General features: G+C 34.8%; 6 protein-coding genes and 1 pseudogene across 6 annotated transcripts in view; 6 read left to right on the forward strand and 1 right to left on the reverse strand.

Annotated features, from left to right (window-relative positions):
- The first annotated feature begins 5,640 nt into the window (after positions 1–5,640).
- On the forward strand, positions 5,641–10,106 carry LOC132276338 (E3 ubiquitin-protein ligase BOI-like). The gene is made up of 5 exons (XM_059777726.1): positions 5,641–6,008; positions 6,110–6,161; positions 6,348–6,532; positions 8,122–8,483; positions 9,400–10,106. Exons 3-5 carry the CDS (start codon positions 6,427–6,429, stop codon positions 9,937–9,939), a joined length of 1,008 nt encoding a protein of 335 aa, XP_059633709.1. The 5' UTR covers positions 5,641–6,008; positions 6,110–6,161; positions 6,348–6,426; the 3' UTR covers positions 9,940–10,106.
- Positions 10,107–12,122: 2,016 nt separating this feature from the next.
- LOC132276339 (probable polygalacturonase At1g80170) lies at positions 12,123–16,776 on the forward strand. The gene is made up of 9 exons (XM_059777727.1): positions 12,123–12,515; positions 12,620–12,748; positions 12,902–13,072; positions 13,187–13,207; positions 14,694–14,901; positions 15,107–15,188; positions 15,419–15,527; positions 15,966–16,082; positions 16,203–16,776. Exons 1-9 carry the CDS (start codon positions 12,273–12,275, stop codon positions 16,506–16,508), a joined length of 1,386 nt encoding a protein of 461 aa, XP_059633710.1. The 5' UTR covers positions 12,123–12,272; the 3' UTR covers positions 16,509–16,776.
- Positions 16,777–17,044: 268 nt separating this feature from the next.
- On the forward strand, positions 17,045–40,110 carry LOC132278234 (probable polygalacturonase At1g80170; annotated as a pseudogene).
- A 3,885-nt stretch (positions 40,111–43,995) lies between these two features.
- Positions 43,996–48,651, forward strand: LOC132276340 (polygalacturonase At1g48100-like). Its single transcript, XM_059777729.1, has 7 exons — positions 43,996–44,522; positions 45,343–45,474; positions 45,815–46,042; positions 46,138–46,182; positions 46,274–46,481; positions 47,259–47,449; positions 47,939–48,651. Exons 1-7 carry the CDS (start codon positions 44,160–44,162, stop codon positions 48,329–48,331), a joined length of 1,560 nt encoding a protein of 519 aa, XP_059633712.1. The 5' UTR covers positions 43,996–44,159; the 3' UTR covers positions 48,332–48,651.
- Positions 48,652–54,790: 6,139 nt separating this feature from the next.
- LOC132276341 (ADP-ribosylation factor 2) lies at positions 54,791–59,954 on the forward strand. The gene is made up of 7 exons (XM_059777730.1): positions 54,791–54,945; positions 55,658–55,827; positions 58,015–58,085; positions 58,265–58,384; positions 59,216–59,334; positions 59,432–59,513; positions 59,619–59,954. Exons 2-7 carry the CDS (start codon positions 55,680–55,682, stop codon positions 59,622–59,624), a joined length of 546 nt encoding a protein of 181 aa, XP_059633713.1. The 5' UTR covers positions 54,791–54,945; positions 55,658–55,679; the 3' UTR covers positions 59,625–59,954.
- A 7,505-nt stretch (positions 59,955–67,459) lies between these two features.
- Positions 67,460–70,002, forward strand: LOC132276342 (galactinol synthase 1-like). Its single transcript, XM_059777731.1, has 4 exons — positions 67,460–67,942; positions 68,647–68,967; positions 69,238–69,372; positions 69,536–70,002. The coding sequence occupies exons 1-4, from the start codon at positions 67,607–67,609 to the stop codon at positions 69,752–69,754; spliced, it is 1,011 nt and encodes a 336-aa protein (XP_059633714.1). The 5' UTR covers positions 67,460–67,606; the 3' UTR covers positions 69,755–70,002.
- Positions 70,003–71,975: 1,973 nt separating this feature from the next.
- LOC132276343 (uncharacterized) overlaps positions 71,976–72,089 on the reverse strand; it is a 6,031-nt gene continuing 5,917 nt past the window's right edge. Inside the window, exon 6 of the mRNA XM_059777732.1 lies at positions 71,976–72,089. This exon is cut by the window's right edge and continues 425 nt beyond it. Coding sequence (XP_059633715.1) covers positions 72,071–72,089 — 19 coding nt within the window. The 3' untranslated portion in view covers positions 71,976–72,070.

Genomic DNA, 72,089 nt, shown 5'->3' on the forward strand with positions numbered 1-72,089 from the left:
AATAGATAGATCAATTTTTGACTCTCAAAATTAGTAGGTTGGTGTTTAGGGTTAAAATTTAGTAAAACTTGGAATGATAAAAGAATAATTAAAAAATAAAAATAGTGTATATATATATAGATTTGAACCGATTGGATTGGATTGAATCGGTTAACTGATTAGATCGGTTTTTTAAGATCCCAGTGGAAAATAATCCGACCCGCACATATTGGATCAAATGACACATCAAATGTGTATGCCCCGGTTCGGCCCACTATATTATATATGGTTAGGTTCTTAATTTCTTTACCAATATATAAAAATTTGTATATTCTAAAATTATATTATTATTTTCTAAATTTCTCTTTAATTTTCCTTTATTTTCCTTTTTCTCTCTATAAATTCATTTAATTCCTAATAAAAAGTAATTTTTTTTTTGCTTGAATCATGCTCTAATTCTTTTTATTTTTAAAGTTATATAAGTATTTCCTTTTTTTACTTCTACTACCTAAAATTCTTCTTTTTATTTTTATTTTTTTTTGCATTGTGCCCTCTTGAATTGAGATCGTGGCTCCACCCTTAAGTGAAACACCTTGGGGAGTGTTGTATCCTCTCTAGATATGCAATGGCAGTAGTCTCGGGCGTTGAACTAGTTATTTTTAAATTTATTTCATATCAACAAAGGATCAAAGGATCATCTTATACCAATGAAATAAGTAGCGACGGTAAATGAGCGGATTTTAATCAATTTCTCTGCATCGTTTGGGTTCACCGACCTCTCTCATCTTCATCAACCATTTTCAACTTGATATTTAGTAGTTCTCATGCAATACAACCCCAATATACTACCATTACAGTGTGATATTGACAGGGCTATAATAAAATAAGAATGGTTGCTAAGCTTTCTTTGAACTTTCATCATTAGTCTCTCTCTCTCTCAAGTCAAATCTGATGAACTGTATCTGCTTGCACTTTGCATTTTCAAATACACGTTTCTACCAAGAATATTACTATTCTGTAGCTTAACCCATCAATTGATTGATCTTGACCCGATTGTGTTATGTGCACATGGCCATTTTCAGACTCGATCCTAACCCAACGAGACCATCATCAGTCTTGAAGTGAAAAGGCTTTGAAGTTATGGACAACACGAAAGATAAGCTCAATTTCCTCTCCAATGAATATATTATATTGTTGTGTAAGAACATATAATTTTGGGTGTAACGTGGGGTCATTACTCGTCGTTAGATTGCAAATGGTGATAACTACGAAGCATGAACTGGATTATTCCGTGTATGTGTGTGTATATACATACATATATATATAATGATAATGATAATGATTTGACCTAATCTGAAAGGTCTGTCTTATTAAACTTTGTGATTCACATATTCCTCCCGTATTCAGCGAGCGGTGGTTCGTCGTTTGCTCAGCCGACCACTTTACCACCCTACTTTGTTGTCTATATTTGCCCTTTTTCTTCCTATTTTTTGACAAACTTTTGCTCAATATGCTGAGTCGGTCACAAATGTATAATTGTATATATCAGCTCCAGGTCAATGGATTTGGTTGTGGAGTAATATATGTGGTCAATGGATTTGGTTGTGGAGTAATATGTGTGTGTGTGGGTGGGGACCAACAATGCAATCAGGGTCCATGAATGCTACCACCTATATTCTAGCATTTGTGTATGAAGGAAAATAAAAATAAACCGAATTTCTTTCATTGGGTATAGATGATACAAGAAAATAAATAACAATATTGTAGATGAGTCATTATTTTTTCTTCATAAATTTTTATTAGTTTAAATATGGGCGAAGATAGGAGAGAAGACAAGTGAAATTTTAAATTACTAGATCATTCATCTGTCGAAATATGGGCAGAGATAGGAAAGAAGACAAATGAAATTTTAAATTACTATATCATTCTTTATAAATATTTAATAAATTTCATAAATAAAATAAATGATGGGTTTAATGGTAAAAATAACTTAAAAATCTATTTTCCTTTTAACTTACCGATTAAAGTGAATTGTCAATTGTTAGTTTCATGATTTCATTTCTTCTATTCCATCCAACCAAATAAAAAGAGAAAATAGCTTAATCTATTTTTTAGGATACCAAGTTCATCCATTATTTTCTCCCTTACATCAAATTTTCTTTCTTCCTAAGCATAGATATTCAATCTAAAATATAACTTAATTTTTTTTTAAGCTAAATACCTAAGTCACACAATCCTTCTCAACATGTATCGTTCTCATGCTCCGAGCGCTCTCTCGCTTTCATACTTTATGCGCACTCTCACTCACATAATCTGTGCACGCTCTCGTTCAAATTGTCATTACTTATGACTTAATTTTATTGCTCTTACGCTTATGCTTTTGAATTCGCTCCCACTCTTACTCCGGCTTTATGTGACTTAGCTAAATACTGTAATTTTGAAATTGAATTAAAGATGGGTTACATATAATTCTTCTCTAGAATATGTCTAGTTTTAGTATATTAGTATAAGCCTTCAAACTAATTGAGTTTAGCCTGATATTCAATTCGAATTCAGTTTAGCGAATTACCATTTATTTGGATTTGTTTTTTTTCATTGGCTAGAAACTCTCAAACTTAAGCTGTTTCTTGATTTATTCATTAATTATGTTCATAAGATGTACTCAGAATCAACCATACATCTAAACTGAATAGATAGAGGAGCTTTTCTTTTCTATAAAGATTTATTTGGTTGATTTCTCAAGTGAAAATATATACTGTAAAAAGAACAAAGAAAAGGTGGACAAATTAGCCAACTAATAATAATAATAATAATAAATAAATAAATAATGAAAGTGCATGTGTGTGTATATAAGGTAAATTAATAACTAAGGCACAGAACCGTATAATGATTGATGGTGCTTAGGGATTGGGGCGGGTTGGGCGAGTTTCTTATTCCCCATCTCCGTTTAAATTTTACACCCCCAAAACTGTCCCATAACCAATTATTTTTTTACCCCTAATCTTCTTAACCGCCCCTGCCCCTGATTAAATTTGAGGGTTTTTTTTTGGATTCTTAGACGATTAAATCAAATTGTGAAAATAAAACTCAACTATGAAAAGGTAGAACTTGTTACTTCAATATATATATATGAAGAGAGAGAATATGGTGAAGGACTGAAGGAGGTCGCATAATGGTGTTGATTCGCTTCATTGCTTGGCTAAGGCTTTGGAGATCTGCGGCCGGAGAAGAAGAGAGAGAAGATCTGAAGCCGTAGAGCTTCATCGCATCACTCACAGCTTCGTTCTCAGGCTCTCATCTCTCGGCTGCCGCTTTAGAAGATAGGAATGAGTAGGGTTTATTCAGAAGTGTATATATAATATAATATGATATATATATACACACACACACATATAATATGTTAAAAATAACATGACAAGATTAATAGGAATAATTCTATATGTAATCAGGGCAGAGTATCCCTTCCCTGTCCGTCCCAAATTCGGCCAGTTTTTCTTTCTAACCTCATTCCCACCGATTTAAATAAACGATAGAGAACCCGCTTTAAACGAGACGGTTCCCAACGAATTGGGGTAAATTACCATTATTTAATACTTAAAAGCTACGCCAACCATATACAACATAGAGGCATATTACTCATACCGTACGTATACTTGCAGTTATATGGTTATAAAAAGAGAGATTGAAAGTTGAAACGTTCATCACTCTCAGTAGCAACCACAATTAAATGTATGGCAACGGTCATGACATCAAAAAAAAGGAATTGAACACTTATTTGTTACTTTTTGGAAATAACATAACGTAAAATCAATTATTATTCATAAAAGTAGAAAAACCAGACAAACAACACGCATGTAATTTGTGTTTCGATGCCAAATAACACCAAACGCTTTATCACCATTTACACGTGATTTTCTTTACATCACCTAATATTGGTTCAAAACAGTCCGGTTCCGGATATGTATTATAAGTTATAACGTAAAACTAAACTCTATTGTATTCGTAACGCTCTGGATATATAAGAGAAAAAAAAGAAAATGATAATATTAGTTACTAGAAAAGAATGAAAATAATAATAATAATTTAGATTCATGTTTGGATAGATAAGAGATAAAAGAAAAAATAATAATAATAATAATATTTTTGTCTAGATAAGATAGAGGTAGAGAGAAAACACAAGAAAAGATAACACCTAAATTATTATTGTACCCTTTTAAAAATATGCACTTGAAAGGAATAACAATTTTCTCATTCTAATTGTTGAGGGCAGTTTCAAAATTCTAAAAATATTACCTAAAGATTATTTTTTCATTTTTAGAAAGATAAGATATGAGGATTAATAATATCCTTCCTATCCTTTCCATTTTACCATTTTAATTAATCCAAACACAATTAACCTTGTCATTTCCCTCACTATCCTGCAAATCCCTCAATTCAAAAGAATACTAAGAATTTCGTGAATTCAATCCATAACTTCGGCTAAATAAATGCAAAGTAGTACAAAGGTAAAGGATTAGCCCTTTGCATGAGGTTCTCAACATTATGAAGTCCAGCAAATTTACGCCAACTTAAATGGTCAAGTGCAATGTAGGGGAAGGAGGACTATCTTTTAAGTTAAATATTGTATAAGTTATTTAAGTTGAATTAGAATTGACACGTGACATTTAAAATTTATCTACTGTTGATGTTAATTACGTCAACTAATTTAAAAAAAGTTTGAAAATTACACCGTTTTGAGATAAGAAATTTTTTTCAAAGTTTAAAAACTGCACTCTTTTAAATTAAGAAAAATTCACATACTCTAACGACGTTTAACATTGTTATCTCTCCCTTATCTTTTTCCAAAAAAAAATCCTCCATCTCTCTCCTTTTTATTCCTATCTTACATCAGTCGCGATTGTTTTTGTTTCTCTTTTAACCCGACCGACGTTCTCTCTCATCTTTTCTATATATGGCTCTCTCTTATCTTTTCTATATGTAAGGCTTTTGGTTGTATTTTCCCAACTCTATCAATACGACAATATCATGCTTATATATATATATATATATATATATATATATTCTTTTCCAACTAATACTATTGCCAGTAAAAGTGGTCTTGCAATCACATTTTCGTCCATCTTAATTCCATGGCAAAGAACATTTATTTTTGGCGTGAAATATTTCCCAATCGTGGAAATAAGCAAAGAGAGAGAGAGGGATGATCTTTTTTTTGGAAAAGATAAGAGATAGATAACGACGAGTATGGTGAATTTTTCTTAATTCAAAATGTTGCGATTTAAATCTTGATAAATTTTTCTTATCTCAAAACGGTGCAGTTTTCAAACTTTCATTAAATTAGTTGACGTGATTTAATACCGTACAATAGATTTTAAATGTCACGTGTCAATTGGTAGCGAAATCAATTAAGGATAACTCAAAAAATAATTATGTGAAATTATGTGATGTCTAATTGAATTTTCCTAATAAAATACGGAGTAGTACATTTTAGGAAGAGAAATTATGTGATGGACTAATTGTATTTTCCTAATAAAACAAATGTTTGTTGGTTGGAAATGGAGAAAACAGGAAGGTAGTAAAAGATAAGAGTGGGGGACACATATATAGATATACGTGTATGTATGGGTAGATAGAGAGAGTGCAGTGATGATATTGGGAGCGTGATTCCAGAAATCGGGTGGGATGTGGGGTCCTGAGTTCATGCGGACGTTTTCTTGTTTGTTGCTGACCCAACCCAACCCCAAGAAGTACTAGTCCATTTCCACCTCCAAAGTTGAACCAACACCAAGTCACTGCCATTTCCGTAACCACCCACCGATCCCTCATCAATTATTTCTCCCACAACACCACTCATCTTCCCATTCCCAAAACCTTCACTTACCCACCCCATTCTCTCTCTCTCTCTCTCTCTCTCTCTATATATATATATATATATATATATATTCATTCATTCATTTCATTGATTCCTCTCTCATCGCCTCATGGATGATCCCAAATAATCTCTCTCCCTCTCTGCATATAAAATCCAGGTATTTTTATGTACACTTTGTTTATTTTTTGATTCAAGATATGCTCTTTTTTTTCCCTCTCTCTAAATCATATTCTTCCTTGTTTGGCAATGCATTTTTAGGATCTCGCGAGATTATTTGCCTTGAACCTGAATCATATCATTTGATATTGAGGTAATCTATAAATTCTTTTAGCAAAGTCGTTTTTTTTTTTTTTTTGAAATTTTAGTTTTATGTTGATTGTGGATTTTTTTTTAATTTTAAAAATTCAAACAGATGCATTTTGAGCAGGCATCGTAATTTGAGGTATTCCCAGCTTGTTATGTTTCAGAATCTAACATTTTCTCTCATCTTGTACAGGCTTACTCTTTCTGGTAATATTGTTGGTACATTTTTAGATCGATAGAATTGGTGGCAAATTAGATTCGACTTTGGGAAGATGTTAGGAGGCGAAAATGGCAATAATATAGTTCCTGTTTTCTTTAATGAGAACTGTTTCCAGTATCACACTGATGCATCAAGTCAGCTGCAATTATTTGGAAATTGTGCGTTTTCTGTTCATTCAGTCTCTTATTTTATAAGAATTATTTGTTCTTGTATGGTTTTAAATAATTAAATATGGATGTTTATTTAATTGTCTTTTGATCATTTCAGTTTTTCAGTGGTTGAACATTTATTAAAATCACAATTTTACATAATATAACATAAAAGGAAAACAAATATTTGATTATTAAATAGAACATTTTGCAGTTGACTATCCTATCTAAAACAGTGTGAAGATTATTGTAACTAATGAGTTGATTGAGGCAAGAATTAATCTGCTGGATATTTCATGTTAGTGAATACATTCCTTGCTCTGATGAATTTTGAATATTAATTCCTTAATTTTCATGTTGGTGAATACATTTGAAAGGGAAGACGATTATTAATGAGATAAATATATGTAGAAGTGGCTTCAAACCAGTTCTACTTGGTCCTGGAGGCCTAAAAAAACAAAAACCGGGGACAGGCTCAACTCTGTGATTTGATAATGTCTGTGTTCAACATCATTTTTTATCCAGCTTTGTGTAAATTTTTCTTTTTACTTTGACAGTCTTTTTATCAATGGTCTTCTCAAGTGAATGGCCTCTGTAGATGATCTCCCCGAGATAAATCCAAACTGGTTTTCAATTCTTTCCTCTTAGTATTTGTTGTATAGTTTTTTTTTTTTCAATAGTTTCATAATCTTGACTTATTAAAATGATTCCTCTATATTTGATGCAATTTTGTAAATCCCTTTTACTTTTATAACTTGGTACTATACTACTGTTTCTCCATTCATTTGGCATTGCATTTGCGCTGCCCTTTAAAACCTTATTTAATAGGTTTAGCCATTCAATTATTACACTCCCTAAAGTTTTCCAAATCTCTCTTGGTATATTCTCAGGTCCCAAAGTTTTATTCTTTTCCATATTTTTGAAGTCTTATCTCAAATTCAGTTTTCTGTATTAGCTTCATTAATCCCAATTTCTCTCCAGGATACTCATTTTAATAGTTCATGAGATTATAACAGTAGAGAGAATATTGTGATTGACAATTTGATTAAGGTGTGGATCAAATTCTGATATCTGTCTTGGAATCTACTTGTAGATGAATATCTTGCTGAATCTGCTGGGTTTTGAATAGTTTCCTTGTTAAAAAGAAATATTTACCCTTCCTAATTAGCCCAAACATATGGTGACATCTGCAGTTGGGAGCATGTTTAGATTGCCGAAATAGTGAAATGTACTACTCGGCAAGCCCCTTTTTGCGCAATTGAACTCATAGATCATATGTTGCTTTCCATTTGGCTTAGAAAATATCTGGATATCTGCAAGAGACGTGACCTTGTGATATATATCTTATCTCTTGCGCCTATGCATGCGAAGGGATAGGTTCTTCCTTTAAGCAGTGTTTAGTATATGCTACTTAGGGCTTAGTTGTAATCATAACTATACTCCTAGGGAATCTGGTCTTACACCAAATGACACCACTTTTCTTTTTCATGAAATGAAAATCATTTTATCTCTTTGCTTAGTTCAACCTCGTGTTCAACTTTGTTGGCTTTCTAATAGTTGGACTGATCTTATCTACCATCTTGCAATCTATGTTGCAGTACCAGGTGGACGCAATGTTGATCCTGTAAATTATTTCACAAATGAGCATAACACTCCTTTTCTTCAACCTAATAAACGAAGCAGGGATCCAGGAAATGTCTCAAAGAAGCAGAAGCTTCAGATTTCCTTAAATTATAATAGCTGTCATGATGAAGCTGATCGGTCAGCTAGCATACCGAACCAGAACCCTGTATCAACCGGCTTAAGGCTGTCATATGATGATGATGAACACAACTCCTCTGTTACATCTGCAAGTGGAAGTATGACGGTAGCACCGGCAATCATCTCGTCCCTTGGAGTTGACATTAGGACTGAACTTGATAGGCAGAATGAAGAACTTGATCAATATATGAAAATTCAGGTACTATTGGCTACTCTCCTTCAAATGAATTATTAGGTAGATGTAACCTGTGATTGTATGCCTTGATATTGGGTTATTGGCATCCACATCCTGTGTAATGAAGAGTGTGCAAACCAAACAATATCCACACAGCCAGGTTATTTGTCACGACCCGCCCCGCTTTGCACAATTTCTGTGCTCACGTTTTTCTACTCATTTAGGAGGCATCCGCACATAAGTGTGTGCCAGCAACCTCCCCAACCAACCCCCTGAAGTTATGGCGTCAGTTTGCAAACTATACTCCACATGTATGTACATATAGTTTGTGCATATTTATATTTGATAATTCCTGATTAATCAATTACCGTGTAGTTTATTTTTCCAATATCCAATTACTTTTTTCTTTTCTTTCTTCTTCATTTTTTGGATGTTGTTATATGGAAAATTTAAATTACCTCCAGTAATCACTGAAAACAGGAGCGGAAGGGAATGACTAGGGCAGTGAATGGCTAGGGCAGTTTCCTTCCACCGCAGTGGGAGTTTTTTGTTTTTCTTTTTCCAGAAATGTAACGGCTTAGTTTCCTTCTTTGAGTTTTTTACTGGCATTGATGAATATTTTCATCATGTTTTTGGTCAATCAATTTTTATGGCATTCCATCTGGAAGCCTATGCATGATGAAACAAAATATATATCTACTATAACAATATCTGAATGGGGGTCATTGTTTTTTGATGTTGGAGTTCAGGGAGGACTATTTTTTTTTAGGTTAACAATATATATGTAAATATATTTTGTATCAATGGACCATCTTATGATAATTAGTTCTAAATTAGTAATTCATCTCTCTCTCTCTTGTAGCACCTTTGAAGCAGTAATTAGTTTATGATGGTTTTCATGCTAATCTCTGCACGTTAACATCTATTGCTCTTTAAACAGAGAGAAAATCTGGCAAAGGGGGTAAGGGACATAAAGCAGAGACACATGGCTTCTTTCCTGAATGCTGTAGAGAAAGGTGTTGGTAAAAAGTTGCATGAGAAAGATCTCCAGATAGAGAACATAAACCGCAAGAACAGAGAACTGGCCGAGAGAATAAAGCAAGTGGCGACGGAAGCCCAAAACTGGCACTACAGAGCAAAATACAATGAGTCGGTGGCTAATGTCTTGAAGAACAACCTCCAGCAGGTGCTCTCACGGGGTACTGCCCTAGGGAAGGAAGGATTTGGAGACAGTGAAATAGATGATGCTGCCTCCTACATTGAGCCAAACAACAACTGCCTTAAAGTTCCCGGTAGGCTTGGGAAGGCTTATTTCATGAAGGATAACATGATTTGCAGAGCATGCAAAGCCAAGGAGGTATCTATCTTGCTGATGCCTTGTAGACACTTGTGTTTGTGCGAGGACTGTGAAGGGTTAGTCGGTGTTTGTCCTGTATGCCAGTTAATGAAAACTGCTAGTGTTCAGGTGTACATGTCTTGAAATAGCAATCAAATAACTTAAAATTGAGAAAAAAAAAAAAATTCCCCATGCTCTTCTTTTGATGTGTGATTTAAGTTGGTTTGTTCTCTAAAATTATTAAATGTATGTGGATGACTTGTTAAATTCATGTAATGGATATGTCATCTGTGTGATTTTCTCCTTCTTGCTGCTACTCTGTTAGAGAGAGATGGCACTTTTTAGCCTCCCTGCAAGCTTTGTTGAATTGTTTCAACTATGGTCCGGTAACTTATTAGGTCATTGATTTGTGGTCACTTTACAATATTGGTAAGTTCAAGGGGGATTTGGAAGGAAATGAGTGGCTATTCTGTAAATTTTTTATAACAAATTTTGGTCCTAGGGGTTGGCAATAGGGAGGATTTGGACAGGTTTTGGGCCTGGTCATGAATGGGTTACTAACCCATTATCAAGGAGGTTACAAGTGGGCTGATGAATCCGCATACAACCAGTTCACATAAATTTATTATTATTATTTCTTTCATTTTCCCCCTTTGGCCCACAAAATTATGCTTGTATATGACTTTTTATTATATGTGTGATTTTATGAATTCTATTTTATACAAGTTAAATTTACATATTGTACTAATCAAATGTAAATTTTTATCCAGGATTTAGAAATTGATTTAGGCAAAATTAGCATGATAAGATATATATTTTTTCAATTAAATTAAGTTTATAAAATTACAATAAAAAAATTGAAGAAGAAAAAAAAGAATAAAGAATAAATAAATTTTAAGGAGGAAGAAGAAGGATAAATAACAGAAAAATTAGAGAATTTTGAACAGAAAAAAAATTTAAAATTTTTTGAAGGAAGGAATGCAAAATCCTTTTGAAGAGAATCAAAAGCAATGTGAAGAAGAAAATAAAAAATAAAAAAGCAGAGCAAGGTTGGGGACATGAAATTAAAAAAATAAAAAAAATTAAGAGTAGCCATCTGGAAAAAGTTCGGCGCCGCCGCCGCATTCGTGCCTATTTTCAGTTACAAAAACCAAAATTCGTGACAAACTTTGGAGAGAGAAAAGATGAGACAGAAAACGAGAGGGGATAGAAGAGGGGAGAGAAAGAGGAGAGGAGAGGGAAAAAAAACGGAAGAGAGAGAAAAACAAAAAAAATAATGGGTTAGGAGTGGGTATTCATTCTTAACTCACTACCAACTCACTAAATATGTTACTTGTTAATGATTAATCCATCCGTGATCAGTCCAACTAAACTAGTCACCCAAAACTTAATAATTATTGAGCGGGTTTTGACGAGTTTTTGGTTTGGATATATTTTTCCACCGCTACCATGCAGTGACTTATGACAATAATTTACCCAGTGCAACAATAAAATTCATTTAAAAAGGAAAAAGAGCATGAAAAAAATGGTGTTGGCCTTCATGTTTGGGGAAAATTGAAGATAAACATTGTTTGTAATTTTGCAAAAATGGGATATTTTCGCACTTTCTTTTTTTTTTTTTTTTCATTGCACCAGTTGCAAAAATAGATCCATATGATCCAATAAAATTGAATCCGATATTCCACAGTGCTATCAATGAAGGGGTTACTATTTGATTTATCAATGAAGGGGTTGCTTCAATTCTTGGAAACATTTTTTCTAACTCATTTTTTTAGGAAATCAAACGAATTTTCAAATTGTTTGTGTTCTTTAAAAGCAGAAACCTATATATATTTTTCCTTGGAAAGAAGTGAACCAAAAAAGTCCTAAATGACCTCAAAATTGTGTAATCAGGTAGATTTTTCAGTCATCTTTGGCCTAAATGAGTAAAATAATTGGACAAGGCAGGTCATTTAGTAGTAGTGTTTGACCTTAATCACCTCAATTATCCAAATTTATGCAGTTCTGTGTTCACACATCATTGTCATTCTTTGTATTGTTGATGAATTAAGAAACAAGATTTGTATAAGAAACAATAACATTTATTTATTTAATTTCTCATTCATACAGTATATTGCACCTGTAGTGATGTTGATGAATCATAATGGAATAGTTGATGTTCATGTGAGATTGCCTGTAAAAGAAAATATTTCAACAAATTTGCAGTCGCAAGTGGCATTGGACCATTGGGCACTGAATGAAGAGTAAAGCAAAGGTATCCCAAAAACACATACTTACACTTGAAGTGTGGGCATGTAGAAAACATAACACCTTCATCTACTTTCAAGCCAAGCCATATAATAACCCCACAAATCCCTCCATTTTCACCACTAATCTGCACATATAAATTAATCCCCAATGTCTTCAATTGATTTATGTAAATCAACCAGTATTCTACAACCACCAGAATTCAAAAAAAAAAACAAAAAAAAAAAAACATGGACAACATTTTCTTGGTGTCCTTTTTCAGTTTGCTGATAGTGGCTCATGGAATTGCAGAAAGTAGTAACTTATACGACGACGTTGGTGTTCTCGGAGAGCTTGAAAGCTTGGACATTGAAGAAGCAGGTGATATCGAACTCCTTGACCTCCCATGGTTGACGAGTGAAAGAGGCAGTAAGTATCTCGTCAATGTGGATGCTTTTGGTGCAGTTGGAGATGGTGTTTCCGACGACACTCAGGTGAATGAAGAAATGTTGTATTATTCTTAAATCTACCTAAGTTGTGCTCAGTTTTGTATTAAAATTCAATCTCATTATGTATATGCATAATGCATTGTCCTCAGGCATTCACAAGTGCGTGGAAGCAAGCTTGCACGACGCCAAATTCAGTTTTCATGGTTCCGATGGGACGTCGTTACGTTGTTAATGCTACGAGATTCAGAGGGCCCTGTGCTGACAAGTTAGTGATCCAGGTAAAGCCTTGAACACTCTCCATTTCATTGTCTTTTTAGGTGGTTGAATGTGTTGTTACTTATTATTAATAGTTTAATACTATGCAGTATTAGATAACAATCCATCTTTATTTTGTTTGGACAACTATGACCTTGTCTATTTGGGTGATGTAGATTGAAGGAACAATTGTAGCACCAGCTGAGCCCAAAAGTTGGGATCCGAAAAACCCACGAATTTGGCTCGATTTTTCCAATCTGACGAAGGTTGTTTTCCAAGGAGGTGGAGTGATTGACGGGTCAGGAAGCAAATGGTGGGCGGCATCTTGCAAAACGAACAAGTCAAATGTAGGTCTTCTGAATTACTGAAAGTAGTTGAATTCAACAAAATAAATATCAATGTTTCAATTTGTTATTCCTTATCTGATATGCTTTTGTTACCTTTTTCCCTCCTTTTTGCAGCCTTGCAAAGGAGCACCAACTGTATGTATCTTCCTATCACTCTTCTTATCACTCTATTGTAGATATTAAATATTACACCAAAAATTTATGCAAGCTTGCATGATACAATTTAGGGTTAATTTCATTGATACTATCTTAGATTTGGTCAAATATTACACTAAAATACCTTTCGAAATTTACTATTACTTAATTACAATTTTACTTTTCCATCGCTGATACCGATAAAAATCACGCCAAAAGACAAAATTGCCCATAATTTTTTAATACCATTTATTCCACAATATCAACTAACTAAAATGACTATTTTACCCCCTCATTACTCCCACCTAAACAAAGAAAAAAGAATGAATGAAATATTCAAGGTGGTCGGAAAAGCGAAAAAAGCGACAAGACCAACTCATAACCACAAGAAGAACAAACAACTAAGAAACAATAATACTTATAATAATATATATATTTGTGTCTTATTGTACCTTATTATATATATTATTATATTGTACCTTATTATATATATTATTATGAGTATTATTGTTTCTTAGTTGTTTGTTCTATATATATATATATATTTACCTTATTATTATTATTATTATAAGTATTAGTATTTCTTAGTTGTTTGTTCTTCTTGTGGTTACGAGTTTGTATTGAATATCTTTGTGAAAAGTACGTCTCTTATAACTGAACTTACATGATCAATTATTTAGTTTGTGAAGCATCAGAAAAATTCTTTCCTTTCGTCTTTTTTCATACTCATTTCAAGTCATTCACATTTCTCCTTTTTCTTTGTCAATCTTTTGATGAATTTAATATGAAATTTATGTTACTACTTGTTAGAAATGCCATTATTTTGCATTCTTCGTGTTTAGTTATACAGTAGGTAAAATTTCCTATGAAGGCCTAGACTAACGAGCTACACTATTTTGATGAGATTAGTGATGCACCCGGTGAATATTGAGATAAAGTTTCAATTGCAATGTAGTATATATATATATATATATATATATATATATATATATATATATATATATATATGAGATAAATAAAGTTTGAAAAAGAAAAGAAGAATGAAAGAATTAATTGGGGGTTTCACTGGTACTACGCGTCGGGAGTTTGACCAATAGTGCTATACTATTAAATTTCGGAAATATTTTATAATATATATATTTGAATTGAATGGTCAAGAAGTTATTTGGCTAGACAAGAAGTTGAATACTCAGTTGCTTATTTTACGTATGTATGTTAAATTCAGATATTAAATTCAGTTCAACAGTTAGTTGTTCATGTGTGACGTTTAGTGATATCACCAATTTCTATCTTTATCCCACGAGATGTCAAAGATAATATTAAATTATCAGTTCATAATTTAATTTTTGAAAGGTGTTTTAATGTGATACTTGACCAAACTTAAGGAGTGTCGGTGAAAATTTATACAAACACGCAGATACAATCTAATGAGTGCACGCACATTTAAGCAGCAAAATTGTAAACTGAAGGAGTTCACTGAATGCAGGCATTTACTATAGATTCAAGCTCAGTTGTGAGGGTGAAAGACCTCACCATTCAAAACGGCCAGCAGATGCATTTCACCATTTCCCGGTCTGATTCTGTGCGGGTGATGCGTGTACAAGTTTCTGCTCCGGGAGACAGTCCCAATACTGATGGAATCCACATCACTCAATCAACAAATGTGGTTGTCCAGGACACCAAAATAGGAACAGGTTCTCTCGAACACAACTGTCCCCATCTTTTTACTTTTTCTCTTTGAAATAGCCGGTATATGTGATGCCTCTTTTGTACAAGTCATACACATCTACTACATGCATGAATTGCGGAGTTAACCCTGGAAGAGATGCACATTAATTTAACATTCAATTGATGTCCCAAGAAAAAATATACTGACAAGTTGTATAATATGGTGTTTAGGGGATGATTGCATCTCTATTGTTAATGGTAGTTCAAGTATCAAGATGAAGACAATCTATTGCGGACCTGGTCATGGAATCAGGTATTCTCTGATTTTGGAAGTATCCCATCCAAGTCATATAACATTTTTTTTTTTTTTTTCGGAAATTCAAAGCAGAACATTCTTAAATAAATATATATATATCAGCGCAGAATTAAATGTGTCATGTATACGATTTGAGCTAATTAAGCATTCCGAGATTTCTAAAGGATTTAACCAGTTTTATAGTTTTGAATGTCTTCCCTTACTCTTCCTTTTGTTGCATAATTCAGCATAGGAAGCCTTGGGGAGAACAATTCCACTGGCATTGTGACAAAGGTGGTCGTGGACACGGCATTCCTCAGGGAGACTACCAATGGCCTCAGGATTAAGACTTGGCAGGTAATTCTTTTGTTCCATTAACATCATAATCTGATAAACACATTCCAGCATTATTATAAAGATATATATATATATATATATATATATGGTACCTGAACAACCTTGGTCTATAGTTATGTTAGTGACATGAAAATTACGCATAATGCACATTGTGAGGCTCCATTGGAGTGCTCAACATCATGTTCAATCCCAGCTACTTCTACTGTTGATTTTGACAGTTTAACTAAAAAGGGACAAACAAAATATGTTTGATAACAAATTTCTTTCATCAGTCAAACAACATGCATAAAGAGACCATAGTCATGTTGATGCCTTGTACAAGAAAACTCTCTTATGTACCATTTTCCTAGTACATAACATGTATGCATTTATTGTCTTGTTACTTTGTGTGATATAATTAACGCTAGGATTTCTTCTGTCGCTTGTTTTTGTGTGTAGGGAGGATCTGGTTATGTTAAAGCAATACGTTACCAAAATGTGAGAATGGAAGATGTTTCAAACCCAATCATAATTGATCAATTCTACTGTGATTCCCCGTCAAATTGTCAAAACCAGGTATATATAACATCTTCCATTTTCATACCCTTCAATCCTTAATTTTTCACTATTATGACTACTTAAACAAACTCGTGGCCAAAAGACTATTTACAAAACCATTTGATTTTGATTTCTCAGACATCAGCTGTGGAAATAAGTCAAATTATGTACCGGAACATTACCGGGACTTCTAAGAGCAAAAGGGCTATGAAATTTGCATGCAGTGACTCAGTACCCTGCAACCACATAGTCCTGAACAACATCAACCTAAAGACTACCGATGGCACGGCTGAGACATACTGCAATTCGGTCACGGGTTTTGGTTATGGATATGTGCAGCCTTCAGCAGAATGCTTGACATCCACCGACAAGGCCTCCATGATCGAACAGACAGCTGAGCTTGAAGAACGAAGCAGAGAGGACTTGGTTCATACTGAACTCTGATTCTACACATAGGTGGTCATTAATTACTTCATGATTGTATTAAGCTGGATAATTAACTCAAGAGTATACTAGTATAGTATTTGATTAAATGAGGTCTTAAGTCTCTAAGATGCATAAGTCTAATTTCAAGTTAAATAACAGGTTTCATACTTTTATACACCAATTACAGTGAACCAAATTCGGGTATACAATAGAGCAGTTGTGTAATGTACCTATAATTTGAAAAAAAAAAAAAAAAAAAAAAGTCAATTTATTGACTATTGAGATTAGTTATTATATGGTTGTACTATATATGTGTACATCAAACAGTCTCTTTGCATACAAATATATCAAATCATCCTTAAACTCTACAGTGACGAAAACTTCGTGCATTGGGCTAATCCTTTATATATACGCATGTGTGTATAAACATTAGAGGGCCATGACCTCTCTATCAGCCATTGCACCTGCCCTGTGTTTGGACCACAACAAATTGTGGTACAATGGCTTTGTATAAATATATATATATATATATATAAAGGCCCAATTCTTAGACAATGACTGTTATGAGTATGAAAAATTCCAAATTGTAAGACAAATGTGCATGTGTAGATGGTGCATACACAGCACACAAAAGTGACATATCCAGAAAGTGATTATGTAATTGCACTGCGAGTCCAGGGCCATATATGGCTTGCATTGTCAGTAAAGTTATATAACAGAAGGTAACAGAAAGGAGAAAGATAAATTTTCCCATCAATTTTTGTTACCGATTATTGAGACGTGTACTCTAAAAGGAGAGAGATTCTATTCTTATTTAATATTGACAAGGGTCGGACAAGAGTCTTTGTTGGATACTAATTATTGGAGTAAGTCGCACAACAAACGGATCATGTTTTTGTAGCAAAACTCCAACAGAAAACAAGAAGGTCTGATAAGATCATGTCCTCCACTCCTCCCCAAAATCAGTTTTCATGGTTCCGATGGGACGTCGTTACGCTGTTAATGCTACAAGATTCAAAGGGCCCTGTGCTGACAAGTTCGTGATCCAGGTAAAACCTTGAACACTCTCCATTTCATTGTCTTTTTAGGTGGTTGAATGTGTTGTTACTTGTTACTTATTATTAATACTATGTAATATTAGATAACAATCCATCTTTATTTTGATTGGACAACTATGACCTTGTCTAACACATTGAACTATTTGGATGATGTAGATTGAAGGAACAATTGTTGCACCAGCTGAGCCCAAAAGTTGGGATCCGAAAAACCCAAGAATTTGGCTCCATTTTTCCAATCTGACGAAGGTTGTTTTCCAAGGAGGAGAAGTGATTGACGGGTCAGGAAGCAAATGGTGGGCGGCATCTTGCAAAAGGAACAAGTCAAATGTAAGTCTTCTGAATTACTGAAAGTAGTGGAATTCAACAAAATAAATATCAATGTTTCAATTTGTTATTCCTTATCTGATATGCTTTTGTTTCGTTTTTCCCCTCCTTTTTTGCAGCCTTGCAAAGGAGCACCAACCGTATGTATCTTCTTATCACTCTATTATAGATATTAAATATAACACGAAAAATTTATGCAAGTTTTGCATGATACAATTTAGGGTTAATTTCAATGACGTATTTTAGATTTGGTTAAATATTACAATAAAACATCTTTTGAAAATTACTATTACTTAGGTACAATTTTACTTTTCCAGATACCATTAAAAATTAGGCCAAAAGACAAAATTGCATTTTATTCCACATTATCAATTAACAAAAATGACTATTTTATCCCCTCACTACTCCCACCTAAAGAAAGAAAAAAGAATAAATGAAATATTCAAGATTGTCGGAAAAGCGAAAAGAGCGACAAGACCAACTCATAACCACAAGAAAAACAAACAACTAAGGAACAATAATACTTGCACAAAAAAATAAAAAAAATAAAAAATAAAAAATAAAAAATGTACAATAAGACAAAAAAAATTATATTATTGTATTGTGTTGGAAATCATATCTATAAGTTGACTCAATGATTGTGGCAGATTTATTAGGTCTTTAATATAGGCTAATGTTTAGGGATTTGATTTTTATTCTGATTTGATTTTATTCTGATTTGATTTTATTCTTTTTTTCATATTTGTATTTTTCCTCTTGTGTATAATGATAGTCAGGCTCTCAAATTGAGTACGCCAATTTTACCAAATTAATTTTTGGTATCAGAGCCTCAAACCTAAGCCTCCCCCCCCCCCTCTCTCTCTCTTTCACTGTCTCTTTTAATCTCTCTCTATCTTGTCACAGCCCATTCCCTATTTCTTTTTTCCTTTTCTTTACAGACTCTCTCTCTTTTTCTGGCCGCTGTTGCGACAGTCCTAGGGGGAGCCAATCTCCTCTAGGTTCGACCCCTGTAGGAGTATTCCCTTAGTCTTTTTCATGCACTAAGGGTCAAAAGACGTGTTTGTAATTTTTTGGGGTTGCCGGGATATTCGGCAGTATTTTCAGATCAGACCGTTGTGTCTCCGGCTTTTTGGTTTGATCAAAATCAGGTTTATTCCTCCTTTATTTGAAATTATTGGTAATCTGTTGAATTGTTCTATTTAATATTATGGCTGAATCAAATAATAATAAAGAAACTCTCTTTTTAGCGCAACACACACTGGCTCAACGAGTTACTAGTATGCTGTTAAATGGCCGTAATTTTGCATCCTGGGCTCATTCCCTTCGCCTCTATGTTGGTGGAAAAGGCAAATCAGGGTGGTTTTGGGTACTGAAAAGATGCCAGATATTAAAGATCTTAAATATGTTCAGTGGGATATGGACAATTGCACCATTTTAGGATGGATGTTTAATTCTATGGAGGAACGCATTTATAATATATTCATATTTTATGACTCTGTTAATGACTTGTGGACTGCTTTGAATCAAACGTATGCTCATTCTAGGAATGATGCTCGTATTTTTGAATTATACCAAGATATTGCTAAGGCCTCGCAGGAAGGCCTGAATTTGTCTGTAGCTAATTATTTTGGGTATTTGAGATCTCACTGGGAGGAACTAGGTCAATATGAGCCTCTCAGTGAATTTCCTTCCGAGGCAGCCTCTCTTCTTGTCAAACATCTTGATCGTCAGTATACCTATCAGTTTTTAATGGGATTACGCCTAGAATTTGAACCACTAAAGTCTCAGATCTTGAATGCATCACCAATGCCATCCCTGTTGGAAGCCTTTACTATTGTTGATGGTGAAACACGCAGGTACTGTTTAATGCAGCCCTCACTTGTTCCTCTACCAGTGTCTGAGTCTGCTGGGGATAGTATGGCTTTTGCAGCCAACTTTGGATCACGAGCTTCTGGAGGTCAGATTATTTGTCACCATTGTGGAGGGGTTGCGTAACAACCCGAAAAGATACCAAAATAATAATAAAAAAATCTATAAAAATTTCGGCATGACCTCAGCAGAAAATGTCCCTCAACAACCTGTAAAAATACAAAAATAAATGCAATGGCCTCACTGGGCCTTAAATCTAACTTATCATGTCCCAACACACAATTCAGATATTAATACTACATTCCCAAAATGGTTACATACATACAAAAGTTCTGTTCCTCCATCTCATCCAAACTAGGGACACATCCGTTACATCAAGTTACAGTCCATAATTGTAGCAAAAATTTTAAAGTCCATAACTTACAACATTATATTAATTAAACTAAAGTTTAACAAGGTAGTTAATATTACATTTACAAAAAATACTAGAGTCTAATACAAAAGATAACATAATAAAATGGGTCTTCAAGCTCGTTTAAACCTGTGGTGGACTGTTGTCCGCCATCTCTTTTCCATATCCTGAAAAATGTTAAAAAATAAGGGGGTGAGCATAAACTCAGTAGGAAGTGTCTAAGACACACTTCTTATGTCCCCGTGAATCCATACGATGAATAGATAAAAAGTGAACGGGATCATGCTATCAGGAAACACACATTCTCAACCACAATAAAAAGTATATAACAAATATCAACCAATCACAAATTTACCACGATGTCATGAAGTGCAATGTTATGCAAATGTCACTCCCCATTGCTGAAACAATTTCGTTTCAACAGCCAAACTGTTAGTGTAGTCCAACCCAAAACACCTCCATGGCGTCACGAAAGGAAGGTTAGTTAACTATCCACGACCACAAGGCACCTCTAAGGCGTCGCATCCGGCCTAGTTAACTCAACTACATTTCCTTCTAGACTACACCAACATCACAGACCACTAGGCGCCTCCTAGGTGTCCGATTTTCGCAACACTTTCAGAAAATATTTTTCCCAAAACAATTTTATTTGTTCTAACAAATATTTTTCCCCTTTTCTCTATCCCAATGAATGCATGAATGCTTCATGCTTGAAATCATCAATTTAACTATATGATTTCACACATTTCCATTTACATCATCATCACAATTTAATGAAAATTTCTAAACATTCATTTACTCTATTTATTTATTGATAACCATAGCACCCATTTTTTTTCTTTTTTTTCTTAAGACAATAAAGAAATAAATAATCATGGAACATACAACACATCAAACACTAAGCATGCTCATTTACCGTAATGAAAATAGGCATATATATGAACTCAAATAACAAATGGAACACAATCATCAATTTAATTACACATAACTACAACAATAACAAGCTAAGTAATTAAAATTTAGCATGCTTAGGATTAAATTTAAGGAGAAAATTCACAAAAAAACTAAGTAGTTGTAGATTAGAACACCCCTACCTCACTTAGATGCAAAACCCCCAATTTTGAGCCCAAGAACCCTAGAATTTCGAACTCCCTAGAGTGCACCAAATGATGATTGGCTCCTATCAAATTGAAGGCCTTGATGAGCTCTCCAACTTTGCTTCATAATGTTCTACCAAAATCCAAAAGATTAAAGCTAGATCAAAGCTTAAAATTGCAAAAAATAATGACGAGAGTCTCGGACGCAGAGAGAGAGAGAACAAAAAAAAAAAAGCTAGGTCATGAAATGGCCTTATGGCCTTTTGTGGTGTTTTTAATACATTGGTGGGGCCCACTTGCTTTTTTTAAAAAAAACTTTATAACTTTAATATAAATATATATAATCATACCAATTACATTCTCCCTAACTTTAAAAGATTTCATCCCCGAAATCAAGCCATACCTGAGGGAGAAAACAACTCTGGATACTTGGAGCGAACCTCCCGTTCGAGCTCCCAAGTAGCTTCCTCAACTCCGTAATGCCTCAAAAGAACCTTTACCAAAGGTATCGTCTTTTTCCTCAACACCTTCTGCTGTGTGTCAAGGATCTGAATTGGTCCCTCCTCGTAGGAAAGATCCTTATTAATGTCCACATCAACCTAACTCAAAATGTGAGACGAATCTGGCTCGTACTTCCGTAACATTGACACATGAAAGACATTATGATCCCTGTCCATCTGTGGTGGCAATGCTAGTCTGTAGGCAACCTCTCCTACACGGTCCAAGATCTCAAAAGGTCCAATAAATGTAGCGATAACTTGCCACTCTTCCCGAACCTCATCAACCCTTTCCGTGGAGAAACCCGAAGAAAAACGTGATCTCCCACCTCAAAGGATAGCGGTCGTCTCCACTTATCTGCATAACTCTTCTGTCGGCTTTGAGCTGTAAGTAATCTCTACCTGGTCAGCTTAATCTTCTTGGTAGTCTCGAGTACAATGTCGGGTCCTAAGGCGGCTGTTTCGCCCATCTCAGTCCAACAGATAGGAGACCTACAAGGTCTACCATACAACTCCTCAAATGGAGCCATCTGAATACTTGCCTGATAATTGTTGTTGTAGGCAAACTCAATAAGTAGAAGGTGATCCTCCCAACTACTACCCAAGTCAAGTACACAGGCTCGAAGTATATCCTCTACGATCTGGATGGTACGCTCCGACTGGCCGTCCGTCTGTGGATGGAATGCAGTACTAAGGTGCAACGCTGAGCCAAACGCTGCTTGAAGTCCTTCCCAGAACTTCGAGGTGAACTTAGTATCCCTATCCGACACAATAGCCACTGGAACTCTGTGCAATCTCACAATCTCTTTCACATAAAGTACACTGAGTGCCTTTGCGTCATCTGTTGCCTTAATAGGTAAGAAGTGAGCCGTCTTGGTTAATCTATCGATAATGACCCATACGGCTTCATTTCCCCTCCGTGACCTAGGAAGACCCATCACAAAATCCATTGCAATCTCCTCCCATTTCCACTGCGCTACCGGTAATGGCTGCAATAAACCAGTTGGTCTCTGGTGCTCGGCCTTCACCTGCTGACAGGTAAGGCACTTAGCTACAAACTGTGCAACATCCTTCTTCATTCCATTCCACTAATACTGACGTCTCAGATTGTGATACATTTTGGTACCACCCAGATGAACTGCAAAGCGGGAAGTGTGAAACTCCCGTAAGACGTCCTCACGACAAAATGTAGGAATAACCAACAAACCCCTAAACCGTAGACCTCCATCTGCATGTAAGGTCCAATCTTTCACGGTCTCACCACTGGAGATCAAAGTATAAATGGCATCCAAATCTGAATCATGTCTCTGTGACTCAATCACCCGTCTAACAAGAGTGGGTTGAGCCACGAAACTAAACAAGAATGCTGACTCACTGCCATCATCATCATCATCAAAACAATACAATCCCATTTCAGCCAAATCTTCCAGCATCTTCCATTTCCAAATGGCAAAACTAGCCAAAGTCCCACGAGATTTCTGGCTTAAAGCATCAGCTACCACATTTGCCTTGCCAGGATGATACTGCAAATCAAAGTTGCAGTCTTCCAAAACTCAACCCATTGCCTCTGTCTGTTGTTCAAGTCCTTTTGGGAGAAAAGTTGCTTGAGACTCTTGTGATCCGAGAACACCTCAAATCTCTCACCATACAAATAGTGTCTCCAACACTTCAAAGCAAACACGACTGCCGCTAACTCTAAGTCATGAGTAGGGTAGTTAAGCTCGTGAGTCTTCAACTGTCGAGACCCATAAGCCACTACTCTATCATCTTGAATCAGTACACAACCCAAACCATCTCATAAAGCGTCATAATAGATCACATAACCCAAGCCACGCTCAAGTATCACTAACACCGGAGCCGTAGTCAACCTTATTTTCAACTCTTGAAAGGATGACTCACAGGCCTTATTCCATGCAAATTTGATCCCTTTCCGGGTTAATCTGGTCATAGGAGCTGTCAAACGGGAAAAATCCTTCACAAATCTCCGATAATAACCCGCTAGGCCAAGGAAACTCCAGATCTCAAAGACATTATTGGGTTGCTCCCAACTCAAAACTGCCTCTATCTTTGAAGGATCAACTGAAACCCTACCTTCCGAGACAACACGTCCCAATAGCTCAACCATACTCCCTTCTAAACTACACTAATAACATGGCTCCCAAAAACTCCAAGAGATGAGAGATTAATTGAAACTTGAATCTTGCAGAAAAAAAAAAAAAAGAAAAAAAAAGTTGAAGCTACTGGAAGAGAGATGCGCAGAGAGAGAGAAAAAAAAAAATAGCTGAGTCATGTAATGGCCTTATGGCCTTTGTGATGTTTTTAATATAGTGATGGGGCCCACTTGTTTTTTAAAAAAAATATCTTTATAACTTTAATACATATATATAAAATTATACCCATTACATTCTCCCTAATTTTAAAAGATTTCATCCCCAAAATCAAGCCATACCTGAGGGAGAAAACAACTCTGGATACTTAGAGCGAACCTCATGTTCGAGCTCCCAAGTAGCCTCCTCAACTTCGTGATGCCTCCAAAGAACCTTTATCAACGGTATCGTTTTTTTCCTTAACATTTTCTGCTATGTGTCAAGGATCTGAACTGGTCCCTCCTCGTATGAAACATCCTCATCAATGTCCACATTAACCCAACTTAAAATGTGAGACGGATCCGGCTCGTATTTTCGTAGCATCGATACATGGAAAACATTATGAACCCTGTCCATCTATGGTGGCAATGCTAGTCTGTAGGCAACCTCTCCTACACGGTCCAAGATCTCAAAAGGTCCAATGAATCGTGGCGACAACTTGCCACTCTTCCCGGACCTCATCAAACCCTTCCGTGGAGAAACCCGAAGAAAAACGTGGTATCCCACCTCAAAGGATAGTGGTTGTCTCCACCTATCTGCATAAATTTTCTATCGGCTCTAAGCTGTAAGTAATCTCTGCCTGATCAGCTTAATCTTCTCGGTAGTCTCGAGTACAATGTCGGGTCCTAAGGCAGTTGTCTCATCCACCTTAGTCCAACAAACAGGTAACCTACAAGGTCTACCATACAACGCCTCAAATGGAGCCATCTGAATACTCGCTTGATAACTATTGTTGTAGGTAAACTCATTAAGTAGAAGGTGATCCTCCCAACTACCACCCAAGTCAAATACACAGGTCCGAAGCATATCTTCCAAGATCTGGATGGTACGTTCTGCCTGGCCGTCTGTCTGCAAATGGAATGCCGTTCTAAGGTGCAATGATGAACCAAACGTTGCTTGAAGTCCTTCCCAGAACTTCGAAGTGAACTTGACATCCCTATCTGAAACAATAGCCACTGGAACTTCGTGCAATCTTACAATTTTTTTCACATAAAGCACACCAAGTGCCTCTGCATCATCTGTTGCCTTAATAGGCAAGAAGTGAGCTGTCTTGGTCAATTTATCAATAATGACCCATACAGCTTCATTTCCCCTCCGTGACCTAGAAAGACCTGTCACAAAATCCATTGCAATCTCCTCCCATTTCTACTGCGCTACCGGCAATGGCTGCAATAAACCAGCTGGTCTCTGGTGTTCGGCCTTCACCTGCTGACAGGTAAGGCACTTAGCCATAAACTGTGCAACGTCCTTCTTCATTCCATTCCACCAACACTGACGTCTCAGATTGTGATACATTTTGGTACCGCCCGGATGAACTGCAAAGCGGGAAGTGTAAAACTCCCATAAGACGTCCTCACGACAAACTGTGAGAACAACTAACAAACCTCTGAACTGTAAACCTCCATCTGCATATAAGGCCCAATCCTTCACGGTCTCACCACTTGAGATCAAGGTGTAAATGGCATCCAAATTCGAATCTCATCTCTGTGACTCAATTACCCACCTGACAAGAGTGAGTTGAGCCACGAGACTAAACAAGAAGGCTGACTCACTACCATTATCATCATCATTACTAGAAATACACAACTCAAATTCTTTTTCAATCAAATTAAAAGTGAAAATCCACAAGAAATCCAAGAAATAGTGGATTAGAGCACCCCTACCTCAAATTGATGAAAACCCCCAATTTGAGCCCAAGAACCCTAGAATTTCGAACTCCCTGGAGTGCACCAAAACTGAAATTGCTTACACCCACTTGAAGATCTCGCTGTGCTCTCCGTTTTGCAGCAAATGGCTCCCAAAAACTCCAAGAGATGAGAGATTAATTGAAACTTGAATCTTGTAGGAAAAAAAAGAAAAAGAAAAAAAAAAAAGAAAAAGAAAGGTGAAGCTACTGGAAGAGAGATGCGCAAAGAAAGAAAAAAAAAAAAACACCTGAGTCGTGTAATGGCCTTATGGCCTTTGTAATGTTTTTAATATAGTGGTGGGGCCCACTTGCTTTTTTAAAAAAAAAAATCTTTATAACTTTAATATATATATATATATATATATATATATATATATATATATATATATATATAATCATACCCATTACAGTCACATTTGGCCTAGTTAACTCAACTATATTTCCTTCTAGACTACACCAGCATCACAGACCACTAGGCGCCTCCTAGGCGTCCGGTTTTCGTAACACTTTTAGAAAATATTTTCCCCAAAATAATTTTGTTTGTTCTAAAAAAATATTTTTCCCCCTTTCTCTTTCCCAATGAATGCATGAATGTGTGTGTTTCAATTTATCAATTCAACTATAGGTTTTTACACATTCCATTTACATCATCATCACAATTCAATAAGAATTTTTAAATATTCAATTATTTTATTTATTTATTTATTTATAACCATAGCATCCATTTCTTTTCAAGACAATAAATAATCATAGAACATACAACATATCAAACGTTAAGCATGCTCATTTATCGTAATGAAAATAGACATGTATATGAACTCAAATAACTCATGGAACACAGTTATCATTTTAATTACACATAATTACAACAATAACAAGCTAAGTAATGAAAATTTAGCATGTTTAGGATCAAATTTAAGGGGAAAAATTCACAAAAGACCAAGAAATTGTAGATTAAAACACCCCTACCTCAATGGAAGTGAAAACCCCCAAAATCCCCAAATCCAAGCCCTAATTTCGAAATCCCTAGGCTTGACCAAATGGTGATTGGCTTCTATCAAATTGAAGGCCTCGACGAGCTCTTCAACTTTATTTCACAATGTTCTACCAAATTCCCAAAGGAAATAACTAGATCAAGATTTGAAGTTACAAAGAGAGAGAAAAAAAAAAAAAAAAATTGAAATTGCCGAGAGTAGAATGGTTGCAGCAAAGAGAGAGAAAAAATAATGGAGTCGTGTAATGGCCTTATGGCCTTTTATGTGTTTAAAACATGGGTGGGGCCCACTTACATTTTCCTTTAAAAAAAAATCTAATAACATATATATATATATGAAACTATAAAACATTACAGTTTGATCTTATTCATTCTGATGTTTGGGGCCTTCCCCAGTTACTGTTTTCTCTGGACATCGATATTATGTGACATTTATTGAGGATTATTCTCGTTGTACTTGGGTTTATTTATTGAAAAATAAACCTGATGTGTTTCTTTTATTTACCCAGTTTCTTCAAATGATCAAAACCCAGTATAACACTGTTGTCCGTAATATTCGTTCTGCTAATGGACGAGAATATGTTTCGAATGAGTTTTGGACTGAACTTAATAAAAAGGGGATTTTACATCAACTCACTTAGCCCTACACTCCTGAGCAAAATGGCGTGGCTAAATGCAAAAATCGTCATCTTATATCTGTTGTCCGATGTCTTCTGAGTGGTATACATGTGCCTAAATTCTATTGGCACATGGCTGTTCTTACAGCTACTTTTCTGATTAATCATACTCCCAGTCGAGTTTTGGGTGGTAAGGCCCTACTTCAGATTCTCCAACCTGATTATACATTGTTTCACCTTCTGCCTCGTGTTTTCAGTTGTATTTGTTTTGTTCATAACCGTAGTCCTTCTCGTTATAAACTTGATGATAAATCTATTAGGTGTATTTTCTTGGGGTATTCTGCTATGTCAAAGGGCTATCGTTGTTATGATCTTATGGCCAAACATATGTATCATTCTCTTGATGTGACATTTCATGAAACTGTTCCTTTTTATAGTACTAATTATCTGATACAGGATTCTTTTTCTTGTGATCTAGAGAAGGAGACTTCTCCTATTGCCCGTCCTGTTCCTTTCTTTGAAAATCATACTATCCTAAAATCTCCTTCTCCATCCATGAAGGGTTCCCCTCCACGTTTGCAGGTCTACTCTCGTCGCCATCGCACTCAACCTCCCCTGCCAGAATCATCTTCAGAACTAAGTCCGGGTAATTCTCCTACTCCTATAGCTCCTGCCATTCCTGAGCATACCTCCCGTTATCCTACCCGTGATCATCACCCTCCTAATTGGTATGGTTTTTCTAGTAGCACTAACCACCCTATTTCCCAGTATATCTCCAATGATGGTCTTTCAGGGGCATATAAATCCTTCCTGGGCAATATTGGAACCGTTTCTATTCCTCGATCCGTGTTAGAGGCCCTCCAGGATCCCAATTGGGTGTCTGCAATGACAACAGAAATGGATGCTTTACAACATAATAATATATGGGAACTTGTTGCTTTACCTACTGGGGAGAAAACAGTTGGCTGTAATGGGTCTTTAATGTGAAGTACTTAGTGGATGGTTCTATTGATCGGTATAAGGCTCGGTTGGTGGCAAAAGGCTTTACTCAGATTCTGGGCAAAGACTTTAGTGCTACCTTTGCTCCTGTGGCAAAGTTGACGTCTGTGCGACTGCTTATCTCCTTGTCTGCTGCTTATTCTTGGCCTCTGCATCAGTTAGATGTCAATAATGCATTTCTTAATGGAGACTTACTTGAGACTATATATATGGATCCACCCCCTGGATTTCAGGTTGATGGGGAATATGCTGGGAAAGTCTATAGGCTGCGGAAGTCTCTTTATGGTCTTAAGCAATCTCTTAGAGCTTGGTTTAGTCATTTCAGTGATGTTGTTCTATCCATGGGCTTTGTGCGCTGTCACTTAGTGTGATACCCCTCAGATCCAAGACACGAGTTGATTAGGCCCAGGCCCAAACCCGAGGGAAATATCAACCAATTAATATGTAATTAAACACAGAATAAAAAGATGAAATAAATAATAATAATAATAAGCTAGAAGAATGCTAATTGAAATCCTCAAAATATAATTATTGAAATCTGTTAAATTCAAACTCCAAAACTCCATAAGTTACAACTCGGGAATCCATTTAATGGACCCCTTATTAAAATCCCAAAAACTAAAACATCTGAAATAAAAGCTAAATGTAAACATAGCAAAGATTCATACGTAGTCGGAGGAATGAATGTCTGTATTTGCTCTGCACGTCCAAGCTCTAACCCTGGAACTGACGAACACCTGAAAAATAAAGGAGTGGGTCAGGCCCACATTCAAGTCCTGATCTACTACAATCCAAACAGTAATTCGATAAGCAGATACATCCTAGGAAAACTCAACATGCGAATATGCACCCTAAGGTGGGCATGAGTACCTAAACCTACCAGGGAACAATACCTATGTCTAGTTATCCATCCTAGGCGATATACGCGCCCTAACCATGGTCCTGAGGCTCAAGCTCATACCATGGCTCCATATAATAAATATATAAAGTCCGTACTCCTCCTATTACAAAATACCATCCATTTGTGTCGTGGTCTGGTATCTGTATAATCATCCGTCCTGAAACCTTATTAAGTCATCCAACTATTTTGTTGACATAAGACAAGTAGGTGATGGACTTAACCTATATGGTTAATTCGTACCTTAATCCAAAGTAGATAGGACGTAGTGTTTGGACTATTCTGTACCTAGTATGTCACCGTCCCATACCGGTACATACAATCCTCCAGTTAATCAAGTTGACAAAAGCAGTAATAGATACTTATTAACCATACCCCAGAGTTAGCATACATATAGTCCAACATGTATATAGCCAATTACTGCATCCAATTTAAGATTTAGAAACCACATTACAGTTCTTTAAATACAAGAAATAAAACTGCACATTTAATTCCTCCAAACAGAATCATAATTGATGCAACAAACAAAAGAGGTAATCATCAATTAATTCCAACTAAACAGGTTTTATGTTTCCAGATAAATAACTATATACTTGTAACACAGTTAAGACATGTTTAATGACTTTAATTTAGGCAAAGAACCCCAACTGTTTTAGAAAATAGTAGGAACAATATACTAGTTTTAATCCTTTCATCCTGTGACACCCCACGCATTTTCCACGCATAAGTTGATCAGGCTTATACACGAAAAATGAGGGATATCAAAAACAATTGGTAATATACAAGCATGGAATACAAAATGATAATAATAAAAGAACTTAGACAGGAAAGGAAAACTCGATAATAAAACATACATCCATCCTTTATTAAATACAATACTCCGTTATACAACTTGGAAATCCTATGTCAAGGATCCCTATATAAAAACTTGAAAGTTCAACGTCGGAAGTAAATAAAACTGAAAGCAAAATAATACATGAAACTTCTACCCTGAACAAGACCGTAAGAGTAGATGAGTTCGGATGGTGGTCCCACACTGCTAAGCCTCAACCTGGAAAAGGGTACTGACCGTGTCCTGAAATAACAACAATAGTGGGTCAACCCCACGAGCAAGTCCTCTCTACTATGACCCAAATCAGATAATCAAATAAATTAATCATTAATATTCGGCAGTATACTATACCTGTATACACCCTAATGAAACTATACCATGTATAATATGACCTCAACCAGAATAGACGGTAATCACTTAGACTCACACGAGGTGGTTAAGTGTCTTCTTTCCCTACCTGGGAAATCAACTATTAATACATGGTGCAACGGTACTGACAACACAGACTATAAGTCCTACACAGTGGTAACACATCTCAAGATACTAATAAATATACTGAGCATATCACTTAGGCAACACATGCCAATAATATTAAACCACATACCCCGACAGCCACACATCTGTCTATCGCAACGAATGCATAAAGTATAAATGAGTCTCAACTTATTAGTCAGCTCACATGGTTCTATATGGCAACACATTCATATAATATAAATGCGACATAATTTATTTAGCAGTCCATTTACCTCCTGAAATGCACACAGCATAGTAATAATGATTTGTATATCATTAACAACATAAATAATCCCGTAATGTATAATGGACAATTTATAAAACCATGTAATCATTTAATTGAACATTAACCATTAATACCATTTAATAAAATAATAACACAATTAATATTTAACAATGTCATTAAATTAATTACATCTGTTTAATAGCGACCCGTATTGAAAATGATACAATTATTATTTAGAAATAGTAATCGGACATAATAATAATTAACGGGTAGTACAATAATAATTTAATGTCCCGCTAATCCCGAAAATACCAACCCGAGGCCCAAAAATGCAAGTCGAAGACTCTGGAAATTACAAATCAGTCCCTAGGGGTATTCTGGACTTTTTCAGCAGCTGCAGAGACCCCACACGCGCCCTCACGCTCCTCCCAGAGCTTCCTACACGCGCCGCCACTTTCCTCACACGCGCAAGCACTTACACGCGCCCCCACGCGCGTCTGGCATCAGCCACGCGCGCGCACGCGCACAATAATGCGTCCTGCTGACGCGGCGTGTGCTGGTTGGTCAGTTGTACAGTTTCTATGTGGGCGCGCTACACTGGATTGATCTCAATGATCATCCTTTAATCCAATGATCCTTGAATTGCGCGTATCCTATTATTGTATACTATGCTACATAGAATCAATCTAGTGGTCAAAAGCTAATCCAACGGCCGCTGATGTAAGTGCATAGGAACCCTTGTGCGCTGCCTCACACCGGATTACTCCGGTTGTCTTCCCCACTGCCGATGACCGGAATCTCACCGGAAAATTCGCCGGAAATTACAGAAAAATCCCGGAAAATTCCAGAAAATTCTAGAAAATTTCCCAAATCCTTAAATAATTATTTTTAGCTATATTTTAATTACATAGACTAATAAATAAATATCTAACACCTTTAATAATTAAAATTTTATTTCTTTAATAAACTAAAAATTTATTTATTAAAATTCCTAGCATGCTTCTAACCTCTAAAATAGCCGAATAAATTAATTGAATAATTTATGGATTCAAAGGGGAAAAATAGATAATAACTTGCCTTAGGGATTTGAAACAAATCCGCCAGTTGCGCGTAGTCGGGTAAAATCACCTACACCGGTCCAAGCTTCTTTCTTTCTCTTTTCCTTTCACTCCATCTTCTAAAATGGCTCACTGTTATTTTTTTATTTTTCTATCTTCCGTTCTTTTTAACCAAAGCTAACTAATATATATATTAACTTATATAATATAAATATTACAAATATCTAACTTATATTAACTATTCTAACATTCCCACCTACATTTAAGTTAAGGCAATGCAACTTTAGTCAAGTTATTTGAAAAACAAGTTTAATGCAATGCAATCTTGGTCAACCTACTTGACCTAACCTTACATAACCGTACATGCAATCCTATCATTCCAAACTAACAGTTAATGGAATTCATGACATGTATTTTCTTTTTCTTTTTTTTTATTTTATGTAATAATACACTACAATACAAATGTACTAAATTAATTAACTAATATTAACATAACCAATATAATATATAAATTAACATTTTAATATAAAGAACATATAATTAATATTACATACACAAACAAATAAATAATATTAATTTAATAATTTAGCATACGCAATTAAAAGGTAAATAAATTTACACATTAAATAATTAATCTAAGACAGAAATAATTTAAATAAACTCTTTAAAAATACGGCGTATTACACATCCACTGTTCTCCAAACAGGTTTAATGTTGAACCGTATCTTTGTGCATACTTTAACATAATAAATTTAACATGCTTCCCAAGGATTTTTACAAGTCCGTAATTGTTGAATAAACCATCCACACCCATGGAAACAACTTAGAACGCTTCCTATAGGCCAAACTAGACCCAAAACCACGTAGAAACCAAGAACAGAGGTTGGAACCGCCTCCCTCCACATTGGAGCCGCCTCCACTGCATGTGGAGCCGGCTCTACCTCTTGTAGAGGCGGCTCCACCCTTGTGGTGAGCCGGCTCTACTCCACTGTGAGCCGTTGCGCGTAATTTGATCATCTTCTTCGCCTCCGGTGAAGTTCAGAGGCTTTGTACAATTTTTATAACTTATTCTAGAGTTCAATTGATGTTCCAAAGTTAATTATAAGCATGGTCACATCCCACATACATGAAAGATTTGCAGGTTTAAACATTAACGCAAACAGACTTTCAAGTGAGAACTACTTCCAACCAACGACAGATTTATGCAACGATTTAAAAAAATTGATACAAACATATTTACAAGATGAATTATGATATTTATTTAATCCATTTTAACGTTGGTTTAATCCCTGGAGTCATCCTAAACATGCACAGATCACGAATTAAAGAGAGAGAAAAACAAGACTTGCTTGTAGTTTCAGATTTTGAAACTGTAATCCACCGTCTCTAAAGTTTTCGACAACGTCCTAGACTATCGTTCCACTTCTCCGGTGCTCTTGGTTCAACCTAGAAGCACTCCACTCCTTCCACCTTAAGCCTCTCTGTAAATTACTCAAACTCCTTCTCTGTTTCTCTGCCCTCACAACTCTCTGTATGACACCGTAACATACATATTTATAGACATAACATTAAACCCTAATCCATATACAACTCGACCCATTGAACAACCTAGGTTTAAAACAGTGTCGGTTATAAGAACTTACGTAAGTTTATAAGTACCAGAAATATAATAACAATGAACTAAATAAATAAAAAAATAAAACAACCATTAACAAATAATTAATAATTAACAATTAATCAAATAATTAAAACAAATAAATAATTAACAATTAAGCAAATAATTAACAAATAAAGAATTAACAATTAAGCAAATAATTAACAAATAAATAATTAACAATTAAACAAAATACATGCCATTTAATCAACACAATAAACAAGTAAGCAATTAATCAAATAAAAAGACAATTAAACCAAAAATTAAATACCAGAAATATCCTTTTAAAATTAGGGGTATTACACTTAGACCAAACCATACTTGCTTTATTCGACGTCGCTCTAATGGTCGTTGTATTTTGTTATTGGTATATGTGGATGATATCATCATCACAGGTGATGATGCTTCAGGGATTGTTCAGGCGAAACTTCATCTTCAAAAGTCCTTCAATGTGAAGGACTTAGGTCCTATTCGATATTTTCTTGGAATTGAGGTTGCTAGATCCCGTCGTGGAATTTCTTTATCTCAAAGGAAATATGTTTTGGATCTTCTTCAAGATACTGGCATGCTTGGGTGTTGACTCGCTTTCATTCCTATGGACCACAATCTCAAACTCTCTATTGAGTCAGGGGAATTACTTCCAGATCCATCCGTTTATCAACGTTTAGTAGGTCGTCTTATCTACTTGACTAACACAAGGCCCGGTTTGACATTTGTTGTTTGTGTGGTTAGTCAATTCACGCATGCCCCTCGCTCAGCTCATATGGATGCAGTCTACCATATTTTGAGGTATCTTAAGTTGTACCCTGATCTTGGTCTGTTCTATGCCTCAGGAAATCAGTCTGGACTCTCATGCTTTACTAATGCAGACTATGCTAGATGTAAGACAGATAGAAGTTCTACATCTGGCTCTGTACTTTCTATGGTAATCATCTCATATCATGGAAGAGTAAGAAGCAAGCTGTTGCCTCTAGATCCTCTGCTAAAACTGAATATCGAGCTATAGCTCAAGGTACTTATGAGCTCCTTTGGCTTCAATCAATTTTGGGAGAGTTGGGTCTTGTACAGAAAGGTTCTTCAAGGCTGTTTTGTGACAATAAATCAGTCATTATGCTTGTTTTCGATTCTGTTTTATATGAAAGGTCAAAACATATTGAGGTAGACATTCACTTTATTCGAGAGAAGATTCGCTCAGGTATTATTAACCCTATTTTTGTTCCCTCTTTAGAACAGACTGCATGTAATGACCCTAAACTAAAAACTAATAAAAAAAAATTAAAAAAAAAATCGGTATAACCTCTGCTAAAGAGGGGCCTACAACAACTTGCTCAAATGAAGGAAAAAAAATGCAATGGCCCTTTCTGGCCCTTCAAGACTTATTCAAGCTGTCCCAACACACAATACAAAAAATATTACTACATTCCCAAAACAATAATATCAACAGCCTCCACAAGATAACTCATTATCATCATCCCATTCAACACAAAATATTTACATAGTCTCGCTTCCCTTCAAAATACCAACAAGAGTTATAGTTTGCAATACATGACCATGGCTTGCAAAATGCATACACTTTACTATGGTTTTGAGACTTTACAAAAGTGTAGCGAATATACAAAAGATAGCACAAAAAAAATAGATTCTTAGTCCTCCTTAAGTTTGTGATGGTTCAATGTCCACAACTTCTTTCCCGAATTCTGAAAAAAAATATAAAATGATAGGATGAGCATAAAGCTCAGTAGGTGGTGCCTAAGACACACCTTTTGTGGCCCCATGAATCCAAATAATGAATAGGTATAGAAGATAGGGGTCATGCTATGCCGGAAAAGAATACAACATAAATTCTAATTTCAAATAAACAATGTCATGCCATGATATGCAATGTCATGTATGTCGCTCCCCATTTTGAAAATTCAAATCCATCGCTTTCAAACTGTTAATATAACCCGTCCTTTGGTGACTCCGCAACAACATGAGAGAAGGATTAGCTACTGTCCCTGACCCTTGGTACCCCCGCGGCGTCATTTGGGGCCTAACTAGCTTAACCATGCTAAGGTATTTTTCCCTAATTTTCTCTAGGTTACATTAACATACCGGCCCTTTGATGACTCCGCGGCGATCGGGTTTTCTCAAAATCATTTAATCAAAAATTCTCCCTCAAAATCCCCTTTTTATTCTTTTCAAATCATTTTACCATTTTTCATGCCTAATGCTTTGTATGCATATTATATCCCCTTTCAATATTATGAGAATGGAGAAATTAATATTACACAAATAAAATGCTTCCTCATAACAATTTCTAACAAGTTAATAATTATCATAGGCATGAAAATTCAACATTTAAGCATATTCTACATACAAGTTAAGTAATACACATAATCATGTTATCTATACACAACATATATATCATTAAAAAGGCAAATAACTCAAATTAAACATGCTAGATAACAATTATTAGAAGAAAACTCACAAAGGAACAAGAAATTGGGCATTAGAGATCCCTACCTCAAATTAAGCCAAAACCCCCCAAATCAAATGCCCTAGATCTCGAAATTCCCAAGTGCACTAAACTAGGAATTGCTCCAATCAACTTGTAGGCCTCGCCATGAGCTTTAATTTGCCTCAAACGGCACTTAAAAATACCAAGAATTGAGAAAGGAATCAAGAATTGAAGTCTTGAAGTGAAAAAAGAAAAAAAAAGAAAGCTGAGAGTAACAGAGAGACCAGCGGGAGAGATGAGGGAATGGTGAGATCAAACATGGTCTCTTAGCCTTAAGTTTGACATTAGTGGGTCCCACTCATTTTCTTTTTATTTTTCTTTTTTTTTTTATTCTCATTTTACACCACATAAAAATATATATACACATCTATTTTACAATTACATAAAACACATTAAATAAAATGATTATGATGTAAATGGACTCAATTAAAATCCCTGTATGCAACAATTCCGGTAGCGGGTGCCACACGGAACCGTTCGGCTCGAAAAACGAAAAAATGCGAAAATGATCACCCTTGCATTTTAAAGGGTCCTGGACTCAATGAAATGCTCCAAACAACTCTCAAACACAACTGGCACACTCTGCAGTGTCCGGTTCACACAACATGAAAAGACAAAAATGCCCTCGCATCAACAAAATTCCGAAAAAAATGAAAACGGAGAAAATTGGAAACATCACACTGCAGATGTGTTCACAAAGTCTGTTGGGCCTTCTCTTCTCCAGTCTTCCATAGTCAAGCTGGGCTTGGTCAACATATTTGCTCCAGCTTGAGGGGGAGTGTTGGAAATCATATCTATAAATTGACTCAATGATTGTGGTAGATTTATTGGGTCTTCAATATAGGCTAATGTTTAGGGATTTTATTTTTATTCTGATTTGATTTTATTCTCTTTATTCTGATTTGATTTTATTCTCTTTTCCATATTTGTATTTTTCCTTTTGTATATAATGATAGTCAGGCTCTCAAATTGAGTACGCTAATTTTACCAAGTTACTTTTTATTGAATATTTTTGTGAAAAGTACGTCTCCTCGAACCGAACCTACATGGCCAATTATTTAATTTGTGAAGCATCAGAAAAATTCTTTCCTTCATCTTTTTTCATACTCATTTCAAGTCACTCACATTTCTCCATTTTCTTTGTCAATCTTTTAATGAATTTAATATGAAATTTATGTTACTAAAATGCCATTAAGTTTGCATTGTTCGTGGTTAGGTACACAGTAGCCAAAAGGTTTATCTCTAAGGTAAAATTTCCTCCGAAGGCCTAGACTAACAAGTTGCACTATTTTGATGAGATTAATGATGTACCAGGTTGGCATTGAGATTAAGTTTCAATTACAATGTAGTATCTATGTATGAGATAAATAAAGTTTGAAAAAGAAAAGAAGAATGAAAGAATTAATTGGGGGTTTCACGAGTAGAAATATTTTATAATAGATACATATAAATATTTGAATTGAATGGTCAAGAAGTTCTTACAAGAAGTTGAATACTCAGTTGCTTATTTTACATATGTATATTAGATTCAGTGAAACAATTAGTTGTTCGTGTGTAATTTGTAACGATATCACCAATTTCTCTCTCTCCATCTCATGAGATGTCAAAGATAATATTAAATTACTAGTTCATAATTTAATTTTTGAAAGGTATTTCAATATAATATTTGGCCAAACTTAGGGGGTGTCACCGTGTCACTAAAAATTTATGCAAGCATGCAGATACAATCTAACGAGTGCACGCACATTTAAGCAGCAAAATTGGTAAACTGAATGAGTTCACTGAATGCAGACATTTACTATAGATTCATGCTCAGCCGAGAGGGTGAAAGACCTCACCATTCAAAACGGCCAGCAGATGCATTTCACCATTTCCCGGTCTGATTCTGTGTGAGTGATGCATGTAAAAGTTTCTGCTCCGGGAGACAGTCCCAACACTGATGGAATCCACGTCACTCAATCAACAAATGTAGTTGTCCAGGTCACCAAAATAGTAACAGGTTCTCTCAACCACTACTGCCCCTATCAAATTTTCTTCTTTTTACTTTTTCTCTTTTAAATAGCCAGTATATATGGTGCCTCTTTTGTAGAAGTCATACACATCTACTACTTACAAGTCATACACATCTACTACATGTATCGCGGAGTTAACCCTTAGAAGAGACGCACATTTATTTAACATTCAATTGATGTCCCAAGAAAATATGCTGACAAGTTGTATAATATGGTGTTTAGGGGATGATTGCATCTCTATTGTTAATGGTAGTTCAAGTATCAAGATGAAGACAATCTATTGCGGACCTGGTCATGGAATCAGGTATTCTCTGATTTTGGAAGTATCCCATCCAAGTCATATGACATTTTTTTTTTTTTTCGGAAATTCAAAGCAGAACATTCTTAAATAAATATATATATATATATATCAGCGCAGAATTAAATGTGTCATGTATATGATTTGAGCTAATTAAGCATTCCGAGATTTCTAAAGGATTTAACCAGTTTTATAGTTTTGAATGTCTTCCCTTTCTCCTTCCTTTTGTTGCATAATTCAGCATAGGAAGCCTTGGGGAGAACAATTCCACTGGCATTGTGACAAAGGTGGTCGTGGACACGGCATTCCTCAGGGAGACTACCAATGGCCGCAGGATTAAGACTTGGCAGGTAATTCTTTTGTTCCATTAACATCATAATCTGATAAACACATTCCAGCATTATTATAAATATATATATATATATATATATATATATATATATATATGGTACCTGAACAACCTTGGTCTATAGTTATGTTAGTGACATGAAAATTACGCATAATGCACATTGTGAGGCTCCATTGGAGTGCTCAACATCATGTTCAATCCCAGCTACTTCTACTGTTGATTTTGACAGTTTAACTAAAAAGGGACAAACAAAATATGTTTGATAACAAATTTCTTTCATCAGTCAAACAACATGCATAAAGAGACCATAGTCATGTTGATGCCTTGTACAAGAAAACTCTCTTATGTACCATTTTCCTAGTATATAACATGTATGCATTTATTGTCTTGTTACTTTGTGTGATATAATTAACGCTAGGATTTCTTCTGTCGCTTGTTTTTGTGTGTAGGGAGGATCTGGTTATGTTAAAGCAATACGTTACCAAAATGTGAGAATGGAAGATGTTTCAAACCCAATCATAATTGATCAATTCTACTGTGATTCCCCGTCAAATTGTCAAAACCAGGTATATATAACATCTTCCATTTTCATACCCTTCAATCCTTAATTTTTCACTATTATGACTACTTAAACAAACTCGTGGCCAAAAGACTATTTACAAAACCATTTGATTTTGATTTCTCAGACATCAGCTGTGGAAATAAGTCAAATTATGTACCGGAACATTACCGGGACTTCTAAGAGCAAAAGGGCTATGAAATTTGCATGCAGTGACTCAGTACCCTGCAACCACATAGTCCTGAACAACATCAACCTAAAGACTACCGATGGCACGGCTGAGACATACTGCAATTCGGTCACGGGTTTTGGTTATGGATATGTGCAGCCTTCAGCAGAATGCTTGACATCCACCGACAAGGCCTCCATGATCGAACAGACAGCTGAGCTTGAAGAACGAAGCGGAAAGGACTTGGTTCATACTGAACTCTGATTCTACACATAGGTGGTCATTAATTACTACATGATTGTATTAAGCTGGATAATTAACTCAAGAGTATACTAGTATAGTATTTGATTAAATGAGGTCTCAAGTCTCTAAGATGCATAAGTCTAATTTCAAGTTAAATAACAGGTTTCATACTTTTATACAGCAATTACGGTGAACCAAATTCAGCTATACAATAGAGCAGTTGTGTAATGTACTTATAATTTGAAAAAAAAAAAAAAAAAAAGTCAATTTATTGACTATTGAGATTAGTTATTATATGGTTGTGCAGTTAAATGTTTGTGTATTGTTACTATATATGTGTACATCAAACAGTCTCTTTGCATACGAAATATATCAAATCATCCTTTAACTTCGTGCACTGGACTAATTCTTTATATATACGTATGTGTGGGTATAAACATTAGAGGGCCATGACCTCTCTATCAGCCTTTGCACCTGACCTGTGTTTGGACCACAACAATTAGTGGTACAATGGATTTGTATAAATGTATATATAAAGGCCCAATTCTTAGACAATGACTGTTATGAGTATGAAAAATTCCAAATTGTAAGACAAATGGCATGTGTAGATGGTGCATACACAGCACACAAAAGTGACATATCCAGAAAGTGATTATGTAATTGCACTGTGAGTCAAGGGCCATTATGGCTTGCATTGTCAGCAAAGTTATATAACAAAAGGTAACAGAAAGGTGAAAGGAGAAAGATAAATTTGCTCATCAATTTTTGTTACCGAGGCGTATACTCTAAAAGGAGAGAGATTCTACTCTTATTTAATATTGACAAGAGTCCAACAAAAGTCTTTGTTGAATACTAATTATTGGAGTCAGTTGCACAACAAACGGATAATGTTTTTTAAGCAAAACTCCCAACAGAAAACAAAAAGGTCTGATAAGATCATGTCCTCCCCTAAAACAATAATTTTGGGCAAAGAAACTATGGGCCGCAGAGAGATCTTCAAATCTGGGAATGGAAGGGATTGGATAACTTTTGCTGGCCTTGAATTTAGGATCTAATACAAACAAGAAGGCGGAGACAATTAATATACACAGCATACACATACATGTGTGTGTACATTATATATATATATATAATACAAACAAAGAATTCCAACTAGAGTTTCACATGCCCAACAACATGCACAACATTAGCAATGGTACCAACATCAGTAAAATGCTCGTCTTTGGAAGCTCAAGGTAGAACATAACGTGTTCCTGTGAACAGTCAAACTATTGTTTCTACCTTCAATTTCTATAATGATCCGTGACCCCTTTTTTTCTGTAAGTTTGTGTGAATGAGTCAATTGGTACTCCTTGCCACTGTTCAAGAATTGCTCTGTTTTCAGTTAAATGTTATTTACCATTTAGATGATAATGTGGCAACTGCTCATATATTTATTTGCACGTGTGTCTGTCACGTCATACATCCTTTCAGAACAGGTTGTTGTTAGGCAGCATGGAATAAACATTTCTTAGCTGAGTAGACGCTTCTGAAAATTATAAACACCTAAAAAAAAGTATGCAAAACGGACAATATCTACATAGTGAATGAATCGCAACAACAAGTATACGACTATATATATATATATATATATAAAAGTCTAGTATGTAAATACATGTAATGACACATCTCTTATGAGTTATGACTGCTGCAATCATTGGTGAATTCAAAACATTGTCCTATTCTGACGAGTTTGATGCTAGGCATTGTGAATTTTTTTCACGTGTTCATGATAAAATTTTATCCTGGGCACCATATAAATTTAATGAATTGAAATAATACTATTTTTTTTTTTTTTAATGTAAACTAAGATCCCTTCAAATTTTATTTGATTTCATAAAATGGAACCACTTCATCAATAAATGTTTTGTTATTAAATCTTAATGATTATGAAATTAAATTGCTTCATTTTAATTGATCGTGTGTAATTTATTTCACATGTAACATAAAGTTAGTAAAAATTTCAATAGGATTTAGAAATGCTTTAATTGGCAAGCTGTGACGGCAAAACATAAGCAATGCTAACTTTGGACTTGAGGACAAACACAATAAATGTTTTGTTCTTTCTTTTTCTTTTCTTTTCTTTTCTTTTTTTTTTTTTTACTTTTCATGTTGTTGCCTTAGCATAACCATATGAGTAAAGAACCAGAGAGAACATAACTGGAAATCTTCATTTTTTTTTTTTTTTTTTTTTTTTTTTTTTTTTTTTTTTTTATCTAAGTTGGTAATTGGGGCAAGGCATGAAAGTTTGAAGCATCTGTTGGTCAATTTAGCAGTAGCCTGCCAAATCTGAAATGGAACAAAAAGAACCCTAATAATCATCTCTCAATGCATGGAGGTCAGTGGGTTCACGAGGTGGCTCAAAGTTCACGAGCATTTTTTGCACAAAAAGACGGCCAAGAAGGTCCTACTCGATACGTTCTTTCCAAATGTCTATATCACATTAGTTGATGCTGCTCACATACTCAAACACACATTACACACACTAACACAGTAACTCAATCTAAGTTAACCCCAACTATTGGATTTGTTACACAATCGTCCAATAATTGTGATTTAATCGGTTTAGAAAGGCAAACTAAAAAGATTGTTTAAAATATAATTTTTCGGATTAGGTAAATGTCAGTTCCATATAACTGAAAATAGCATTAAAAAATTTGTTGTGAACAAAATTTTCTTCAAATTCATTCCGAAACACCAGTTTTATGCAACAGGTTCATTCTGTTGTAAATCTCAAGTTCAAACATAGCATAAGTTCATTCTATTGTAAATCTCAAGTTCAAACATTTTCCTCATTTTTCACTGATATCTAGGCAGCTTTTTGGCTGTTCCACGGTTCCACCAGAAAGTGCAAATTCACATTCCATCATTAATATGTCATGCTGTCACCTTTCTTATCCTAAAATTTTAATTTATTTTTTTGGTTCCGAAGCTAAATTATTAATCTACAGAGGACCCAAACATGTGATTTTTATTTTATTACATTTTCGTGAACTAAATTATTGTTAGTTGGACACTAGTAGTTTTTCCCATCTGGTCAGAAACCAAGACAAATGGTATAGGAAAAGTGTGGGTGTTCTGAGTTTTCTTTCATACCTATCATATTCTTCATATAATTAATGCAACTTGGATCATTTACTTGAATTTTTTCCAATTGACTTACAGAAAACTTCAAAATCCTATATATTTATTGCATAATCAGAAGTAAAAGTTATATATAATGAAAGAGTAATGATACGAAATTCGGGAGTCGAATAATTTCGACTGTTTTTATGTAAGAACTGACATCATCATCATGATATCAGTCTTACCTTTGCCACCATACCTTTGATATCATCATGATATCCGCCTCTATTCACATCAAACAATTGAATTTAATCCTGCATACGGATTACATATCATTTACCATAAAGAAAAAAGAAAATGAAAAAGCTAATTTTGAACAAGTATATATGTACGTAGTATATGCTTAGAGGGTCGGGGCCATTGTAGCTGGTTAAGAAGACAAAAGTACAAAACTGAAGCCCGTGAATGTTTGCATGTGATCATAAAGAGCTGTTATAATCAGTGCCCTTGACAACTTATAGACCCACTCACGTGTGTCGCTTTGGCTTTTACATCAACAGCTAAAAATTCTTAATAATACAATTCACACACACACACACACACACATACATATATGTATATGTATATATATTGAAATTGACTACTACCATAGAAGAAAGCCAGAGAAAAGTACAGAAGATGTCGCATCACTATTATCACATGGAATGAAATAAACAAAAAAATAACCACTCAAAAAATATAAATTCATACAACATAGTTCTTTATATTACTAGAGCTTAATAAACATTAAAACTAAGCATTCAAACATGCATGGCTTAAAATTTCAAGTCCATGGAATGCAACCAACTGTTCAATCATTCAAGAATTCAGCATAATTTGTTCGGAAATAATCATGAAATGCTATATTACAACATGCTAGAGAAACAGAGTTTCCTTTATTCTATATTTTGTGCCATTTTACCAAGATTAAACTCAATATTTACCAATAGTCGACATGTTACACGAACATTCGATGAGTCACATGCAACAAATATATGCCATGTGGTGAAAAATGGAACCTGCTGGTGAGTCAAATTAATTCCAACAAAATTTAACAAAAAGGGAAATAATTATCAAAATTTAACATATCTGGAAGAATGAAACTTAAATGAAATAAGTAGCATAATCCATCAATGTTTGCTTATGTCCGCATACAGTCTCATTTTGGAGAGCTCTTCCTATATAAACCCAGCCATTTCTCTTTTTGACCATCTCTCTCTCTCTCTCTCTCTCTCTCTCTCTCTCTCTCTCTCTCACCCACCCACATTTCCATCTCCATCTCCATACATTGAACATGAGTGAGTTAAGCTTTAAAAGCCTCACATTTATGTTTTTCATAGTATTCCTTGTGTGGTCATCAAATGTTAATAATTGTGATGCAAGAAGAGGCAAGCATTGGAGGCAGAGTAGGAGTACCTCAGCTTCTCTGTCCAAGAAGAAAGGAAAGTATCATCATGGCATTACTCACCACCACAATAATGGTGGTAAATCTAAACATAAAACTCCATCTCGAAAAGCACCACCTCCTCCAGCTACCGGACCAAAAGAAGGTATCCCATCAACCCCACCAAAGAAAAGTTACAAGAATTGGCATTCCACCACCTTCAATGTTTTGGATTTTGGCGCCAAGGGCAATGGAAATAGTGATGACACCAAGGTAACTTCAAGTTCCTGTCAATGTTCATGAATTTGTCAGAATGTTCTCCAAGAATTCATAGCAAAATATGCATCCTACAACTTGAAATTTTGGTCTAAATTATTATTTTTGTCCCTGCAATTTTAAGCTTGTTTTCCCCAAAATGTTGAAGGTATAAGGCTCTAAAGACAAGCATGCATTACTCGGTAACAAAAGGCATGACTACATTAACAGCCTAGACAAACATGCATTCATTCACAATGCTCATTTCCTGCATTAACAGCTTAGCCTTTATAGTATTGTAAATTCAAGAAATTGCAATTAAGATTAAGATGAAGGACAATTTGGTCAATTTGTTGTAATTTCAATTCAGCAATTAAAATTGTACATTGAATTCTTTATTAAAAGGCATCATGGTAAAATGTGTTCACTAGTAATTTCATTAGTTAAGAACAAAGAAGTTAAGTAATTGCCACACATTTTTTGGCTTTCTGCTCTACAAGTATTCAACCAATATATGTATGTGCATTGTACAATATAACAAAGAGAGAGACCACATAAAGTGAAAGACAACAGAACTTTCTTGGTAGTTGACAACAAAATCAGGAGGGGCCACTCTTATTATTCTGTTGCAGGAGTTTGTTCAATTTCCAACAATAATTGTATACAGTTCTGTACAAAGTAACTAATGTATGATTATTATTATTTACCTCAGCTGCTTAAGTAACTACAAATTTAGTTGTTCGCTTAATTTTTCAAAAAATAAAAAATAAAAAATAAAAAATAAAATTACAAATTTAGTTAATAACTAAGCTAAATGTATTTATATGGTGCAATGTAGGCGTTCCAAGCTGCATGGGCAGCTGCTTGTAAAGTGGAGGCATCAACGATCATCGTTCCATCAGAATTCGTGTTCCTTGTGGGACCCATATCATTCTCTGGTCCTTACTGTCAACCAAACATAGTCTTTCAGGTAAATTATGATACACTTTTGTAGAATGTAATCGTATATAAAAATCTATTATCCAGCAAATTACCAAGCCAAACACTAATAATTTAATACTTTGGTGCTTGATCTTCCTTTGCCATCCAAAACTAGTCTGGTATACATCATGGGGATGGTAATTGAGATGTTATGTCATACGTCTAGGCTTCAATCATCATCTGATTGGGGATTACACAAAATACAAATAAAAAACTAGTACATTTTTTGAGAATTGTGTGTGTGTTAGGTCTGTTTTCAGTCTTTTTCCTCCTAGAACCTTGTGTAAGTAAAGATATACACACTAGGTAATGCACTTTCTCTTCTACAGCTTGATGGCACAATCATTGCACCGATGAACTCTAAAGCTTGGGGTTCAGGTCTCCTACAATGGCTTGAATTTACAAAACTAAGAGGAATCACAGTTACGGGAAAAGGCTTGATTGATGGAAGGGGCTCGGTCTGGTGGCAAGATTCCCCATTCGATGATCCCCTTGACGATGAAACAAAACTAATTGTTCCATTAAACAGCACAGTAGAAAGGAGCCCACTGGTTCCGGTAATTATTCGATCCTATCTTCTCTGTCTTTTTCTGTGGTTAGTTTCTACATTGCCTAGGACTCACGTTGTTAACTTCCAAAAATTGTGTGGCAGATAAGCAGCTCACTTGGTGGGAAAATGCCAAGCATCAAACCAACTGTAAGAACACTTGAAAACAACCAGAATTTACAAGTGCATTTCTTACCAAGCAATCCATGTGACATGATAATTGTACTTTTGCTACCCACAGGCACTCAGGTTTTACGGGAGTTTCAACGTGACAGTCACTGGCATAACAATTATAAACAGTCCCCAGTGCCACCTCAAGTTTGACAACTGCATGGGAGTTTCAGTATACGATATGAGTGTCTCATCTCCCAGTGACAGTCCCAATACAGATGGAATTCACTTGCAGAACTCCCAAGATGTTCTAATCCATAGTACCAATCTTGCTTGCGGTAATTACATTACTTGTGGATGGGAAATTTTATCATTCCAATCAGTTCGAAAATGGTAGGTCACTAGTTGAGCCATGCTGCTCAAGAATTAGAATAAGACCTACAAGTCAAGATTATTGAGTTTATGGCCTCAATAACCTTACTGCTTAGTTATGGACTGATGTCATTACTGAAAAATTAGACAGAAAACCTCATATCATTAAGATAGCAGGGACCCTCCCCCTGTGCACTGGACAGTCGATCCAGTGCACAGGAGAGGATCCTAATTCCTGAGACACAATCCTGCTATATCATGCCATAACCTTATCGTGCCTGTTAACCTACACAAACCATATTTTTGAAGCCCAACCCCTAATATCTTGACACATGACAACCAATCATCTCTTACATAATTCTTATTCACCACAAGATGCATAGCCCCGGTTAATACATATGTGTCACAATGTACCAATGCATTGTGGGGTTAGGTTGTGAACACCAAAAACCCCACAGCCAGAACACTTTTCTTTTGGCAGATTCCTTCAAATTTTCTTTTGTCGTCTTCAGAAACTAGAACAACGTCTTTTCTCCCCCTTTTCCTCATTCTCTTCTGCTTAAGAGGCTAAGAGTCTATGAGTCTAAGACAGCTCTAAAGATACATGAAATCCCATTTAGTCTGAAAGATAATGAACATAAAAACAGGTCCATGCAGGGTTAATGTTGACAAAAGTTCTCAAATCCTTTTTCATTTATTTAATAAGAAAATGAATTCTCAAATCTCAATGCTGCTGTGTGCAGGAGACGACTGTGTTTCTATACAAACTGGATGCAACAACGTTTATATACACAATGTGAACTGTGGACCAGGGCATGGTATCAGTATCGGAGGTCTAGGAAAGGATAACACCAAAGCCTGTGTCTCCAACATTACTGTTCGAGACATCATTATGCATAATACAATGAATGGAGTCAGGATAAAGACATGGCAGGTATGGCTACCTTTTGCAGTTTTATTGATAACTCAATGAGTGGAACTAAAGAAATCAAGAATTTGGTTGCGAAGATTGGACAAACTAGCCATTTGCAAAAGAAAAGAAAAAATCATAACCTAGTAATGTTTTCTTAATTGGCTATAAGAATTACAAATTCGGAAAAACTACTCGACCAAGTTCCAAGTCAAGTTGAAGACTGTAAATTTCAAAGGAGTTTCAACATTTTGAAACAGTTTCAAGACATTTGAGAAAAATTCACTTTCACAATTCCAACTAACTTCAGCTTCTTACATAAATTTCCAGGATTTAACGATCTACAGATAACTTCAAAAATCTTGTAGAGTTTTATTTTCGACACTGGATTAAGTATGATGTTATAATAAAATTAATGCAGAACTTTTGACTGCAATCTGAGTTCACTCAACACAGCCATTTTACTATTAATGCAAGATTTAAAGATTCTTACCTAGTTCGTTAATTTTGCAGGGTGGGTCAGGGTCTGTGCAAGGAGTCCTGTTCTCAAACATTCAAGTTTCTGAAGTCCAACTTCCAATCATAATAGATCAATTCTATTGTGACAAAAGAACATGCAAAAATGAATCATCTGCTGTGGCTCTATCAGGAATCACCTTTGAAAGGATAAGAGGAACTTACACAGTAAAACCCGTACACTTGGCATGTAGTGATAGCCTTCCATGTACAGAAGTAACCCTAACCGCGATACAACTGAAACCACTGCAAGAACAGTACCACATGTATAATCCCTTCTGCTGGCAATCCTTTGGAGAGTTGAATGCCCCTACTATCCCTCCAGTTGATTGTTTACAGATTGGGAAGCCATCAAATAACCGGATTCAAACTGCCCATGACTCCTGTTAAGTGTTAAATTTTGCTAGGTACATTGTGGTGTGTTCAGTATGTTGGTCGGTGTGACTTCCTGACCCCTTTCACACCATTAATGAGTGAGCTAAGGATGCATATATTAGTATTGCTAGTGTCATGGGAATTCTTTTTTTACTGAGGTTGCTTGGGTTCCCATTGCGTGGTAGTATACAGACATTGTGTGAGAATATACAGATATTGTTATTAGTTAAATGTTTAATAGCATGATAAAAAGCAGCCTTGATACTATGATATAAGGCAGCCTTCTCTGCTATGTTAAACTATCCCATTGTTAATAGATATACATGCTTGATTTCTAGATGTGTGATAAATAAAACACCATTCAACAGATTACAAGTTCGGTTTGAAAGGTTTCTTTTATTGCTGCTAGAAAATGACAGGCAGTTGCCAAATGGAATTAAGATACAACAGGCAAGTAATATGTGGTTCAAATAAAAATTTCAATAATATTTTTCTATACACAATGCTAGGCTTGCTATCAATTCAGTTAGGCATGGAAAAAAAGCAGCAGGAATGGGAAGTTCGTTAGACGTACTTGTACATCAGAAAAAGGATGCCACATGGATTTAGAAGCTAAACAGTGAGGGGGAAAAAAAAAGAGAGAACAGGCCAGAAAGAAGCAATTACCAGAAAAATGCTCCCGAGATAGAAAATCTTGCAGGACGGGAACTTCGTGGCCAGCAGAAATATCAAGCCACATAAAAAATGATTTCCTATATCATGACATATAAAAATGAAATTTAGAATTTAAATATTTATACTCTACCTGGTTCCCTTTGCCTCGGACTCATCATGCTCTGTTGAATTAGAAGATTCCATACCTTTTTTTTCTCTTTTCTTCCAGCTTCAGGCAGTCAATCAGATCATTAGTGTCCTATCTGTGTACACAACTCTGCATTTCTTATTTATGATTTATCCAATGGATAACCGTTAGGAAAATATTCTGGCAGATCAGACAATCAGATGCATCTGTAAAGGTGAACCAAAACAGTTGTTTGAAATCTAACATTGAAAACCTGGGAAAAAGGATTTCAGTAGTCATGAATAACGGAAGTCGAGTAGGAAGTCAACTAGATGACTATATATATATCAAGATAAAGATTTCCAGAAGTAACAAGCAAGGTAACATTCTGGTACATATGAGGCATATGTAGCACAACCATTTGATATAGGAAGCAGCACTGGTAACCAGATACTTGACCGTCATAAAACCTGTCCCTTCTTTCTCATTACTAAATCATTCGCAATAACATGAAATCAAGAAAATAACTGGTATGTTTGTAAATATTAAGAAGTCCCTCACATAAAACTCTTAAAACTTACTATATCATACCTTTGATATAAATTGCTGCAAATAAATGGTGAAAAACACTATTAAGAAACACCCAAAGCAAAAAGATTTACTGAATCCTGCTAACCAAATGCAAGTTTAAAGGGTTCTCTATCCCATGAAAAAAGAGCCTTTGAGTGCTTTTTTTGTAAATAGGCACGGGTGAAGAAGCATTCGAGCTATTAGGAGATCATCTGCCATCTGAAGCTCATTTGATTGGTGATCACCAAGAAGTTACAAACAAGTTGTAGATTTTCCAAGTTGAACAGTTATGTCCAGAAAATATGGAAGAGAGTCACAAATACTAAAATAAATTAAAAACAGGAGTAGATTTTGCTTAGTTGAGATCAGTCATTTTCAGGAAAGCGGTTGGAATGTCCTCATCTCACTATAACAGCTCCTATTCCAGTAGTGACTTCCTCGGAAACTTGCCGACACACAAAAATGGATTTTACCTCTTAAAAACCTCTTATTATATAGGGGTGGCAATTCGTGTTCGCAGGTTGTAATCGTGTCGTGTCAATTTAAGGGTATTATATTAAACAGCTCGACTCGAACACGACCCGTTTAATAATCGTGTCAAAAACTCTCAACACTAACATGATCTATTTATTAAACGGGTTACACGTGTAACCTGTTTAATGACATATTTACAATATATATATATATATATATATATATATAAATTATTAATAAAAATATAAGGTTTAATCAACCAAATTACTAAATAGTTTATAGTTTACAAAAGATTAAATTATAAGACACAAGTTTATATAGTTATTTTAGAACTTAAACAGAAATTTATTTACGACATATATAGTTAAAAGTGTATAAACGAGTTACACGGGTTGAATCCCTCAACCCAAACACAACACGATTAACCAAACGGGTTAATTGTGTCAACCCGTTTATAACCCGAACCCGTTTAAGGTCAACCCAAACCCGTTTAACTCGTGTTGTGTTCGAGTCGTGTTGGTGGGTCGTGTCAGCATTTGCCATCCTTATTATTATATCATACCTAGTATACCTTAGGTAAGAATAACTATCACCCCATCTCTGTATTGCTGCATAAATACATACATTCTTTGGTGCATTGGTAGATGCTTGGAACGCAGGTTCAAATCTTGAAAGCAGTCACTTTTTGCAATTTAATGCTGAAACTTAGGTCTGTGCATCTCTCAGCAACCTGAATTAAAATGGACAATTACCCTTTTCCTCTGATTTCATTTAGACAACAGTTTCAAACTTTTTATTTTTATTTTTCACTTGAAAGTTCAAGCAAAACGGGCACACACCATGTATATTGCCCTAGCAGGGCTCGTACTCTAAACCTCCCGTTTGAAGAGATCATAGAATCTGGACTAATGCCCGTTGGTACAATAGTTTCAAACACATTTACAAAGAGTAGTTCTCAAACATCAACTCATATAAATAAGCATGAGATTGGAACTCCTGTAAATATACTAAATAATCAACAACTTTGTCATTAATGAGAAATACTAATGGAAATGGAAATTATAGAGGTTCCTATCAAATTTAAAATCCGTTAAAAACCCTAATGTACTGAAACAGTTGGTGGCATATCACAGTTATAAATGAAATGAATGTCCTTAATTGGTTGGAATTTTCAGACTTACCAAACACGACTAGGGTCAAAAGTAGAGGGTGATGAGGCCGGAAACAAGTCAAGTGTCCATCATTGTCCTCCCTGGTGGCCATATGATGCGATTAGGGTAGCAAAACCTTTGCTTTCAAGATGCAAACCTCTCACCCTCTTCTGTACCCAAATCAAATCTCAAGTAAATGCAAGCAGTTTCATTAGTTGGTGACCCCTCTCTCTCTCTCTCTCATCAGTCAAACCTAACCTCATTTTCGTAGACATTACGGATCTCACCACTCCCTCTCTACCGACTACTGTATAAAATTAATGTCATTGGGCTCAACGTGTTGTGTTTGGGTTTTAACCTAGATATTAAATTTAGAGTAATGTTATTCAAACTCCGTTAAAAAAAAAAATAATGTTATTCAAACTTAATAAATAAGGAGAAAGCCAGACACCGACATTCATATAGATCCCACGTGATCTATCTCATAAATGTCTACAATTATTTAATTTTGAAATAGAATAGATGAAAATAAATTTTAAAAGAAAATAAGTACTTTAAGTTTGGTGTGCAGGAATGGAGGAATGGAATCTCTTGTGACGATTCGAATTTTCATAAACTCGGATATGTCAATGTAACCCGAAAGTTGACCCAATAACAAATCTGGAATGCAGAAGCGAACATAAAGAAAACAAGATTCCTAGGGATAAACGGTATCCCAAGAACGCAAGAGTGATTTTCATGAAATCACGGAGTTTAAAAGAAAACAAAATGCGGAAGCGAAAAGGTAAAAATTGACCAAGTATGCTCCAGAGGGTAAAATGGTCATTTCACATAAAAAACAAGGTCTCAAGAGATGTACGTCATCTCTAAGACACAAACATGACCTCCCATAAAGCCACGGAACTTAAAAGAAAACAAAATGCGGAAATGATGTTTTTAAAAAAATGGACAAGTTTAGCCCTAGGGGAAAAATGGTAATTTTCAGAAAGTTATGGGTGCTCCCGAGCACACCATTGGATAGGCAGCGAAAAATTAACAAAGTTAAACTCAACAATCACATGATTTGGAGTCTGGACGGAGGAGAACAACTAAAAACAAAACTGGCTTCGCCGCCCGAAGGGGGTCAAGGCCAAGCCCCATGCGCGCGCCGCCCATTACAACTATTCTTTTGTTTGGTATGCAATTTAAAGTGTGAATGGTCATTACATTGAAATGAAAATACATTCCACAACTAAACTTATGGAATGACCATTCCATTCCTAAGTAAATTTTTTTTAAAATCAACTTGCCAAAAAATCCTCATATTCCAAATCCAAAAAATGCCATTACCTTCTACCACAACCACCTCCGCATTTCACCACCACCATCACCGACTTCCACCACTACCACTGCCTTCCACCACCACTACCATCACCTACTTTCACCATCACCCACCGATTTTCGCCACCACCACTGCCACTTCCTTTTACCACCAACATCGTTTTCCTTTGCCGCAACCACCGCCGCTGCCAACGCTAATGCCTTTCACCACCGCCACCGCCTTTCACCGCCACCACCGCCACCGCCTTTCACTACAACCACCGCCACCGCCTTTCACCACAACCACCGCCACCGCTTTTCATCACCGCTACCTTCCACTACCGCCATTGCCTTTCCCACCGCAACCACCTTCCACTACCACCACTGCTACTGCCTTCCACCGCCTTTCACCACCACCACCAGTGCCATCGCCTTTCACCACTGCCACGACTACTACTGCCACCACCTTTCGCCACCACAAAGCGCCACCACGTGCCTTCCACAACTGTCATCGCCTTCCACCACCACCACTGTCGCCACCATCCACCACCGCCGCCGCCACTGCCAACTCCACCGCCTTCCATCACCATAAGCGCTACCGCCTTCCACCACCACTATTGCCTTCTACCACCACCACTGCTTTCCACCACCACCGTCACTGCCTTCTACCACCACCAACTCCACTGCTTTCCATCATCACCGCACTACTACCATCGTCTTTCACCAGCACCACTATCGCCTTCCAACAACACCTGCCATCTTCCACCATTACCACCACCGCCGCCTTCCAACACCACCACTTACACCACTACCGCTTTTCACCTCCACTACTATCGTCACCACTGCCACTGCCACCATTTATTTTAAAAAATCTATAGAAGAATATCATTTTGTTAATTTAATTAATTTATTAGTAAGAGATATTCTGAATAACTCAATTTGAAATTTATTCCATTCTAAATTTTAAATTGGTCCAACCAAACACTACAATGGTTATTATCATTCAATTTATACACATTTCATGTTTACAATAGTCATTTCATTCTATTCCCACTTACATTCTGTTTTATTCATACACACCGAATATAGCATTACAGTTGGATAGTTAAAACATGGTCATCCTATTTTTCTTTTCTAGTTTTTAAGAAGCAGAGTCAATAGGTATGAAAATGTAAATTTGAATTTCATGATAATCAACCGAATCCAACAAAGACCTTCAACCTAAGTTCTTATTTCGAACCATCTACAAAATTTTGAACTCAATTTGTAAAAATAAGATAAACATTAAGATTGGGCTATACAAAAGCTAAAAGATTCTAATTGTAGGAATAGTTGAAGCCTCAACTTAATCCCAATTTCAAATTAAGGAATTTTTTAACATAGTTTATTCTAATTGTAAAAATTGTTGATCAAATTTTATGAGAAATCGAGTTAAGCTCCTTCAAATCTGCCCAATTGCACTTTCCAATATACCCTAATGGACATTTACCATAGTGCATGGAAGATGAAAGTTACAATCCTTGTTCGCTCATATATATAATTTTTTTGGGGGCCGTAATTTTTTTTATTTTTTATTTTTTATTTTATAGTAATTATTTTGTACATATTGAGCAAGATAGTCTATTGTAATATGTATAATGTATGTCATTTCCACAATAAATTATGAGATGCTCTAACGCGTCGCCATTATTAACCAAAAAATATATAAAAAAAGAAGAAGTTATAATCAAGTTCACATTTCACAACATTATTTGAGTAACAAATTTTGTTAAAAAAATTGATTAACAAAATTTTCCTTTACCCTTTTTCCTTTTTCCTTTTCCTTTTCCTTTTCCTTACTTACCTTTATTTTCTCCTTTTTCCTTATTTTTCCAAATAAATGCTTCCAAATTGAGCCAGGGGACCTGTGGTCTTGAGAAAATTTGCCATTTCCAAACTCTTAAACCCAAAAGGATGGTTGTAAATCTAGATCTATTTTTGTTTTTTATTGATACTAAAATAGTTACGAAAATAACAATCTACCATAAACAATAAAATTAGTGGAGTGAATTTAGCCCCACTCTAAACCTAAAAATGTTTGTCGACGTGGCAACAGCTCATTGGACAAGGGCAAAGTAATTCGCAAACCTTTCGGCAGATAATGCAGCAATAGCTTTTAAACGCAGGGGTATTTTAGTTATTCAATCAACAGCGAATGGCAGTTTATTGGCCCTGGTCTCTCTATTTATTCCCCTCTCGTTGACATTTCCACTCTCATACTCCGCGTTGGTATTAGGCATTCGGATCGCTCCCTCTGTCTCCACTCGCGCCTTCCCTCTCTCTCTCTAGATCCCTCTGTGAAAGCATTTCCTTAGGTAAAAGTCTTACCTTCAATTTCGTAATCTCTTTGATCTTAGATTTAAATTTCTATATATACGATCTCGATTTGTTCCTGATAAATCTCTGATTTACTTTTTAAAATTCGCTGCTATCATTGCGGAGATCGAGTTAGGGTTTGTTTGCTAATCGTTAGATATGGATTTTCATAAGTTATTTTGATAAATTTATAGAATTCTATGAATTTTTGCAATTCATGGATCTACAACTTTCTTTTCCCTTTCATTTTGTTATTAGATTACGTTTGATGGTTTCTGCATTGACTTGTTTTGAGATATTATTTTGTTATTCGATGATCTGCAGATCAAACTGTTAAATTGTTCGATCTGTTGTATTTATTTGTTTGTCTCGATAATACGCAAATGAGCGTCTGTGATAGGATTTGAATCTATAATGGATCTTAACATGGTAAGATAACGCTGTTAGTGGGATCACCTCGGGCTCTGGGTATAATTGTTGAGGTTCTGTTTTCCTTTTTCTTTTTCTTTTTCTTTTTTATTTTATGATTTGCCCTAGCTTCAGATCCGTCTGATCTGGTGAATTTTTTGGAAAATTAATATTGGTTTTGTGTTCACTATGTGATCTTCCCTGCAAATTTCGATTAGTCTAATTTTAATCATTTGATCTTCATTTTTCTGAATATATTTTTCTGCTGATATGTATGTGAAATGACGTGTTAATAATATGTAGGGATCTACAACCAGAAAGAGAAATGGGGCTGACATTTACCAAGCTTTTCAGCCGCCTTTTCGCCAAGAAAGAGATGCGAATCCTGATGGTTGGTCTTGATGCAGCTGGTAAGACCACGATCTTGTACAAGCTCAAGCTTGGGGAGATTGTGACGACAATTCCTACCATCGGTATGTCCTGGAAATCTCTTTTTTCAATTTGTTAACGGGTTTTTAATTTAGTCAAGTTTCATGCAATTGACTTAATGTGGTATGCTTTTTACAGTCTGCTATTGTGGTACTGAGTTTCTACGGTTTGAATTGTGCTTTTGTCTGATTGTTGGCTTTTGTGACTGTAATGCAAGCTTTGATACCATTAGCTTCCTGAAGTAATTTTTTGATTTTTGGCTTTATCTAGTTGAATTTCAGTCTGTATCTAGGAGGTTACATAACTGGCTTTTTTATTACTTGTTTAGTTGTTTACTATTTTCTGTTACCTACTGTCTCTTGTTTGTTGTCTTACTTATGGAACATCAAACCATTATAGTGTTTAAACTTTTGTCATGAAATCCTTATGAAGAAAATTTTATCTGTGATTGTGAACAGACCTCCTATTCCCTATTCACGACAGGAATGTGGATAAATGTCATAGCACAGTGTGTACTGTCAAGTGTCAATGAGTCAAATTATCTTAACCAAATGTTTTGCTTGGGATATAACTGAATTTGTACTCTACTACTTCCGACCTAGTCTCAGATTACATTTCCCAGAGGCTAAGTGGTTCTGACCAAGCAATGGCAACTGCCACACCTGGTTAACTTGAAAGAGGGGAACTTAAGCAACGAATTTTGTAATCATACTTCCAGGCCATACACATTAATAACATAGGAACCACACTTATTACAGTAACCTTTTCCTGCTGTTATTACAAGTTAAATGTATTATGGAATTACACACTGGCTTTGAGATTGCAGACAAGAGCACCTGTCACATAATGTCTTCCTTATGAGATGATGTCCCTATGCGGTACTAGCAATGCCCATAAATTACCACCAAAATGGTTATTTTTGACATTCTCTTGAAGTTGACAATCCTAATCAATATAGGGTCATGCTGACACCATGCAGTGGCCATCAGGCCTAATGGATGGTTGACAGCCCAAGGGCCACAACTGCCAAAGTGTCACCAAGGTTCTTGCATTAACATTTCCAATTGGCAGGGATGTTGCATCAACCAGCATATTTACAAAAATGTCAGTCTGCAACCTTGCACCCTGACAAGCCTTTATATGCCCAAAGTGCCTGTTTTTAGCCGTGGTATATCGTCTCTTGCAATGGCTCACAAAAGCCAACATGAATAGGGTCCAATCCCAACCCACTAACATAGTGAATTTATATGTCGTAGAAAGTTGTTTTCACTAGTGACAGAATTACATGTGGAAGTGGGAACCTGCCAGAAGAGTAGTTACTATTGGTTGCACCCATGAGGATACTCCCTTGGCCTCAGAATTTCTCAAGGGACTTCTGCTTGTTGATAGCTTAGATTGCCAGTAGAGTGAAAAGGTTCCTTATTGTACTCTATCATGATCTATTGGGAGTTATCCTGTATGTGCCATTGCTTTGGGATTCTAGGTATACATGTGTTTGTGTGTACATGTATTTCATGTTTTGCCACATCCTATAGTTTTGTTATTCATCTGGTCAGTTAATTGTTTGGTAATTTAGATTATGAAGATGTAGAGGCTGAAAATATTTTATACCATTTGGTGCTTCACCTTGTGTTTGGGTTCGAGGACTGAAGAATATTGGATAAAAGAATCTTGGTGAGACTTAAGTTAATTATGTACGAGTATCGTGGAGAAACTTGAGGGGCTGCTCCCACCTAAGCCATGACTGTAGAAGTTGTATCTATTTTAGGCTAGGGTAATTAGAAGAACCATAAAATGTGTGTGAACTTTGCCTTGTGCTTTGACTTTTTTACTGAACAAAGACTTATCATAGCATGGTGCTTATACATTATTTGTCCAGCTAGGTATCAACTGACGTAAAGCCTGAGTGCCTGACTATGGAACCATGTTCATCCTTTGGATATTTAGATGGAATTATATAACATGTATGTTTACTTGAAGCAGGTTATGTGATAAGATCATAACAGTAATGTTTAATTGTAAATGTAGTTACACTCACTAGGGAAAACATTAATTGATAGTTCTCTGAGTTTCTAACCAAATGCTTAAATTTGTGATTGAACTTGTTCTCGTGTCCTATTTGTCACCAGCACAGTCTATCAATATTGGTGACCTTGTTGATGAAAGCGTAATTTTGTTTGGACTAGTTCAAAAATGGATTTTTATTAGTTACATCTAATGATTATCTGCAGGCTTTAATGTGGAGACTGTTGAATATAAAAATATCAGCTTCACCGTGTGGGACGTTGGGGGTCAAGACAAGGTATGAGATTTTCATGTTTGTTTTTACTTTTTGCATCTGTATCTTAAACTGAGTTTTTCATCATATTTTAATGAGGCCTGATAATTTGTTGTGTGAAATGAAATGCTCTTGATTCCTTCATAATCGGGGAAGTTTTCATGTTAAGAATGTGCGGACATTATCTCTTCTTTCTTATGCAGATTCGTCCATTGTGGAGGCACTACTTCCAAAACACACAGGGTCTTATATTTGTGGTGGATAGCAACGACAGAGACCGAGTTGTTGAGGCAAGGGATGAGTTGCATAGGATGTTGAACGAGGTAGCTATCCATTAATTAAGTATGGTCATTTGTTTATATATTGCCAGAAATATTGAACTTTTAGGATCTCCGACAATGTCTGTGATCAAAATTTTCTAGTGTATATTACTTTGATTGGTTTTCCAGAAGGGAAATGAAAAATTAAGAACACTGAACTATTATATGATGTGTTTATAAAATGAGCCTTTTAGTAAGTTTGTTCAGAGTACTTTTAAAGTTCACATGACCCCTAAACATATGTTTTCTATCATTTAAAGTTTCTTCACGTTGATCTAATCCTCAACTTTTCCTTCATTGTTATGAGATTCTCATTGATAATAGAGATGTTACCAAAGCATTGTCAATTTGTTGATTTTGTATAAAGAAACATTCTTATTCAGCATTGTTGGATGATAGGTTTATAAAATATGCTATTTTATATGTATCTTTTATGGGGAAAAACTAATTAAGAAATCTAACAAGAATTTTAACACATCTAATAACTGCAAGTTTCATCAACCACGACAATCAAAACAACACTAATCCGTAGCTGATTCAGACAAGTGAAATGCAAAATGAGGAAGCTCTATTGGAACTTTTCTGGAAGATAGAGAATAAAGTTTTATTGACTCCCTAGTGTTTAATTAGTCAGTTTTTTTGTTTTTGGCACTAGTAGTTAGTATGATTTGAATTGAATTCAACATGATATTCAGTGGTGCGCTTCATGGTTTGACGCAGGATCTATAAATTGTTTGTATTCGCTTATCACTTCATAACTACTCATTGTTTTATTCCTGGATTTTATTTAATTATATTATGACCAGAGGATTCAAATATAATGTCTTGTTCCAGGATGAGTTGCGAGATGCTGTCTTACTTGTATTTGCTAACAAACAAGATCTTCCTAACGCAATGAATGCTGCTGAGATAACTGATAAGCTTGGCCTGCACTCTCTCCGTCAGCGTCACTGGTTAACTCCTTGGACTTTTTGTTCTGTGATAATGTGTATCAATATTTCAAGTTGATCATGCTCTAAATCATCTAATCTCATGCTCTGTTCTTTCCAGGTACATCCAGAGCACCTGTGCTACCTCTGGGGAGGGTCTCTATGAGGGATTGGATTGGCTTTCCAACAACATTGCTAACAAGGCAAGTACTTGGATATATCCTCTGTCACACTCTGGATTGAGCTAGCCTTGAGTGTTATTTATCCCTTCATCATTTATTTCACACTTCCATTTTTGATGATTGTAGGCATGAGGTCTTGCGGAATAGTTGGTTCTTGTGGGTTTGATCCTGGATGCAGGGTGGTCTTTATCTAGTCATCTCTTTTTTCCCTCCCCTCCTAAATGGTTTGCGGCTATGGATTTCAATTTTTATTTTTATTTTATTATTTAAAAAAAAAAAAAGGCATTTTGGTTTTCATTCAGGACCATCCCAACGGCTACGTTTTGTAGAATTGTTGGTTTGATATATGTATTTGAAATTGTTTGTCTAGTTTCAGATAACAATGTTTGTAGCTTTATGCGCGATACTAATTTGGAGTTGTCCCTTTGGAAATGGTCAAATGCATACTATGGTTTTGTTTTATGTATTTTTATGTTATGTTCATTTTTCATTGTAATGAATTTCAAGTAGTTAGAAATTAGACTTGCCGACTGGAGTACGAAATATTGGTCTCTTTTTCACAAATCTTTGTGTGTTAGCAAAACTATGGTGAGTTTATATTGGTTTTTTCTGGTCTGGGAAATTGATCAAAGGGTTTTCTTTGCGAATCAGTTCAGTTCCGAAATCCAATTAGTACCGTATTAGTGAATGCTCCGTCTCTAACTCTGGGACTGGGTTTGAGGATGCAAAAATGTCAAGTCGGAATGTTCATTTTACTGTGTTTATTTCCTTTTTCTTTTTGCAGTATGATTTAGTGACCGAACGGAGAGACATTTGTTCTACAGTAACCATGGTTGCAATGGTGCATGCATGTTTTAGTAATTTAGTCAAACAGAAACCAGTCAAATTATTGTTGAACAAGAAATGTATTTATGAAGAAGAAATGTAGAAAAATATTATACATTGGATAAAATTGGAGTGAGAATGAGAGACTTGGATTCTTCTACGTGCACTTGAGGGGCATGCCAAGACAAAGCAGCTACTACCTCCCAAAAACGAGAGGCTGAGCCTTACCTTCATCTTAGTTTTGTTCTCATCGCAATTTGCCAACCAATACCGTCCTCTCTTATTACTCTTAAAAATCAATGAAGTACCACACTTGAAATACTACACCCATACAAAATATGACTTTATGTGTGTGGTATAGGTATAACAAGCCCGCTTCAACTCCAATTGTTTATTTTGTTATATTCCCCACTTTGTTCTGTCTATGTGATTTGGGTCCCACAAGAGGGTGGACCTTGTATTCATAACAACACAATGTTTTGGTCCACATGAAGATATTATATAGTGGGAAGGTCGCAATTTAAAAATATCCAACATAGAAACAAGTTATATTTTCATGCCTTCTACGATTTCATTGCCTTATGTTGGTTTCAAATACAATAATTTGATCATAACATTCATATGATTACAATTTAATAGTTCAAAATTCTTCTTTTATTTTATTTTAATTTTAATTTTTTAAAATTTGAATTTGAGGCTACTCGTTGATTTCATACTTATTTTTTAATAATAACTATAAGACAACGGACATTAACTACAATATATAACAATTATTATGAAGTTACGTTGATTTTTAATTTCATCCATATCATTTGTGAGCATGCCAGTATAAACAGGTGTTAGGATCTGGTGTAGTCAAACATAAAAGTTGTACTGTCGAGAATCTAAACTCGTTTGGAAGATACTAGGGGCGTCGACATCTCACAACATGGACCACTAATGCTAAGTTGCTAACAGGGAGCCCTCCAACCTCTCATGTTAGCTTGAGATGGAAAATTTTCTTCCTATTTATTTATTTATTTATTTGTGTGAAAGCTATGCATTCTTTTTGATGTTTTAAGAGAGTATGCATCTTTTCGAGATCTAAGAGCATCTTCAATGCTTTCTCAATTAATCTTTCAAATTTAAACTATAGCAAGTAGATAAAAATAAGATATTTTAATAGACTCTCAAAAAACCTTTCATATTTTAAAATTATCAAAATTATTAAAATGAAAATAAGGTCCTTCAATGGACTCTCAAAATATGAAATGATTGTTATGTCAGAAGATAGTATTTTGAATGAAATATACCATTAAAATAAAATTATAAAAATATAATATTTTAATACTGTAATTTTTGATATAATTCTCACGAATTTATAATAATTTTGTTTTCAATAAGAAAATCAAAATTGGGACAATGACAAAAGTACTCTCTTTTGTATAGAGAATGGGGAATTGGTGAAATATGAAATACATGATAAAATCAATTGGGACCAAAAAACACTCCACCAATGGAAAGCTTTATGATCTCAGTTTTAACCATGTAATCCTACAATAGTTTTGTTCGTGGGTCCCCTGAGTAGCTTCAAAGCGACATTACCTAAAAGGACCCACTTGGGATACCTGTCCAACACCTGGTGTCAGTAGTACCGGGTTTCACATCCTAAACAAAGAAAATAAAAAAATAAAAAAATCAAACTTGTTGTCTCATCAATTCCAACCTCTAAAGTCTTGAATTTTTTGTATTAATATTAAACAAGAAAAAAAGTGATGAGCAATATGAAATGGAATGATATAATATAGGGACAAGTGTACAAAACACTTTAAAAATATAATTCGTCTAATATTTTTATTATTTATTAGAAAAAATGAATAAAAAATATTTTTTAATAAAAAATTTGATATAAATTAGTGATGTAATATTTATTTTATCTTTTTATTCTTTCGAAAATTTTTAAGAGGTATATATGCTATTTATCTTATACTATAGAGGTGTTATGTGCACATTACTTTATATATATATTTTTTGAAATTTTTTTTTTCTATATATATATATATATATATATATATATATATATATATTTGTTAATTTTGAGAATTTGTAGAACAAGAATTTGAATTTTTTTTTTAAATTTCAGTTTAATGTTTTCTACTATTTTTTTTTCTTTATTTTATTTTATTTCTTACCAACAATGTTAAACAAAAAAAAAAAAAAAAAAAAAAAAAAATGGAAAAAAATTCCCAATATCAGTGTGCACTAGTTTTCAAAGTTTGAAACATATTTGTTTTCTTTAGTTTGCACTTTATTTTTATTTTTTATTTTTTATTTTTATCTTTTATTTTCTTTTCTTTTATACTTTTATTTTTATTTTTATTTTCTATTTTTACCTTTACTTGTCCATTATCGGCGTTATCCAATAATGAGTAATTTTGTCAACTTAAGGTTTAAATTTATCAGAAGGACCTATTTGCACCAAATTGTAACTTTAGGGGTATTTTTTTTTTACACGTGAGAGGTAATTTTTGCACTGTAAGAATACTTTAGGGATGATTTTTGTACTTGACCCTATAATATGTGAAATCTAATAACAGGAAATGTAATATTGCGGTAAGAAATTGAGAGAAATCTATATATAATTGAGTAGACAATCTAAAAATATAGAAATACAATTAGTGTAAGGTTGTATTTGACGGTATGGAAATGAAGTCTTGAAATTGAAATTGGTAGAATTGGAAAAAAATTTATTTCAATTTTATGAATTGTTTTTTTCCATTCCACCGATTCTAATTCCATGTCTTCAAACATAGTCTTATCATTGTTTTGAATTTTATAGATTATTATTATTATTATTTTTAATTTTCCTATCTAAATTTGTATTTATTTAATTAACTTGTGTTCATCCTTTATGAACGTGATTTATTCATACTAACAGAGTAAATAAATGATTTTTCTCCACTAATTGTTTGGTGGGTAAAATAAAGAAACATTATTTAATAAGAGTTTTTTTTCGCTGTCTTCAAACACCTTTTTTTTTTTTTAATTATTATTTAATGAAATATTTTGCTTAGCAACCCAAACAAATCTTGCACCCCACTAGTCGACATCATGTATGCCTAACTTAAAGATAATTACCACACCCACCATTTTTTTTGAGTTTAAATACACAATATTATATGTATTTGCTTTGATCCAAGTCTACATCAATGATGATTAACTATTATAACGACACTAATGGCAAAAGATATTTATATAACTGCCGCAAAAATATAACATTATATACATTCAACTCATATGGACAACGTTTTGGCTTACACCTTTCATATATATATATATATATATATATATCTAAGGATATTACAATATTTTGAAATAATTGTGAGGTGTGAATATATTTTAGAAGGACATGTACCTAAACAGAGAAAAAAAAGTGAAGTGAAAGTCGAAGCAGTTTTGAGAGATTTTCGAGACTATTTTTGTTGCTTCTAGGGTTATACAGTACAATGATAGCATTACCAAATGATTCGTGGACTAACGATATTTCTTCTATTTTTTTAAGTGAATAGTGAAGGTTTTAGAAAAAAATCTTCACGATTTTTCAATTTAATTGGAACTATCTGTGACTGCTTTTTTATTTTAAAAATCTTAAGTAATTATGAATATCACTTTAATAAAGTAGTAAAAAAAAGTGGATATATAAGATCTTATAATTAGTGTCGTGGATACCAAGAAAAGGAAGTTCCCAAACAGTGAGTAAAAGAGATAAAACATTAAAAATGAAAAAGATGATAATAGTATTTATTAGATTAATTAATGTTGAAACATAACTTATCATGCATTGTGTGACAATTTACCTAATCAGAGGCGTGATATATGTTGCTTAAATCAATAAAACAAATCAAATTGTCACAATTCTTTCTTCAAACAGTCTAACAAGTAACAATTACTCTAATTAATTGATCTATGGAATTATTACATATAATAGATGGTACTAATGATTCATATTTATCATCTGATGGAATCAAAATCTTATAATTCTGTTAAAATAAAAATATAAAAAAATACTGTTTACTCTCATTGAAGTATCACTTTTAGACACATAGACTTAGTTGTCACTTTTTATGCATGCAGGTGTCACTTTTTGTGTTGCACAAAAAAATAGTACCTGATGCACAAAAAGTGGTGCTTATGTGATAAAAGTAGTACCTCTATGTCCAAAACAAAAGTGGTACCTATGTGTGTAAAAGTGATACCTTGTGAAAGTAAATATTGTTTTTTCATATCAACGTCAGCAAATCGGTCAATTTTATTTTTTTGAAATTATAAGACTTTGTTTCTATTAAATGGTAAATATAAATCAGGAACACTATTTATATACACTATTTATGTGTAATAATCCCATTATTTAATCTTAAATAGGTTTATAATTTTTTTTTTTTTTCTAACAAATTAAAAATAATTAAATTCCAATACGAGCACACCCACCAGACAATTGTGGGAACTGAGTAATTAATGTGTCAGTAGACAAGTATTAATTAAGCATTCCTGGATTAAGTTTTCATGTATACCAAGTGACATGACTGAAATTTAGACATTGTTATTAATTTTAATCATTTGGGAATAAAGTCGCACACTGAAAAAGACGCATTAAAGGAGTTCTTGCTCTCTTTCTTCCTTAGATGTGTCCCCACTTATTAGGTAGACGGCAATCAATTAAATTTTTGGTGTGACTGAATCGCAAAGGGTCCAGTGGATTAGGATATTTTATGTTGAATTGTGAGTATATATATATATATATACATACTGTACTTATAATATAGTAATATTTTATAAGAAATTTATAATACTCCACGTTTGGATCCATAAAATATATGGTCTAAGAAAGCCAACTACAAGTGGTAACAAAATGGAATCCGGATCCCCTCTTGTCGGTAGAGTTTGTGCCTCCTGTAGATTGTTAGTACAACCTATTACACGTAGTGTGTTATATATATATATATATATAAACAAAAAAGAAAAGAAAAGAAAAGGTTATTGTAGTAGCTTTGTGAAAGAACACAACAAAGAATGAAGTGACATAAAAGGAAATTCAAATTCAACAAAATGAGACCATATCTCTCTTAGATCTCTCTCTCTATTCGACTCCATCTCCCATGTCATTTGTCAGCCGAATGTGATGGAGGGAGTCTTGGCTTTGAGCATAGAAAGGTGATGTCTGCTCTAACTTTAACCCTCTTTTCTTATTGGATTCCAATTCCAATTTCAATTCCAAATCCAAATCCAAATCCAAATCCAAATCCGCAGATTTTAGCTCCTTCCTTCGTGCACACACACACACACACACACATATATATATATATATATATATATATGGGTGAAGTACAAAAAATATCTCTAAAGTATGTTTGCAGTGCATATCGCACCTATCATGTGCAAAAAAACATTTTTAAAGTTTTAATTTAGTGCAAATAGGTCATTCTGACGAATATAAATCCCAAATTGATTAAATTACCCTGAACCATTTTATAAAATATATAAAAATAAATAATTTTATAAAATGATTGAAAATGACACTATTGGAAGATGCCCCTCATGTGCAAAAAACATCCTTAAAATTTCAATTTGATGAAAATAGGTCCCTCTGATAAATTTGAACCCTAAGTTGACTAAATTACCTTTATTGAAACCATTTTATAAAATATATAAAAATAAATATTTTTTAAAAATGATTGAAAATGATATTATTAGAGGATGCCGACAATGGACAAGTAAAGATAAAAGTAAAAGTAAAAATAAAAAGAAAAATAAAGATAAAAATGAAAATGAAAATAAAGTGTAAACTAAAGAAAACAAATATGTTCCAAACTACAAAAGCAGTGCACACTAATACTGGGATTTTTTTACATTTTTTTTTTGTTTAACAGTGTCGGTACGAAAAAAAATAAAATAAAGAAAAAAAAATTTAGTAAAAAACAGTAAATTAAAATCTCAAAAAATTCAAATTCTTGTTTTACTAATTCTAAAAGTATTTTTTTTTAAAAAATTAGAAAGATATATCGTGAAAAAAAGTTTTAAAATATATATATATATATATAAGGTAATATGTACATAACACCTCTATACTATGATATTAGTAGTATATATATCATTTGGGTATTTTCGGAAGAGTAAAAGGACAAAACGGGTATTACAATACTAATTTATGTTCGATTTTTGATTAAGGGATATTTTTGCACAATGTGAAAAAATTATAAATGTTTTTTTGCATAATTTTTCAAATGGGATATAAAAATATTATACAGAGTATACTTTAGGGTGTTTTGTGCCCTTGTTCCATACATATATATATTCCACAAGGACAATGACACCCACTATTCATTGCTTTAATATGTAGTTAAAAAAGAGAATAATATTGTTTAAAGATTGGTGATATACTCTTCGAATCGAAGGGTCCGAATAACACAAAATAATATTGTATAAAGAGTGGTGATATGGAATTTGATAGTATGATTTTGTATACTCTTTCGCTTCGAACAGCAAACAAAGAGGGTGGGTGGCCCACACAATTGAACGGGACCCACATTTTGAAGAGATATAAATAATGTAAAAATAAGATTTTGTATCAAAGTCATGATAAGGAATTTGATAGCATGATCAATTCAAGGCGTCGGAACTAAATGATTTTTCTTGTATCAATATCTTAATTTTTTTTTCAATCCATGTAATCCCATGACCTTAAATCCTCGATTAATGATTAGGGCAAATTTAGCGTAACACTTTATCACTGTATTATTATTATTATTATTATTATTTTTTTTTTTGTTACTATAAAACTAAGGTAAAAAATGAAAAATGAAAAATGAAAAATGAAAAAAAAAAGAATAATAATTATGTGGATTTCTAACAGACCATGACCTTATTTCATTAAATCTCAGCCGTGCATTCTGATGATAATGATAGAAAAATGGTAGGGTGAGCAACAAATGACGTTCGCATTCGTTCCATCCACATACAATACCTAGACTTTGCAAAATATATTATTTGCATTAAAAACATGAAAAAGACAATAAAGTTGAATTTGGGTTTTCATTAATTTGGAGTTCATTTGGTATGCATGTACCACTCTCATTTGATGTCTATTTAAGGAGACGAAGTGTGCCATTGTAGGACTCAGGGACAAAGGTGAGTAAGGTGGCATCTCAGCGTTGCTAGTTTACTTTCCTAACACTCCTCAACGCACCAACACCTATTGCACAATCTCATCACTCTCCAAATCTCTCTGCAACCAAGCATTCAAAACTCACCTAATGGCCCCCAAAGTTCCCGGAGACATGTTCTCTGGCACCGGGATGGTCACGACGCTTAACAAAGCCTACTCCAAGAGGGCCTACGTAACATTTTTAGCCGGAAATGGTGATTATGTCAAAGGGGTGGTTGGGTTGGCTAAGGGTTTGCGAAAGGCGAAGAGCGCCTACCCTCTCGTGGTTGCAATCTTGCCGGACGTGCCTGAGGAACACCGCGACATCTTAAGGTCTCAGGGTTGCATTGTTCATGAGATTGAGCCCATATATCCACCTGAAAACCAGATCAAGTTTGCAATGGCATACTATGTCATCAACTACTCCAAGCTCCGAATATGGAACGTAAGTATCGTTAAATCACACAAATATATACTATGTGAAACTAGTATTATTAATCTTTTATGTACAAGGTTTCTTATTCACTTTTTCCTCTTCCTATATAAAGTAAGACACAATCTTGAAGCCAGACAGAATATTTTTTTTTTTAGTTTTCAATAAATGAAAATCTATTACAACACATGATTGTCTAAGAGTCCGGATCCTCTATAGTGTGTTGTAATACAACCAACGACCGTGATCACTCACACATGTGATTGATTGTGACAACAAAAGGATGAACTCATGTTTTAATTGAACAATAATAACACCTTTATTCCAAATATTCCAACTATTTGGAGTATAATTTTCCCTTTGCTTGGAAAGACCTATGTTAAAAATTAAAAAATAGAGGAGTACTTATATGTTGCACATGGTGTGTGTATATATATATATATACACTATACATAAAAATGGCATATATGTGATTTATATACCATACATACATTCATCATCATTCTCATCTTTGCTTTGATCCCACTCAAATGATTTGCCCATGGAATATTAATTTCTCCTTTCATAAGTATCTTTTTTAAGATCTTTATTATTCCATCTCATTTTACTTTCGTTATTTTTTGCTTCTTTACCTTCTATTAGTTTTTTTAGAGGATTTATAAAGATATATATATATATATATATATATATATATATATATGTTTGTATGATTACAGTTTGAGGAGTACAGCAAGATGCTGTATCTAGATGCGGATATACAAGTTTTTGAGAATATCGACCATCTCTTTGACATGGCGGACGGTTACTTCTACGCCGTGATGGACTGCTTCTGTGAGAAAACATGGAGTCACTCACCACAGTACTCAGTTGGGTACTGCCAACAATGCCCAGAAAGAGTGGTTTGGCCGGCCGAGATGGGTTCACCTCCTCCGTTGTACTTCAACGCCGGCATGTTCGTGTTCGAGCCTTGCCACTTTACCTACCAAACCCTCCTCGACACTCTCCAAATCAGTACTCCAACACCCTTCGCTGAGCAAGTAAGTCGTACTACAAATTGGGATGACAATTTTATCTAATCATACGAGTCATATAAAAGAGTAATCTATCTATTATGGTTTCGTTTTTGAAGACAATGATGATGTTTGTTGAAGATATTGATTATTGATTAGTTTGATGATTAAAATAAGAGTTACGATCACTAGATACCATCAACATTTTCCCATCACCATCATTAAAGATTTGCTATTCTCTAGCGAAGAGATTTGATCAGATTTCTAAAGTTTTTGTTTTCCTTGCATACAATTTAGGATTTCTTGAACAAGTTCTTCCAAAACACATACAAACCCATCCCTCCAGTCTACAACCTTGTTCTAGCTATGTTATGGCGCCACCCAGAAAATGTGGAGCTCGAAAAAGTCAAAGTGGTTCACTATTGTGCTGCTGTAAGCATTCTCTTCTTGCCTCCAAAATCAACTCTCTCTCTCTCTCTCTCTCTCTCTCTCTCTATATATATATATATATATATATATTGATTTAGCTAATCCACAACTTCGTATTTAGTCCAGTTTAATTAATCTTCTCTGCGGTTTTATTTCTGAAAAATAGGGATCAAAGCCATGGAGGTACACTGGCAAAGAAGCTAACATGGAGAGAGAGGACATCAAGATGCTAGTAGCAAAATGGTGGGATATCTATAACGATGAGTCGCTTGATTTCAAGGCTGAAGACACTATTCAGGAGGAAGAGACTTTCTCGAGGCCATCAATCATGGCTTCCATGCCAGAACCTGCAATTTCCTACATTCCTGCACCCTCTGCTGCTTAAGAGCGCAGACCTAATCAATCTAAGTCTCAGGAGTTCAAAGTTGGTGTAATCCCAGCCAACCTAATTAAAGTGTTCAGGCTACTAAGCCTTTTTTGAGTTGTGGAACTTAACAAAAAAAAACCTTTTGAATTTTTAATATATTTGATGTTATATATACATGTGTATGTAGTGGCAAAGAAATATGCAACAGTCGTTTGAAATTATACCGAAATCTTTGCTTGTTATATATATGTTTTGTCTTCCTTTTCCATGCTATTCATCACAAAGCCCTTTCATCTCTGCTTTATTTCTGGGCATATCCTGCGTTCATCACTAGATCCTGTGTTTGATTGATGGGAAAGTCAAGAAAGGAGAAGCTTCAATCTCTCTAACTTAGTTTTCTCTGCAGCCAAGCATAACAATGTTGAATAAATCACAGTTCGAGCAACTAATGGAGCTACAGATGAACATATTCTAGAGAAGGCCTCTCAAGTCTCTTGCTTGAATATTCTAACTTGATATGGTGAAAATAAGATTAGTCATAATGATGTAAAGCAAATGAAAAAATAATACTAATGAAAGTGACAAAATGATTATCTTGTATTCATCAGTGAACTCCATGACCTTGAATCTTCAACCATCCAATAGTCTGTAATTCCTTTCCAAAAAACCCATCTTAATTTCACATCATAACTCAGCAAAATTTAACCAATTTAACATAATAATAAACAAAAAAAAAACTGCAACCATAAAAAAAACACCATATACAAATTTGACCACCAAAATAAGTTTCCATTGTCACATTCTCTTGTGGATCACCATATCTGTGACCGAGATAATCCTTTCCTCAATGCAACCCTCACCGAATATTTCACTGGGATGTAACACTGTTTCCAGTTCATCACCCGTACAAGAACTTGAAAATGATGTATGTAGTCGAACTACAACTTTTCTTAAGATACTATTATAGCTCTATCCATTTCTATCATGCATCAGTAAAAACTGTTTGATACACGTGCTAGTGGGGTTTTCATACCTAGAAGAGCCAGAATTTTAATTCTTATCATGAATACATTCTCATTATGAGTTCGCATCTTCATCCACGAGAGAGCACTATCATGATAGCTTCTCCCTCTATGTTATATGCAATCTTTTAGTGTTTACTTACAAGATGGTTTCTAGTGAAGGCATGACAACTAAAAAGTTGAAGAGCTTCATCATCATTCAATCACTCAACCCTATATTACATTATCAACTTTATTCTCTACCAAAAAACGTTCATCTCTCTCGTTGCTACGATGATCTACTTCCAAGACTAAACCAGTCCTTTCCTCTAGCTAAGCTTTATAATTGCATTACATGATCCATGTCAACAGGAACCATCTCGTAACCGTCTTTGTTTTAGCACGTTGATTAGATAGTCAACATGGCCATTATCTTTACATTTTTTTCCATTACTATGTCATTCAAGAGTTGTTGCAGAAAAGTTAGACTATGCTTTTCTGAATCTTCTTTGACATTGCTAAGGAAATGAAAACTTTCAAATTTATCAAATATTTGATTGAAAGCAACTTTGGCAATGGTTTTCTTTCCTATTCCTCCAATTCCACGAATCCCCACAATCTGCACTTCTTTTAACCCAATGTCTCGCAAGGTGATCACTCTGTTCACACGAGAATCTATCCCCACTTTATACTAGGCAACATTTAATGGTACATGTCCCAATCCTTTTAAAGTTTCTTGAACAGCTTTCTGATAAACTTTGCCTCATGCCTATCAATTAGGACAAAGCACATTTAAAAACAATCTGGCTGGTCATTGTACAAATAAGAGAAACAAATTTAAGTCACTATGATGAATAGTTCTGTCAATTATAACTCATATATGGATATATAATAATAGTAAGCAACTGAATTCGCAAGCCAAACTGTTAGAAATAGATTCATAAATCTTTAAAAGGTTAAAAACTATATGATCATCATATATTGAATAAATATAGAGATACGTGTGTGTGCGCACTGTGCAGTTTAAGATATCAAATAAATATAAATGTTGAAGTTACCTTTGAAGAAACTCATAACATGCATGGCTAGGAAACTTTGTTGGTGTGGTGGACTCCGACATGATCAACAGGCCGTATTTGGATATTTTCATATTATGGCAAACAATTGTCGAAAGCAACCTAAATTCTGGATGGTGTTACCATCATCATTATCATCATCATCATCATCAATTCATCACATGTTGCTTAACAACATTAATATTAATTGCAAGTAGGACCAAAAGTACACATGAAAATTGTGGATACAAATTAACCGCAAGCAGTTGATTTCATACTCAAAGACACCTTCTACGA

Source organism: Cornus florida, unplaced genomic scaffold (assembly GCF_030987335.1).
Source record: "Cornus florida cultivar Cherokee Brave unplaced genomic scaffold, ASM3098733v1 CherokeeBrave_3.0.0_Hap2_Chr10, whole genome shotgun sequence".
Lineage (NCBI taxonomy): Eukaryota > Viridiplantae > Streptophyta > Magnoliopsida > Cornales > Cornaceae > Cornus > Cornus florida.

What these genes read in the sequence shown, in the direction of transcription:
- LOC132276338 (XM_059777726.1), top strand. Translation starts at nt 6,427, where the DNA reads ATGTTAGGAGGCGAAAATGGCAATAATATAGTTCCTGTTTTCTTTAAT. An exon ending in GCTGCAATTATTTGGAAATT is followed by an intron (nt 6,533 to 8,121) that starts GTGCGTTTTCTG and finishes TCTATGTTGCAG; the next exon opens with TACCAGGTGGACGCAATGTT. An exon ending in ATCAATATATGAAAATTCAG is followed by an intron (nt 8,484 to 9,399) that starts GTACTATTGGCT and finishes CTCTTTAAACAG; the next exon opens with AGAGAAAATCTGGCAAAGGG.
- LOC132276339 (XM_059777727.1), top strand. Translation starts at nt 12,273, where the DNA reads ATGGACAACATTTTCTTGGTGTCCTTTTTCAGTTTGCTGATAGTGGCT. An exon ending in CTGACAAGTTAGTGATCCAG is followed by an intron (nt 12,749 to 12,901) that starts GTAAAGCCTTGA and finishes TGGGTGATGTAG; the next exon opens with ATTGAAGGAACAATTGTAGC. An exon ending in GCAAAACGAACAAGTCAAAT is followed by an intron (nt 13,073 to 13,186) that starts GTAGGTCTTCTG and finishes TCCTTTTTGCAG; the next exon opens with CCTTGCAAAGGAGCACCAAC.
- LOC132276340 (XM_059777729.1), top strand. Translation starts at nt 44,160, where the DNA reads ATGAGTGAGTTAAGCTTTAAAAGCCTCACATTTATGTTTTTCATAGTA. An exon ending in GAAATAGTGATGACACCAAG is followed by an intron (nt 44,523 to 45,342) that starts GTAACTTCAAGT and finishes GGTGCAATGTAG; the next exon opens with GCGTTCCAAGCTGCATGGGC. An exon ending in TAGTACCAATCTTGCTTGCG is followed by an intron (nt 46,482 to 47,258) that starts GTAATTACATTA and finishes TGCTGTGTGCAG; the next exon opens with GAGACGACTGTGTTTCTATA.
- LOC132276341 (XM_059777730.1), top strand. Translation starts at nt 55,680, where the DNA reads ATGGGGCTGACATTTACCAAGCTTTTCAGCCGCCTTTTCGCCAAGAAA. An exon ending in ACGTTGGGGGTCAAGACAAG is followed by an intron (nt 58,086 to 58,264) that starts GTATGAGATTTT and finishes TTTCTTATGCAG; the next exon opens with ATTCGTCCATTGTGGAGGCA. An exon ending in TCTCTCCGTCAGCGTCACTG is followed by an intron (nt 59,335 to 59,431) that starts GTTAACTCCTTG and finishes TGTTCTTTCCAG; the next exon opens with GTACATCCAGAGCACCTGTG.
- LOC132276342 (XM_059777731.1), top strand. Translation starts at nt 67,607, where the DNA reads ATGGCCCCCAAAGTTCCCGGAGACATGTTCTCTGGCACCGGGATGGTC. An exon ending in CAACACCCTTCGCTGAGCAA is followed by an intron (nt 68,968 to 69,237) that starts GTAAGTCGTACT and finishes CATACAATTTAG; the next exon opens with GATTTCTTGAACAAGTTCTT. An exon ending in TGGTTCACTATTGTGCTGCT is followed by an intron (nt 69,373 to 69,535) that starts GTAAGCATTCTC and finishes TCTGAAAAATAG; the next exon opens with GGATCAAAGCCATGGAGGTA.